Raw genomic sequence first — 68,984 nt, 5'->3', positions numbered from 1 at the left:
CCTAAGATCATTGGGACACACAAACTTCTCCAACACGATAAGGGAGCAGATCAAGGAGGTTGTTTTGTTTTTTTGGTTTGAACAATTTTATTGACACTATTAACAGCAAATAAACAATGTGAGGTTTCAAAAATTTTTCTCGACAATTTTAACAGCAATTAAGCACATTCACAATTTCGTTATATCTGACTATATGACGTTTTAACAATTTTTTCAGACATCTTTAACACCAATTAAACACACAATTTCATTATATCATATCCCAACAATGAGTTTTATCGACACTTTTAACAGCAATTAAATGCATTCACAATTTCATTATATCATATTCTAACAATATGAGGTTTGAACCATTTTTATCGACAATTTTAACAGCAGTTAACCAATGTGGAAAGGGCAATACTATTGTGCAAGGGCATAGCTCTGTCTTCTCAAGTGGGATTTTTTTTTGGTCGAACAATTTTATTGACACTTTTAACAGCAATTAAACACCTTCACAATTTCATTATATCATATTTTAACAATATGAGGTTTGAACAATTTTTATCAACACTTTTAACAGCAATTAAACACATTCACTATTTCACCATATCATATTCTAACAAGGTTTCTGGAGGTAAAGTGAAAGCAGCATCCTCCAGTCCTCTGCCCGGGATGCCCAGATGGGTCCTCTCCCTTCTTACTTCTACCTTCCACAACCACCCGAATAACCAGGCCGTTGCTTCCGGGACCCCAACAGTGGAGCTCTGGTTCCCTCCTCCGGGTGGGTGCAGACGACTCTTCTTTATGGCTGCGTCCTAGGCTTGCCGCTTGCAGATTGTATGGTATCTGCAGCCATTCAGTGCACAGCCACGGGGGGGATCTGCCTGCACCTCCTTACCAGCAGGTATCTGGAGGTCCAGATGGTGTCTTTGATGGCGGCGAGAGTGAGAGTTTATTCATATCCATCCATACTTTTAGGTTAATTAGTCTTCTACTTGTTGCCCGTAAACAGATCGTAGAGTGCTGGGTACGACTCATGTTGGTCGACCCAGTCGAGCTAGCTGTGTTCACTCTCAGCCGATCAGCGCATAGTTGTAATAGAGATAATACTATGTCACCCAGGCAACAGCCAATCAGTGTGGTCTCCCGAAGCACAACTTTCTCCCTCTCTCACAAACACACACAGTACGCAAAGAGCGCTTGCAGTGAATACAACAAACGTGGGAACACGGGAGATGTTTGACTAAAAACGAAAGAGAATTTGGCAATATGTATCACTAGCGCATGGCGAAAGATCGGCGATCTGATTAAAAAAAGTTAGTTTTGTTTAAAAAGTTGCTATTCTCACTGGATCCGCAGAGAGGTAAGCTGTGTTCCGGTCGTGGGGCGCAGTCCGCTTAAGTCAAGTCCAATTCCTTTGTCTAGCCCTTAATAAGTTAAATCCCATTTCTTTGTGTAGCCCTTAATAAGTCAAGTTCCATTTTTTTGTTTAACCCTTAGTAGGTCGAGTCCCTTTTCTTTGTCTAGCCCTAAATAAAGTCCCATCTATTTGTTTAGCCCTGAATAAGTCGGTTCTCATCTCTTTATCCAGGCCTTAACTTAAGTCCCATTTCTTTGTCATACACTTAGTTACATACCATTTTTTTTTTAGACCAGCCTTTAATAAGTCAAGTTCCGTTTCTTTGTCTAAACCCTTAAGTCAAGTCCCATTACTTCAAATAGTGTGCTTTGGCTCAAAAGTTTGACAAACACTTATATTTTCCACGATTATAACAGGTTTTGCTTTTTTTGTGCGTATTTTGAAAATGTTATCCGTAATATTTAGAGCAGGGGTCTCAGACTCGCGGCCCCCGGGCCAACTGCGGCCCCCAGGACGATTATTTCCGGCCCATCTTAATATGAAAGTTATTAATGTTAGTGCGGCCCGCAAAAGTGATATGAATGACACTTGTTGTGTGCGGAGCTGAATGAACCAATCACGGTTAGGTATATGGGTCTGGTGGGTGGGATATCGGCCGGACGGTCCGGTGCCCCGGTCAAACTGAAATTTAACAGTAAAGCCGGGTATACACTGCGATTTTTTTTTCAGTCGCGGCAAAAGCTACAGCTCACACTGTACGAGTGAATCGCTCAGAAAATGCGTGGTTAATAATAAACGGAGCAGGCTTTCATGTCTTGTTCTCTGTGTTTGAATATGAGCATGACAGCTCATGCTGTCACTGCTCCAGACCAATACAGAAAGTCGCCACATTTTGCTGAAGCGCATGCGCAAAGTTAAACCCGCGAATTTAAACCCGAGACTGACTGAGGTTGAAGTGGAAAAACATATTACAGAGCCCCAAACATGTCTTTTTCGAAGCCTGCAGTGAAGAGAAAGGTCGGTGATGAGCACAGACAATTTCAGGAAAAGTGGGAAGTGCAATATTTCTTTGTTGAGCACAGGGGCGCCCCAACATGTCTTATTTGCACTGAAAAAGTGGCCATGCACAAGGAATACAATTTGAGACGTCATTATTCAACTAGACATGCTTAGGAGTACGAAAAATACCAGGGAGATGAGAGAGTCAACCAGGCTGCCAGTCTTAAAAGATGTTTAATGAGGCAACAAGATTTCTTTAAGAAAGTAACCAAAGACAATGATGCAGCAGTCGAAGCTAGCTACGTAGTTAGTGAGACGATTGCTAAAGTAGGAAAGCCATTCACAGAAGGTGAATTTGTCAAAAAGTGCTTAATACAGGCTGCACATATTGTCTGTCCAGAAAAGAAAGGGCAGTTTAAAAACATCAGCTTTTCTGCCAACACCGTGGCAGAGCGCATTTCTGACCTGTCAAGTGACATTTATGATCAACTGCATGAGAAAGCAAAATGTTTCAGTGTATATTCAGTGGCTCTTGATGAGACCACAGACACTGCCCAGCTCGCAATATATGTCCGTGGTGTTGATGACAATTTTGAAGTGATAGAGAAACTTCTCACAGTAATTCCAATACATGGTCAGACCACCGCTCAAGAAATATTTCACCAGCTATGTCATGCTATTGAGAATGCCGGTTTGCCATGGAAGAGTTTTGTGGGAATAACAACAGATGGAGCCCCATCAATGACAGGGCGGAAGAATGGACTGGTAGCACTTGTTAAAAAAAACTGGAAGAGGAGGGTGTGGAGGAGGCCATAGCTCTGCACTGCATTATCCATCAGCAGGCCCTTTGTAGCAGATGCCTCAAGTTTGACAATGTGATGCCTGTCGTAGTGAAATGCCCAACCAAATCAGATCCAGGGGCTTAAAGCACAGAATGTTCCGTGCTTTTTTTAGAGGAAATGGAGTCAATATGGGGTTGTGCTCTACTTCACCAAGGTACGTTGACTCAGCAGGGGAACGTACTGAAGAGATTTTTTGTGTTGATAGATAGATAGATAGATGCTTTATTCATCCCCGTAGGGAAATTCACACTTCCAGCAGTCTACCCCGTTGTTTATTAACATGATGCCCTAGGGGTGCTTGTAGCGGAGTGGATGACGTCACGCCAGTCCAAAAGTTCGACATCCCTGCGGCAGATGGAAAACTTTGTGAAAATCCAGGGATACACCACCTCGTGTTAGCAAGTCCGCCTCCTCTCCGATTCCCCCAGGCTTTCGTGTCTCTGTTTAGCGGCGTTGAAGCTGGATAGCTCCGGGTGGCTACACGTTAGCGTCCGGAATGCTAAATGTGAGCCACGTTTCCGCAAAACACAGCAACTGCGCTCCCTGTGCGCCTGATGTTTTTCACCAGCACTCAATGATCTTATTTGTTCGTGAGTTCGCATTTACCATGATTATAACGCCGCTAGCCGCTTCGCTAGCTCCGGCTCTTCTTCCACGATAGGCCCCTTGATCACGCCGGCACGAGAATTCTTCAGGGCAAGGAGTTGAAATTCCTTGAATACACGCATTTTTTGTGCGCTAAAACCCATGTCCCATAGGATAGAAGTAATCCATAGTGTAGTTGTCAAAACGGGAAGAAAAAACACCGAAGATAGGAGCAGACAATAAAACAATAGGGCAGCTGCTGGAAAAGGCAGCCGCTCGTGGCAGCGCCGCTTTGAACTTTGAGAGCAGAAGTGAAAGACTTGGTGGCTGTTCCTGTTCTAAGTGATCCCAAATGGCTCATGAACTTGGCTTTTCTTGTTGATATCACACATGAGCATAATGTACTGAACAAGAAGCTACAAGGCCAGGGGCAACTTGTCAGTGCTACCTATGACGATGTGAGAGCATTCTGCACAAAACTTGTGTTGTGGAAAGCCCAGCTCTCTCAGACAAACCTTTGCTATTTCCCAGCATGCAAGGCACTCGTGGATGCAGGCACATTATTCGGTAGTGAGAAGTATGTTGGGGCCATTTTGAAGAAACAGAAGGAATTTGATCACAGATTTGTGGACTTCAAGACGCACCTCCTGTGCTTCAAATAGAGCTCATTGACTTGCAGTGCAACTCTGCACTTAAAGCTAGGTTCAGGGAGGTGAGTGGAGAAGCAGACAAGCTTGGGCAATTTTTGAGAGAGTTGACACCCAGCTTCCCTGAACTTTCCCGAGTGTTCAAGCGGACCATGTGCCTTTTTGGAAGCACATACTTGTGTGAGAAGCTCTTCTCCACCTTGAACTTCAATAAGTCCAAGTACAGGTCCAGACTTACTGACGAGCACCTTCAAGCCCTACTGAGGGTCTCCACTGCTTCCTCCCTCAAGCCAAATGTGGCTCGGCTATGTGAGAAGAAGCGCTGCCAGGTCTCTAGCAGCAAGAAGTAGGCAAGAGAAGCCTTATTTAGAACAGTTCAGGTTTAATGTTATATTCATGTTCAGAAAGTTTAAGGTTAAATAATCGTCTGTATCTGCTGTATGATCATTTTCTTTTATTTATTTAATTATTATTTTGTGTTAAAAATAAAGGTATTTGAGAACATTGGAATGTTTTATCAGCGCTTTTCTTGTGGAAATCCTGATGCGGCCCAGCCTCATCCAGGATCTGCCTCCAGCAGCCCCTAGGTCAATTGAGTTTGAGACCCCTGATTTAGAGAGAACGCGTCCATTGTTGACGCAGTAGCAAAATGCGTCCACTAGATAATGGCAGAGAGCTACGGATCAGTGAACAAGTCCTTGCTCCACTTTCGTATGGATTATCAACAAATGACGCCGCGCTGAGCCGATGTGCACATGCGCAGTCCATCCTTCTTTTTCATCTGCTGTCAAACATGAGGGCTAAGAGGGGACTATGTGTATTATTTAGTGCCTCGAGTGTTGGGAAATATTTGAAGCTATTATAGATTTATTGTTACAGATGGCAGGATCAATTCATAGAAGCCTTTGTTGAAATGAAATAGACATGAGAGAAAGAATAACTATAGAAAAGAGACATCAATACACGCTGCAAAACAAGCTAGCTGGCGCGCAGAAGGTAAAAAGATAGATAGATAGATAGATACTTTATTCATCCCCGGAGGGAAATTCACATTTCCAGCAGCATCCCTGAGCTGAGAACAATACAATAATAAAGCAAGAAGAATACAATATACAAATACCCAGTGTGACGTGCAAATACCCACTGTAGCGTGTTATATAGAATAACTAAATAGTGCTGCACAGAATACATATTGCAATAAGATTCGGTAATATGCAATGTAGGTGGTGTGGTTTACTGTGGGCTTTTACTCTGCCGGGTAGAGTTAAAGAGGCTCATGGCATGAGGAAGAAAAGATCTCTTCAGTCTGTCCGTAGTACAAGACAGTGACAGCAGTCTGTCGCTGAAACTGCTCTTCTGTCTGGAGATAATGCTGTGTAGTGGATGCGATGGATTGTCCATGATTGACCGCAGCTTTTTCAGTGCCCGTCTCTCAGCTACTGTTGTTAGGCTGTCCAGCTCTTTGCCCACAACAGAGCTCGCTTTCTTAGCCAGTTTATCGAGACGAGAGGCATCCTTCTTGACGCTGCCTCCCCAACACGCTGCCGCATAGAAGAGGGCGCTTGCCACTACTGTCTCATAGAATATTTTCAGGAGCTTTTTGCAGATTTTGAAGGAGGCCAGCCTTCTGAGGAAGTAAAGTCAGCTTTGCCCTTTCCTACATACAGGACTGTCTCAGAAAATTAGAATATTGTGATAAAGTTCTTTATTTTCTGTAATGCAATTAAAAAAACAAAAATGGCATACATTCTGGATTCATTACACATCAACTGAACTATTTCAAGCCTTTAATTATTTTAATATTGCTGATTTTGGCTTACAGCTGAAAAAAAACTCAAAAATCCTATCTCAAAATATTAGAATACTTCCTCAGACCAAGTAAAAAAATAATTTTATAACAGCAAAACTAAATCAAACATTTGAAAATGTCCATTGATGCACTCAGTACTTGGTTGGGAATCCTTTTGCACGGATTACTGCATCAATCCGGCGTGGCATGGAGGCAATCAGCCTGTGGCATTGCTGAGGTGTTATTGATGCCCAGGATGCTTCGATAGCGGCCTTCAGCTCATTTGCATTTGTAGGTCTGGTGTCTTTCATCTTCTTCTTAACTATAACCCACAAATTCTTGATGGGGTTCAGGTCAGGGGAATTAGCAGGCCAATCAAGGACAGTGATGCCATGGTCAGTGCACACGTTACTGGTGGTTTTGGCACTGTGGGCAGGTGCCAGATCATGCTGGAAAATGAAATCCTCATCTCCATAGAGCTTTTCAGCAGATGGAAGCATGTAGTGCTCTAAAATCTCTTGGTACACAGTTGCATTTACTCTGGACTTGATGAAACACAGTGGACCAACACCAGCAGCTGACATGGCTCCCCAAACCATTGCTGACTGTGGGAACTTCACACTGGATTTCAAGCAACTTGGATTTTGCTCCTCTCCAGCCTTTCTCCAGACTCTGGCGCCTTGACTTCCAAATGAAATGCAAAACTTGCTTTCGTCTGAAAAGAGGACTTTGGACCACTCTGCAACTGTCCAGTGCTTCTTCTGCATAGCCCAAGTCAGACGCTTATTCCATTGTCTTGAGTTCAGAAGTGGCTTGACCATGGGAATACGGCTATTGTAGCCCATTTCCCGGACACGTCTGTGAACTGTGGCTTTTGATACCTGGACTCCAGCTTCAGCCCACTGTCTTTGAAGCTCCCCCAAATTCTGGAAGCGGCTCTTCTTCACAATTTTGTTAAGGCTGCGGTCATCTCTCTTGGTTGTGCAGCGTTTCCGGCCACATTTTTCCCTTCCAACAGACTTTTTGTGGATATGCTTTGAAACTGCACTCTGTGAACAGCCTGCTCTTTGAGAAATTTCTTTTTGTGTCTTACCCTCCATCAGGAGGGTATCAATGATGGTCCTCTGGACAGCAGTCAGATCAGCAGTCTTCCCCATACTTGTGATTTAGTTTACTGAACCAAGCTGAGTGTTTTTAAGGCTCAGGAAACCTCGCAAGGTGTTTCGAGTTAATTAGATGATTCAGGTGATTAGTTGAATAGCCTACTTGTATACTTTTTCATGATATTCTAATATTTTGAGATAGGATTTTTGAGTTTTCTTAAGCTGTAAGCCAAATACAGCAATACGCAGAAATGTAACTTGAGTTAAGAGCTAGAGCAGTGGTTCCCCAAGTGGGCGGTAAGATCTGTGGAGGTGGTGAGGAAGAAGGGGAGGGTAGGGGGAAGTTAGAACGTTTGTTTGACGATTTGTACACAACACTTTAGAGCTGCACGATTAACCGAAACCGAATTGACAACGCCATGTGACGTTAGTGCGGTTGTGAAACTGATGAGCACTGCGGTTTTTCAAGGTTTTGTAGTGAGTGATGGAGTTTTGGCCAACCACAATTGTTACTGTTCAAGTTTTAAAAGCACTGACCAATCAGAGACAAGTTTTAACACAAGCCAATAAGTGAGATTCAAAGTTTGCAAGCGCCACACTATGCCACACCCACTGTGTGAGTTCATTGAATGTCATGGCGGACTCCGTAAACATAATACTGAAATAATATTGAATCATACACATTAGGCTCACACAGAGTCTAAACAAATGGCCCCATTTCTTTGTAAAGCCCTTAAGTCAAGTCTCATTCATTTTTTAGCCTTTAAGTAAAATTCCATTTATTTTTCTAGTCTGCTAAACTTAAAGTCCAGTCCAAAGAAATGCTTTGTCTACTCTAGCTTCAAAATAAAGTCAAATTTCTTTGTATGACCTTAAGTGGGGTCTCAGTTCTTTATCTTGTCCTTAATTCAAGTTCCATTTATTTGTCTAGCCCAGGGGTCAGCAACCTTTTCGGTGTGGGGTGCCACTTTCAAATGTCCTTGTAAATCAGTGTACCACACCAAGATCGATGACTCGCACAACATTTTTTTAACATCCAGTAGAGCTGTAGTTTTACACCAGTCCAAATATACAACATGGATATACATTTGAATCTTATAACTCAATGTTTTTCAACCCTTTTTGAACCAAGGTACATTTTTATTCATAAAGTTCTGAGGCACACCGTCCGTCGAAAATGCTTGAAAATATTTGTTTTTATTTTTTACAGTGCAATGTTAAACCGCTTTGTTAGACAAATTAAGTTATTAAATGTACTGTGCTTACACATACACGCACACACAAGCTTCTTCAAAATATTCGCCATCAGGAAATGGATTTCTGTGCTTTGCTATACAGTGAGCAACGTGATGATATGCTTTAGGTGTGGTGTTTTTAGCGGTGACAAGGGTTTTCAAGGTCTGTGTTTGCCGTACCTGAACACACCGCGTTCTCATGGTTCTGCCTTGTCGGACTCATGTTCGTGTTTCGTCTCGTAACGACGTTTAACAATTGCTGTGCGGGGTACAACGCTCTCGAGGCATAATGCACAAAACAGCAGTCATTTTTGGCACAAAGCCTCATTCGCCTGTCCACGCTGGCAGGAAATTCGTTCGTTTATCGCACGCGTGTGTTTTGTTGGCTGCGTTAAAACACGGAGCTCTCCTCTACGAGGCGCGGCGCAGACTCACACGAAACAGAAAAGGAGAGGTGCTCCCATAAACACGGCGCGCAACTGCAAATGTCTAAATTTCAGGTAAAAAAATGCGCTTTAAAAAAAAAACATTATTTCTATTATTTTTCTGTGCGCTCGCGTGCCACTGCTGGCACACGTGTCATAGGTTGCCGACCCCTGGTCTAGCCCTTAGGTCACGTCCAATTTATTTTTCTAGCCTTTAAGTCAAGTCCTATTTCTTTGTCTAGTCTAGCTTTGAAATAAAGTCCCATTTCTTTGTATAGCCTTTAAGTGGGTTCCCATTTCTCGTCTTGCCCTTAACTAAAGTCCAATTTCCTTGTCTAGCCCTTGGGTCAAGTCCCATTTATTTTTCTAGCTTTAAGTCAAATCCTATTTTTTGTTCTACCCCTTATGTCCCAGTTTCGAAGTCTTGTTCTTAAGTCAATATCTCTTTGTAAAGCCCTTAAAGTCGCATCACATTTATTTGCCTTGTCCCAGTGAAGTCCCATTTTTTTTGTCCAGCCCTTAAGTCAAGTCCTATTCCTTTATTTACTCCTTAAGTCAAGTCCCATTTCTATGTCCAGCTCTTTAGTCAAGTCCGAATTATTTTTTCAAGCACTTAAATCAAGTTTCTATTCTTGGTTCCATGACGGGCACAGATGTCCAATAACGAAACACCACTCGGGTTCAGATCAGGGGGCCGTTCTTCCCAATCACACCCCTACAGGTCTCACTGTTAGCGCACATGTGTGCGTTGAAGTCTCCCAGCAGTACGAGGGAGTCCCCAGGGGGCGCGCTCTCAAGCACACCCTCTAAGGACTCCAAGAAAGGTGGGTACTCTGAACTGCTATTTGGTGCATAAGCACAAATAACAGTCTGGACCCGTCCCCCCACTCGAAGGCGGAGAGAGGCTACCCTCTTGTCTACCGGGGTGAACCCCAACGTACAGGCGCTGAGCCGTGGAGCAACTAATATGCCCACACCGGCTCTGCGCCTCTCACCACGGGCAACTCCAGAGTGGAAGAGAGTCCAATCCCTCTCGAGAGGACTGGTACTAGAGCCCAAGCCGTGTGTGGAAGTGAGTCGGAACTTCTCAACCTCACACCCCAACTCTGGCTCCTTACCTGCCAGAGAGGTAACATTCCATGTCCCAAAAGCCAGTTTCTGGAGCCGGGATCGTCGCGCCAAGGACCCCTCCCTTGGCCGCTACCCAGTTCTCTGCGCACCCGACCCCTTTGGCCCCTCCTACAGTTGGTGAGCCCATGGGAAGAGGGTCCCACGTCGTCCCTTTGGGCTGTGCCCGGCCGAATCCCGTGGGCAAAGGTACGGCCACCAGGTGCTCGCCAGCGGACCCCACCTCCAGGCCTGGCTCCAGAAGGGGGCCCCGGTAACCCGCGTCCGGGCGAGGGAAATTGAGGACCAATTTTCTTTCGCGTCATAAGGGGTCTTCTGATCTGCGTTTTGTCTGGCCACTCACCTAGAACCTGTTTGCCATGGGTGACCCTACCAGGGGCTTAAAGCCCCCGACAACATAGCTCCTAAGATCATTGGGACACACAAACTTCTCCAACACGATAAGGGAGCAGATCAAGGAGGTTGTTTTGTTTTTTTGGTTTGAACAATTTTATTGACACTATTAACAGCAAATAAACAATGTGAGGTTTCAAAAATTTTTCTCGACAATTTTAACAGCAATTAAGCACATTCACAATTTCGTTATATCTGACTATATGACGTTTTAACAATTTTTTCAGACATCTTTAACACCAATTAAACACACAATTTCATTATATCATATCCCAACAATGAGTTTTATCGACACTTTTAACAGCAATTAAATGCATTCACAATTTCATTATATCATATTCTAACAATATGAGGTTTGAACCATTTTTATCGACAATTTTAACAGCAGTTAACCAATGTGGAAAGGGCAATACTATTGTGCAAGGGCATAGCTCTGTCTTCTCAAGTGGGATTTTTTTTTGGTCGAACAATTTTATTGACACTTTTAACAGCAATTAAACACCTTCACAATTTCATTATATCATATTTTAACAATATGAGGTTTGAACAATTTTTATCAACACTTTTAACAGCAATTAAACACATTCACTATTTCACCATATCATATTCTAACAAGGTTTCTGGAGGTAAAGTGAAAGCAGCATCCTCCAGTCCTCTGCCCGGGATGCCCAGATGGGTCCTCTCCCTTCTTACTTCTACCTTCCACAACCACCCGAATAACCAGGCCGTTGCTTCCGGGACCCCAACAGTGGAGCTCTGGTTCCCTCCTCCGGGTGGGTGCAGACGACTCTTCTTTATGGCTGCGTCCTAGGCTTGCCGCTTGCAGATTGTATGGTATCTGCAGCCATTCAGTGCACAGCCACGGGGGGGATCTGCCTGCACCTCCTTACCAGCAGGTATCTGGAGGTCCAGATGGTGTCTTTGATGGCGGCGAGAGTGAGAGTTTATTCATATCCATCCATACTTTTAGGTTAATTAGTCTTCTACTTGTTGCCCGTAAACAGATCGTAGAGTGCTGGGTACGACTCATGTTGGTCGACCCAGTCGAGCTAGCTGTGTTCACTCTCAGCCGATCAGCGCATAGTTGTAATAGAGATAATACTATGTCACCCAGGCAACAGCCAATCAGTGTGGTCTCCCGAAGCACAACTTTCTCCCTCTCTCACAAACACACACAGTACGCAAAGAGCGCTTGCAGTGAATACAACAAACGTGGGAACACGGGAGATGTTTGACTAAAAACGAAAGAGAATTTGGCAATATGTATCACTAGCGCATGGCGAAAGATCGGCGATCTGATTAAAAAAAGTTAGTTTTGTTTAAAAAGTTGCTATTCTCACTGGATCCGCAGAGAGGTAAGCTGTGTTCCGGTCGTGGGGCGCAGTCCGCTTAAGTCAAGTCCAATTCCTTTGTCTAGCCCTTAATAAGTTAATAAGTTGTTCTCTGTGTTTGAATATGAGCATGACAGCTCATGCTGTCACTGCTCCAGACCAATACAGAAAGTCGCCACATTTTGCTGAAGCGCATGCGCAAAGTTAAACCCGCGAATTTAAACCCGAGACTGACTGAGGTTGAAGTGGAAAAACATATTACAGAGCCCCAAACATGTCTTTTTCGAAGCCTGCAGTGAAGAGAAAGGTCGGTGATGAGCACAGACAATTTCAGGAAAAGTGGGAAGTGCAATATTTCTTTGTTGAGCACAGGGGCGCCCCAACATGTCTTATTTGCACTGAAAAAGTGGCCATGCACAAGGAATACAATTTGAGACGTCATTATTCAACTAGACATGCTTAGGAGTACGAAAAATACCAGGGAGATGAGAGAGTCAACCAGGCTGCCAGTCTTAAAAGATGTTTAATGAGGCAACAAGATTTCTTTAAGAAAGTAACCAAAGACAATGATGCAGCAGTCGAAGCTAGCTACGTAGTTAGTGAGACGATTGCTAAAGTAGGAAAGCCATTCACAGAAGGTGAATTTGTCAAAAAGTGCTTAATACAGGCTGCACATATTGTCTGTCCAGAAAAGAAAGGGCAGTTTAAAAACATCAGCTTTTCTGCCAACACCGTGGCAGAGCGCATTTCTGACCTGTCAAGTGACATTTATGATCAACTGCATGAGAAAGCAAAATGTTTCAGTGTATATTCAGTGGCTCTTGATGAGACCACAGACACTGCCCAGCTCGCAATATATGTCCGTGGTGTTGATGACAATTTTGAAGTGATAGAGAAACTTCTCACAGTAATTCCAATACATGGTCAGACCACCGCTCAAGAAATATTTCACCAGCTATGTCATGCTATTGAGAATGCCGGTTTGCCATGGAAGAGTTTTGTGGGAATAACAACAGATGGAGCCCCATCAATGACAGGGCGGAAGAATGGACTGGTAGCACTTGTTAAAAAAAACTGGAAGAGGAGGGTGTGGAGGAGGCCATAGCTCTGCACTGCATTATCCATCAGCAGGCCCTTTGTAGCAGATGCCTCAAGTTTGACAATGTGATGCCTGTCGTAGTGAAATGCCCAACCAAATCAGATCCAGGGGCTTAAAGCACAGAATGTTCCGTGCTTTTTTTAGAGGAAATGGAGTCAATATGGGGTTGTGCTCTACTTCACCAAGGTACGTTGACTCAGCAGGGGAACGTACTGAAGAGATTTTTTGTGTTGATAGATAGATAGATAGATGCTTTATTCATCCCCGTAGGGAAATTCACACTTCCAGCAGTCTACCCCGTTGTTTATTAACATGATGCCCTAGGGGTGCTTGTAGCGGAGTGGATGACGTCACGCCAGTCCAAAAGTTCGACATCCCTGCGGCAGATGGAAAACTTTGTGAAAATCCAGGGATACACCACCTCGTGTTAGCAAGTCCGCCTCCTCTCCGATTCCCCCAGGCTTTCGTGTCTCTGTTTAGCGGCGTTGAAGCTGGATAGCTCCGGGTGGCTACACGTTAGCGTCCGGAATGCTAAATGTGAGCCACGTTTCCGCAAAACACAGCAACTGCGCTCCCTGTGCGCCTGATGTTTTTCACCAGCACTCAATGATCTTATTTGTTCGTGAGTTCGCATTTACCATGATTATAACGCCGCTAGCCGCTTCGCTAGCTCCGGCTCTTCTTCCACGATAGGCCCCTTGATCACGCCGGCACGAGAATTCTTCAGGGCAAGGAGTTGAAATTCCTTGAATACACGCATTTTTTGTGCGCTAAAACCCATGTCCCATAGGATAGAAGTAATCCATAGTGTAGTTGTCAAAACGGGAAGAAAAAACACCGAAGATAGGAGCAGACAATAAAACAATAGGGCAGCTGCTGGAAAAGGCAGCCGCTCGTGGCAGCGCCGCTTTGAACTTTGAGAGCAGAAGTGAAAGACTTGGTGGCTGTTCCTGTTCTAAGTGATCCCAAATGGCTCATGAACTTGGCTTTTCTTGTTGATATCACACATGAGCATAATGTACTGAACAAGAAGCTACAAGGCCAGGGGCAACTTGTCAGTGCTACCTATGACGATGTGAGAGCATTCTGCACAAAACTTGTGTTGTGGAAAGCCCAGCTCTCTCAGACAAACCTTTGCTATTTCCCAGCATGCAAGGCACTCGTGGATGCAGGCACATTATTCGGTAGTGAGAAGTATGTTGGGGCCATTTTGAAGAAACAGAAGGAATTTGATCACAGATTTGTGGACTTCAAGACGCACCTCCTGTGCTTCAAATAGAGCTCATTGACTTGCAGTGCAACTCTGCACTTAAAGCTAGGTTCAGGGAGGTGAGTGGAGAAGCAGACAAGCTTGGGCAATTTTTGAGAGAGTTGACACCCAGCTTCCCTGAACTTTCCCGAGTGTTCAAGCGGACCATGTGCCTTTTTGGAAGCACATACTTGTGTGAGAAGCTCTTCTCCACCTTGAACTTCAATAAGTCCAAGTACAGGTCCAGACTTACTGACGAGCACCTTCAAGCCCTACTGAGGGTCTCCACTGCTTCCTCCCTCAAGCCAAATGTGGCTCGGCTATGTGAGAAGAAGCGCTGCCAGGTCTCTAGCAGCAAGAAGTAGGCAAGAGAAGCCTTATTTAGAACAGTTCAGGTTTAATGTTATATTCATGTTCAGAAAGTTTAAGGTTAAATAATCGTCTGTATCTGCTGTATGATCATTTTCTTTTATTTATTTAATTATTATTTTGTGTTAAAAATAAAGGTATTTGAGAACATTGGAATGTTTTATCAGCGCTTTTCTTGTGGAAATCCTGATGCGGCCCAGCCTCATCCAGGATCTGCCTCCAGCAGCCCCTAGGTCAATTGAGTTTGAGACCCCTGATTTAGAGAGAACGCGTCCATTGTTGACGCAGTAGCAAAATGCGTCCACTAGATAATGGCAGAGAGCTACGGATCAGTGAACAAGTCCTTGCTCCACTTTCGTATGGATTATCAACAAATGACGCCGCGCTGAGCCGATGTGCACATGCGCAGTCCATCCTTCTTTTTCATCTGCTGTCAAACATGAGGGCTAAGAGGGGACTATGTGTATTATTTAGTGCCTCGAGTGTTGGGAAATATTTGAAGCTATTATAGATTTATTGTTACAGATGGCAGGATCAATTCATAGAAGCCTTTGTTGAAATGAAATAGACATGAGAGAAAGAATAACTATAGAAAAGAGACATCAATACACGCTGCAAAACAAGCTAGCTGGCGCGCAGAAGGTAAAAAGATAGATAGATAGATAGATACTTTATTCATCCCCGGAGGGAAATTCACATTTCCAGCAGCATCCCTGAGCTGAGAACAATACAATAATAAAGCAAGAAGAATACAATATACAAATACCCAGTGTGACGTGCAAATACCCACTGTAGCGTGTTATATAGAATAACTAAATAGTGCTGCACAGAATACATATTGCAATAAGATTCGGTAATATGCAATGTAGGTGGTGTGGTTTACTGTGGGCTTTTACTCTGCCGGGTAGAGTTAAAGAGGCTCATGGCATGAGGAAGAAAAGATCTCTTCAGTCTGTCCGTAGTACAAGACAGTGACAGCAGTCTGTCGCTGAAACTGCTCTTCTGTCTGGAGATAATGCTGTGTAGTGGATGCGATGGATTGTCCATGATTGACCGCAGCTTTTTCAGTGCCCGTCTCTCAGCTACTGTTGTTAGGCTGTCCAGCTCTTTGCCCACAACAGAGCTCGCTTTCTTAGCCAGTTTATCGAGACGAGAGGCATCCTTCTTGACGCTGCCTCCCCAACACGCTGCCGCATAGAAGAGGGCGCTTGCCACTACTGTCTCATAGAATATTTTCAGGAGCTTTTTGCAGATTTTGAAGGAGGCCAGCCTTCTGAGGAAGTAAAGTCAGCTTTGCCCTTTCCTACATACAGGACTGTCTCAGAAAATTAGAATATTGTGATAAAGTTCTTTATTTTCTGTAATGCAATTAAAAAAACAAAAATGGCATACATTCTGGATTCATTACACATCAACTGAACTATTTCAAGCCTTTAATTATTTTAATATTGCTGATTTTGGCTTACAGCTGAAAAAAAACTCAAAAATCCTATCTCAAAATATTAGAATACTTCCTCAGACCAAGTAAAAAAATAATTTTATAACAGCAAAACTAAATCAAACATTTGAAAATGTCCATTGATGCACTCAGTACTTGGTTGGGAATCCTTTTGCACGGATTACTGCATCAATCCGGCGTGGCATGGAGGCAATCAGCCTGTGGCATTGCTGAGGTGTTATTGATGCCCAGGATGCTTCGATAGCGGCCTTCAGCTCATTTGCATTTGTAGGTCTGGTGTCTTTCATCTTCTTCTTAACTATAACCCACAAATTCTTGATGGGGTTCAGGTCAGGGGAATTAGCAGGCCAATCAAGGACAGTGATGCCATGGTCAGTGCACACGTTACTGGTGGTTTTGGCACTGTGGGCAGGTGCCAGATCATGCTGGAAAATGAAATCCTCATCTCCATAGAGCTTTTCAGCAGATGGAAGCATGTAGTGCTCTAAAATCTCTTGGTACACAGTTGCATTTACTCTGGACTTGATGAAACACAGTGGACCAACACCAGCAGCTGACATGGCTCCCCAAACCATTGCTGACTGTGGGAACTTCACACTGGATTTCAAGCAACTTGGATTTTGCTCCTCTCCAGCCTTTCTCCAGACTCTGGCGCCTTGACTTCCAAATGAAATGCAAAACTTGCTTTCGTCTGAAAAGAGGACTTTGGACCACTCTGCAACTGTCCAGTGCTTCTTCTGCATAGCCCAAGTCAGACGCTTATTCCATTGTCTTGAGTTCAGAAGTGGCTTGACCATGGGAATACGGCTATTGTAGCCCATTTCCCGGACACGTCTGTGAACTGTGGCTTTTGATACCTGGACTCCAGCTTCAGCCCACTGTCTTTGAAGCTCCCCCAAATTCTGGAAGCGGCTCTTCTTCACAATTTTGTTAAGGCTGCGGTCATCTCTCTTGGTTGTGCAGCGTTTCCGGCCACATTTTTCCCTTCCAACAGACTTTTTGTGGATATGCTTTGAAACTGCACTCTGTGAACAGCCTGCTCTTTGAGAAATTTCTTTTTGTGTCTTACCCTCCATCAGGAGGGTATCAATGATGGTCCTCTGGACAGCAGTCAGATCAGCAGTCTTCCCCATACTTGTGATTTAGTTTACTGAACCAAGCTGAGTGTTTTTAAGGCTCAGGAAACCTCGCAAGGTGTTTCGAGTTAATTAGATGATTCAGGTGATTAGTTGAATAGCCTACTTGTATACTTTTTCATGATATTCTAATATTTTGAGATAGGATTTTTGAGTTTTCTTAAGCTGTAAGCCAAATACAGCAATACGCAGAAATGTAACTTGAGTTAAGAGCTAGAGCAGTGGTTCCCCAAGTGGGCGGTAAGATCTGTGGAGGTGGTGAGGAAGAAGGGGAGGGTAGGGGGAAGTTAGAACGTTTGTTTGACGATTTGTACACAACACTTTAGAGCTGCACGATTAACCGAAACCGAATTGACAACGCCATGTGACGTTAGTGCGGTTGTGAAACTGATGAGCACTGCGGTTTTTCAAGGTTTTGTAGTGAGTGATGGAGTTTTGGCCAACCACAATTGTTACTGTTCAAGTTTTAAAAGCACTGACCAATCAGAGACAAGTTTTAACACAAGCCAATAAGTGAGATTCAAAGTTTGCAAGCGCCACACTATGCCACACCCACTGTGTGAGTTCATTGAATGTCATGGCGGACTCCGTAAACATAATACTGAAATAATATTGAATCATACACATTAGGCTCACACAGAGTCTAAACAAATGGCCCCATTTCTTTGTAAAGCCCTTAAGTCAAGTCTCATTCATTTTTTAGCCTTTAAGTAAAATTCCATTTATTTTTCTAGTCTGCTAAACTTAAAGTCCAGTCCAAAGAAATGCTTTGTCTACTCTAGCTTCAAAATAAAGTCAAATTTCTTTGTATGACCTTAAGTGGGGTCTCAGTTCTTTATCTTGTCCTTAATTCAAGTTCCATTTATTTGTCTAGCCCAGGGGTCAGCAACCTTTTCGGTGTGGGGTGCCACTTTCAAATGTCCTTGTAAATCAGTGTACCACACCAAGATCGATGACTCGCACAACATTTTTTTAACATCCAGTAGAGCTGTAGTTTTACACCAGTCCAAATATACAACATGGATATACATTTGAATCTTATAACTCAATGTTTTTCAACCCTTTTTGAACCAAGGTACATTTTTATTCATAAAGTTCTGAGGCACACCGTCCGTCGAAAATGCTTGAAAATATTTGTTTTTATTTTTTACAGTGCAATGTTAAACCGCTTTGTTAGACAAATTAAGTTATTAAATGTACTGTGCTTACACATACACGCACACACAAGCTTCTTCAAAATATTCGCCATCAGGAAATGGATTTCTGTGCTTTGCTATACAGTGAGCAACGTGATGATATGCTTTAGGTGTGGTGTTTTTAGCGGTGACAAGGGTTTTCAAGGTCTGTGTTTGCCGTACCTGAACACACCGCGTTCTCATGGTTCTGCCTTGTCGGACTCATGTTCGTGTTTCGTCTCGTAACGACGTTTAACAATTGCTGTGCGGGGTACAACGCTCTCGAGGCATAATGCACAAAACAGCAGTCATTTTTGGCACAAAGCCTCATTCGCCTGTCCACGCTGGCAGGAAATTCGTTCGTTTATCGCACGCGTGTGTTTTGTTGGCTGCGTTAAAACACGGAGCTCTCCTCTACGAGGCGCGGCGCAGACTCACACGAAACAGAAAAGGAGAGGTGCTCCCATAAACACGGCGCGCAACTGCAAATGTCTAAATTTCAGGTAAAAAAATGCGCTTTAAAAAAAAAACATTATTTCTATTATTTTTCTGTGCGCTCGCGTGCCACTGCTGGCACACGTGTCATAGGTTGCCGACCCCTGGTCTAGCCCTTAGGTCACGTCCAATTTATTTTTCTAGCCTTTAAGTCAAGTCCTATTTCTTTGTCTAGTCTAGCTTTGAAATAAAGTCCCATTTCTTTGTATAGCCTTTAAGTGGGTTCCCATTTCTCGTCTTGCCCTTAACTAAAGTCCAATTTCCTTGTCTAGCCCTTGGGTCAAGTCCCATTTATTTTTCTAGCTTTAAGTCAAATCCTATTTTTTGTTCTACCCCTTATGTCCCAGTTTCGAAGTCTTGTTCTTAAGTCAATATCTCTTTGTAAAGCCCTTAAAGTCGCATCACATTTATTTGCCTTGTCCCAGTGAAGTCCCATTTTTTTTGTCCAGCCCTTAAGTCAAGTCCTATTCCTTTATTTACTCCTTAAGTCAAGTCCCATTTCTATGTCCAGCTCTTTAGTCAAGTCCGAATTATTTTTTCAAGCACTTAAATCAAGTTTCTATTCTTGGTCTAGTCACATGTCTTTGTCAAGTCCCAGTCCTTTGTCTAGCATTTGTCAAGTTAATGTATTTTTGCTTGTTATTCAAATAAATATTGTTTTTTCGGATGAAATACTTTTTTTTTTTTTTTTTTTTACCATTAAGAGGCGCCAAATGATATAGTATGCCCCTTCAAAGATGCAGGATACGCCCACTTGGCTGGTCTTCTCCAAAGTTTCTCCTTTTGTAAATGGGCAGACGTTGAAATCTGTGAAATTTGGCAGACAGTCTGGCTCAGCACCTGCTATAAATGATGGGGGAAGCCGCCATGACCGTTTTGGAGTAGGGGGAATCCATCCTTTTGTGTTAGGGCGGGGGGGAACGAGTCTATAAATGTGTAAAGATGCTACAAGGAGGCTCGCCTGTCCCCCGTCAAAAAAGCATTCAAAGTGGCCACAATAGTGCATGCACCATCCGGTCTCCGATTGTGCACACCGCCTGCCCTTTTTCTGGTGAGTCAGCCTCAAAAAATGCTGAGCTTGTGTTTGCATGCAGTGTTTGATTGTGTTGCATGATTCAAATGAAATATCCTTAATCTCATTGTTTTAATATTCTTTTGTAATCTTACTTTTTCTTTGAAGTTTTTTTATAGGATGTTTTTTTGGAGTTATGTATCGAATTTCCCTGTAAATAATGTTTATTACATTGTAAAGAATATCAATCAACAACAATTTTAATTGTAAATCATTCTAGTCTTAATATGGAAATCTGTAGAAATACGAATAAATGTCACTGGATCATAATAACTTTTATTATTTTCATTTTCTTTTAAGCAAAAAAAAGTGTAGTAATATAATTACCGGTAGATATTTTTGTTCTCTAGCTACAACAAATCAAATCATCGTAAGTGTATATTTTTTTTAGTATTTTTATTCTATTTTGGACAAAAATGTTAAAGATCCATCCATCCATCCATTGTCTGCACTGCTTATCCTCAGTAGGGCCGCGAGGTGCTGGAGCCCATCCCAGCCATCTTCTGGCAGGGGACACCCTGAACTGGTTGCCAGCTAGTCCCAGGGAACACAAAGACAGACAACGCACTGGCTCATTCACACCTAGGGACAATTTAGCCTTATGCTTTTTGAATGTGAGAGGAAACCGGGCGGGCCGTAGGAAACCCACGCAAGAATGGGGAGAACATGCAAACTCCGCACAGGAAGGCTGGTAGCTGGATTTGGACCAATGACCCCAGAACTGTGCCGCGGACGTGCTAACCATTTAGCTTCTGTGCAGCCCAATGTTGAATATATGATTAAATATTTTTGTACCACTTGCTGATTATGTTTAATGTTTTTTTTTCCTCAATATTCTCATCTCATCTCATCTCATCAGCCGTACCGCTTATCCTCAGTAGGGTCGCGGGGGGCTGGAGCCCATCCCAGCAATCATCGGGCAGTGGGCAGGGGACACCCGGAACTGGTTGCCAGCCAATCGCAGGGCACACAGGGACAGACAACTCTCGCTCATTCACACCTAGGGACAATTTGGACCGGCCAATTCACCTGAAATGCATGTTTTTGGAATGTGGGAGGAAACCGGAGTGCCCGGAGGAAACCCACGCAAGCACGGGGAGAACATACAAACTCCGCACAGAAAGTCTGGAGCTGGATTTGAACCCACGACAGGTTCCCATGACATGAACTGTGCCGCACAAGCGCTAACCACTGCGTCGCCGTGCTGCCCCTCAATATTCTTTATTTATATAATATATATTTTAAAAAAAAACATTAAATTGTATTTGTATTATTTATTTTATTTTGATGCAAGTCATTCTCTAAAAAATTACAATAATTATGTACTAATGAGCAGCACGGCGGCGCAGTGGTTAGCGCATGTGCGGCACAGTTCTGAGGTACCCCCTGTGTGGAGTTTGCATGTTCTCCCCCGTGCTTGCATGGGTTTCCTCCGGGGACACTCTGGTCTCCTTCCACATTTCAAATACATGCATGTCAGGTTAAATGGCCGGTCCAAATTGTCCCTAGGTGTGAATGAGTGAATGAGTTGTCTGTCTCCGTGTGCCCTGCGACTGGACGGCAACCAGTTCAGGGTGTCCCCTGCCCACTGCCCGAAAATAGCTGGGATGGGCTCTAGCACCCCGCGACCCTAAGCGGTGCAGATCATGGATTGATGGATGTACTAATGAAAATAGTAATTTAAATGAAAAAATATTTGAAAAGTAAAAAAATACATACAAATATAAAATATGTATTAGTTTGTAATCATAATTAAAGTATTTATATATATTATTTTTGCTTCAACTCATCATTCTTAGTTTTTTCTTATAAAGATATTCCTTGACTTTTTCATGTGATCTTTAGTGCAAAAACAAAATATGAAAAAAAAATCGAAAGGGTTGACTGTTTGTATTCCTCTGGCAGATGATTTTGCTTATTTTAGAGGAATCATTTATAAAATAAAAAAAAATTGTAGATACATGAAAAATACATACAGTCAATATGAATACATGTACTTTATATGTCTTGGCCCCGACACATCAATCACAAATGATGACGTGCTAATGCGCATGCGCCAAAACTATGGCGACGCCATAATGATTTAGAAAAAGCGGAAATTTACGTCAGTTCGTGACGCCACCAGAGTCGCAAAAGCCATTTGGAAGTTAAGAAAACAAGTGCTCACATTTTATAAGCACGTTTATCAAAATGATTCCAAATTATTCCGAAAAAAAAAGAAAAAAATCAATCATTGTGATGAGTCAGTCTCTTTGGTTACTGCCAGGCAGAGAAAATCGACCTAAAGGCCGCTGATTGGTAGATTTTTCTCCCTTGCGCGATCTCATTGGCTGAAAACATGAATAAAGTCGCTTCATTTCTGCACCGTAGCGCCCACACCCACAATCTGAATATTTAGCTCTAAATTTTGTCTCACAGGCCGGATTGTACAACGGGTGCACAATATTGCGCTTTCCATGGTTGAAGTAAGATAATTTAGTTGACGTTTTGAATATTGAGTTCATTTGTTCCGAATCATGAGTTTTCTAATTTAGGTAACGAAAATCCAACAGGGTGGTAATGTTAATAAAACGGTGCAACAAATTAATTTCTGCGTCACGTGTTCTCTACAAATGTTTTGTTTTTGTGAATGAATGATTTCCCAACACTGCCTTTGTTAAGACTCGTAAAACAAAAGTAAAAAATAGAACGTGATTCCAACCTCTGAGTCAAAAAAGAGGGCAAAGTTTTTGAATCGTTATTTTACTGAAAGCCATTTGAAGCCCCTGCTTCTCAATCAGTCAAAATTGGACAAAAATCTCGCGGAAGCTTCTCAATTGATAAGAAATCGATCGACAGATTGTTTTTATTTTGTCCCCCCCCCCTCCCTTCGGACAGTCGCTGCCGAGCGAGTGAGTAATTTTGTCTTTGTTTTTGTGCGTGTGTTTTTGCGCATCCAGCCGCCGTGTTTGTGCACATGAGCGCCATTTGCAGACAGGTGCAAACGCCCCCTTTTATTCTTTGCATTTCATTCTAAAATACCCAAATATGATTTAAAGCGCTTATTTAAATGCCATATTTTTTATCCCCATTTTATTCAAACATTCACACTAATTGCCCGCTTTAGCAGATGTTCTGACAGCGGGGACGTTGAATTTTGCTTTTCTTCTTGCTTTTTTACCTTCTTGTCTTCCAAAATAGCTAGCGACTGTTGTGTCCTCCTTTATAAGAATAAAAAACGGGAAGGCAAACATTAACTTGTTTTCGATTGCAATTGAAATAGGTGGCCTATTTCTAGAGGTGGGTAGTAATGAGTTACCTTTAAACCGCTACATTTACTTGATTAAGGTTTAAATCACATTTTACTTATGGGGAATTGTCAAAATAAAACCGTAATCTTACTCAGCTACATTAGGCTACATTGAAGCCGTTACCTAAGTCCCCTTCCACTTTAGTACGCATTTATGTTGTCAGAGACCTCGTTTTTTTATATAGATTTGACCAGGGACCAAAAAAAAAACCCCACTAGGTGACACTTGTGAGCAGGGTTAGGAATATTTTTGTTTTACCGAGCACAGTATATTTAGCTGTAGCCTCACATATATATATGTTTCAATCATCAATGGCTTAACCTTAACAAACTGACTACACAGACTTACAATTACAGACTTTTAATTTATTGTTGACTGGATGGAATTTGATGATCTGATTTAATGTAGCACTTTGGATTTGGATTACTTTCTATCCTATGGATATGGGTTTTAACGCGCAAAAATACGTATATTCAAGAAATCTACTCCTCGACCTGAAGAATTCTCGAGCATGCGCGGTCTCCCTTTTATTTAACGAGGTGAGGCGACCCTACCAGGGTTGCAGAGCCGGTGCTAAGGTAAAGGGTAAGCGGCGAAGTGGCGATATAAGCCCACGGTACCGTCCATAATCATGAGGAATGTCAACTCCCTACCAAATAAGATCGAGGAACTGGCTGTGCTTGTGAAAGACATCATAGCATACAGGGAGTGCAGCTTGCTTTGCTTTACGGAAACGTGGCTCACGTCTAGCATCCCGGACGCTAACATCGCGCTTAACGGCTTCTGCGCTGTTCGGGCTGACAGAGGCACAAAAGTCAGTGGGAAGCGCAAAGGAGGGGGATTGGCTATCTACGTGAACACGAGGTGGTGTAACCCCGGGCAAAAACAAAGCTTTCTATCTGCTGCCGTGATGTCGAACTTTTGGCCGTAAGTCTGCGTCCCTATTACATGCCCAGAGAGTTCGGACACGCCATTGCTGTCATTGTTTACATCCCACCGCGCGCTGATGCGGAAGTAGCGTGTGACGTCATCCACTCCGCGGTGGCAAAACTACAAACACAACACCCGGAGGCTGCAATGTTAATCTCTGGGGACTTCAACCACGTGACTTTTGATAAGACACTGCCCTCTTTCGTCCAATATGTGGACTGCAAGACCAGGGGAAATAGGACTATTGACCTTCTGTATGCGAATATCAAAAATGCATACAGTGCAAAACCACTGCCTGCCCTTGGAAAAGGAGACCACAACCTCATTTTGCTTAAACCACAGTACAAACCAAAAGTGAGGAGGGTACCAACAACCACACGCTCTTTTAGAAAATGGTCCACCGAGGCAGAGCAGGCTCTGAGAGACTGCTTTGGACGTACGGACTGGAATGTCCTGCTAGGGTCCAGCAGTGGGGACATTGAGGAGATGGCAAACTGCACTACTGACTACATTAACTTCTGCATGGACAATGTTGTTCCTATAAAGACTGTACGCTGCTATGCCAACAACAAGCCCTGGATCACGAGCGACATCAAGTGCCTTCTGAACCAAAAGAAGAGGGCCTTTAAAAATGGTGATCAGCAGGAGCTAAAACGAGTACAGAAGGAGCTCAAAGTCCAGCTCCGGAAAGGGAAGGAGCAGTACAGGAGGAAGTTGGAGGAAAAGCTGCAGAACAACAACATGAAGGAGGTGTGGGAAGGGATGAAAACAATTACTGGCTGCAGCACCAAGCAGGGTGTGGCTGTAGATATAGATGTGGGGCGAGTCAACCAGTTGAACAACTTTTTCAACAGGTTTGACCACTCCGCCTCATCCTCACCCCCGAGTACTGCAGCTGTCCTTCCCCCCCCCTCTGGACACTAGCATTGAAGACATCCACCCACTAAAAATAACTGCAGCCCAGGTGTGTGGAGAGCTGAGAAGGCTGCGAACCAGCAAGGCAGCTGGTCCAGATGGAGTATCCCCCCCGACTGCTGAAAGCCTGTGCGTCTGAGTTGGGAGACCCTCTACAGCGCATCTTCAACCTGAGCCTTGAACAGGGGAGGGTCCCTCAGCTGTGGAAAACATCCTGCATCATCCCAGTCCCAAAGAAATCAAGACCTGAGGAACTCAACGACTTCAGGCCGGTCGCCCTGACATCACATGTGATGAAAACCATGGAGCGGCTGCTGCTGCACCACCTGAGGCCACAGGTCCGTCACGCCATCGACCCACTGCAATTTGCTTACCAGGAGAAGGTGGGAGTGGAGGATGCTATAGTATACATGTTACACCGATCCCTCTCTCACCTGGATAGGGCTAAGGGGGCTGTGAGGATTACATTTTTGGACTTCTCCAGTGCCTTCAATACCATACAGCCTCTGCTACTGAGTAGGAAACTGACAGAGATGGGAGTTAGCTCACACCTTATAGAATGGATTACTGACTACCTGACAGGCAGACCCCAGTATGTGAAACAGGGGGGCTGTACATCGGACACCGTGGTTAGCAGCACAGGATCTCCGCAGGGGACCGAGCTCTCTCCGTTCCTATTCACTCTATATACATCGGACTTTAAGTACAACTCTGAGTCCTGCCATGTACAAAAGTTTGCCGACGACACTGCGATCGTGGGATGTATCAGAATTGATTCAGGACTTTGTCCGATGGAGCCACGCAAACCACCTGCACCTGAACACCACCAAGACCAGAGAGATGGTGGTGGACTTCAGGAGAACCAGACCTCACCCGGTTCCTGTAACCATCAAAGGAGAATGTGTAGAATTTGTGCAGACCTACAAATACCTGGGTGTGCAGCTGGACAACAAACTGGACTGGACTGCCAACACAGAAGCTCTATGTAAAAGGGCAAAGCCGACTTTACTTCCTCAGAAGGCTGGCCTCCTTCAAAATCTGCAAAAAGCTCCTGAAAATATTCTATGAGACAGTCGTGGCAAGCGCCCTCTTCTATGCGGCAGCGTGTTGGGGAGGCAGCGTCAAGAAGAAGGATGCCTCTTGTCTCAATAAACTGGCTAAGAAAGCGAGCTCTGTTGTGGGCAAAGAGCTGGACAGCCTAACAACAGTAGCTGAGAGACGGGCACTGAAAAAGCTGCGGTCAATCATGGACAATCCATCGCATCCACTACACAGCATTATCTCCAGACAGAAGAGCAGTTTCAGCAACAGACTGCTGTCACTGTCTTGTACTACGGACAGACTGAAGAGATCTTTTCTTCCTCATGCCATGAGGCTCTTTAACTCTACCCGGCAGAGTAAAAGCCCACAGTAAATCACACCACCTACATTGCATATTACCGAATCTTATTGCAATATGTATTCTGTGTAGCACTATTTAGTAATTCTATATAACACGCTACAGTGGGCATTTGCACGTCACACTGGGTATTTGTATATTGTATTCTTTTTGCTTTATTATTGTATTGTTCTCAGCTCCGGGATGCTGCTGGAAATGTGAATTTCCCTTCCCTATCTATCTCTATCTCTATCTCTCTATCTATCGGTTGTTGAAAAACAACAACAATGAATATGACGTTGCTAAAGTTACTTAGTACTTGAGTACATTTTTCCCCAAGTACTCAAAAAGGCTGGGCGAAAAATGAAAAGTAAAATGTTGTTTTAGTCACTCCTGTAGTTAGTGTTCCTTATGTGTGAATTATTTAGCGCCCTCTAGTGGTCCCAGTAGAGGGAGTTAACATCATTGTCAGCCATCTTGCTGCCACCCCTGAAATTTTAAAAAGGCTGGGCATTATAAAGAGAAGTAAAATGGTGCATTTTGGTCAATTTGAGTATACGTAGTTTGTATTTTTGTGCTTTTTAGAACTTGTTTTAAGTTGCACTACACAATAGACAAATATTACACACTGTCTTTTTAAGTCACAGTGAGAATCATTTGAAGATGTTTTAAGGGACAATGCGTATTATTTGACCACCAGATGTGGGTGGCTGTATTTAAGTCCCAGTCTCTTTAGTCAAGTCCCATTTATTTGTCTGGCTCTTTAGTCAAGTCCCATTTGTTTGTCTGGCTTTTTGGTCAAGTCTCATTTGTTTGTCTGGCTATTTAGTCAAGTCCCATTTGTTTGTCTGGCTCTTTAGTCAAGTCCCATTCGTTTGTCTGGCTCTTGAGTCCAGTCCCATTCGCTTGTCTGGCTCTTTAATCAAGTCCCATTCGTTTGTCTCGCTCTTTAGTCAAGTCCCATTCGTTTGTCCAGAAGTTTTTTCAGTATAGCCCTTACGTGGAGTCCCATTTTTTTTGTCTTGCCCTTAATTAAGTCCAGTCCCATTCCTTCATCCAGCCTTTGAGCCGCACATTGTTGTTGCTAACAGTGCCATTGTCCAATGACACGTCAGCAGCACCTATGACGGTTGCCCATGGCAACCACTAAAATGCCAAATGGAGAAACTAAATTCGATCGATATTCAAAGTGCAGCTAACTTTTCACTTTTATTTTCTCATTTTCAAATTCTTACATAAGTAATTTAAAATCTAATTATTCCAGAAAGCCAAAATTCAATTGCTTTTCCAGATCATTTTTCCCCTTCTGTGCCCCAGCTAGCTTGTTTTGCAGCATGTTTTAAAGTCTCATTTAAATTTGTATTCCTTCTCTCAGGTTTGTTAAATTTTAGACATCAAATGCTGCTATAAAGTGATCCTGCAACATATAGAAATACATGTATAATAGCTACAAATACATGCCATGGAAGGAAATTAATACCTAAGCAAAACACTCAATACCTAAATTTATGACATACATGTTGTTTATGCATTTTGTAATTTTGTTTGTCATTCATGTAAGTCAATTGTAAAACAATATAAAGTGAGTTCCTAGCCTTCTGAGGAAGTACTCTATAGAATCAATCACAATATCTAGTCAGAAAACTGCTAAAGTAGACAAATACTACTGTATTTTAAGTATTTTCAAACAACAAGAGTAAATGGTTCAACAATATAAAGTGCGTTTAACAATGCAGTGTAAAAACTCACAACCTGAGACAACTGGTCAAGTAGATATAGGCAACTGCATTTAGTTCATAACAAAAGTCAACAGTAAAACAATATGAAGTGACTATCCAATCCCTCTCTCTGCCACTCCCTCCCTCTTATCTCTCCCTTTGTCTCCCCCTCTTTTTATCCTTTTCTGTCTCTTTGACTCTCTACAGCTGGTAGTTTCTTCAATTCATTCAAAGTAGCACACCCCTTTTGACGTTCCTTAATGCCGTTATTAATAATGGTTTTATTCCCAACACTGCATAAGTGACCAAATACACGACAAATAAATTAATAAAAAAAGAATGACAAAATACACAACAAAATACATGAGAAAATAAATACTAAAATAAATGAATAAAAGACAAAATACACTACAGAATGAAAACTAAAATAAAAGAATTACAAAATACATGACAAAAGAAATACTAAAATAAATAAATGACAAAGTACACAATTAAATAAATACTAAAACAACAAAATAAATACTAAAAAAAAAGAATGACAAAATCCTCTGCAAAATACATGACATAATACTGGTACATGACAAATTACACGAAAAATACACACCAAATGACATGACGACAAAATCCACAACAGATTTGTTTTCATTTCTATTTTTACATATGACAGGATTGTTTTTTGGTATTGCCACAAGTTATGTTTTTTTCCGTTCTGAATAATTTCAGTGTTGGTGGAGTGTCTTGCTGGCAAAATGGTAATCGGCAATCGGAACCAACATGATCTTTTCCCATTTTGATTGTGAATCAGATTGGGGGCGTGTTTTCATGGGGGTGCGGTGGGGGTGTCACATCAGTCTGTTAATCCTATGCTAGCAAGCGGGCCCGATTAATTTGAAAGCCGATTTTTCTTTTAAGCCGACTTTCAGCCAGAAAAGCGGAAAGCGAGTGCTCGGCTGTCCACGCTGGCTGCATAACAGAAAGATATCAACAACAAGAATATAATTTCCAGTCGAAAACAAATCTGACCAAATTTCTTTCGGTAGTTGGCTAAAAAAAGTCAAAAAGTGCAGCAACCCAGAAGCTGAGTAAGAAAAACAACAGAGCAGAGGATGGGAGGAGCGAAAGAGAGAATAACTGGGTTTTAAATCAAACTTCTATCCTGGTCTTTTTAGCCAATAATAAATTTATTTAATTGGCCGATGAAATTAATAAAAAGCCAATATCTGGCAAATCCCCAAATATCGGTGCCGAAAATCGGCCAACCTCGAGTTTTTTCATTCGCTGACACTTGCGTATTAAGATTGCTTAAGATGTCAGTTTGTTCCTTATTTTGCCTATTGTTGTCCCTTCCATCCTGTCCCAGTGGTCACCATGACAACAGAGGAAGCAGAGAAGCAGCATCAGAAAGAGGAGGAGGAGGTGGCCGGGGGCCGGGCCACGGACGCCAAGGCGCCGTCCCCGGAGCAAGGGGGTGGTGACGAGGGGGGGGACCCCGGGACCCCCAATCGCCGTTTGTCCCGCCTCTTTTCCTCCCTTCTCAAGCGGCGCTCTCGTTGCTATAGCGACGCCAAGGAACGCCCACAAGCCAAGGCTCCTATCGCTCGGCCCGAACCTGAACTCAAGATCGAGGGGGATCTACACCAGGACCCCCAGGATCACCAGGTTCGAATACGGTGCTCCTCTCAGGGGGGCGAGCTTGTCTTTTTCAGAAATGGTTCAGCTTAACACCTCCATCATAATCATTAGGCTGAGAAGAAGGAAGAAGAAGGGGAGAAGGAAGCCAAGGGGAACAAGGACCAGGACGATAAGGAAGACAACAAGGAAGGCAAGGAGGAGGCCTCCCAAGCCAGCAGCGACGAGGACCACAAAGCCGAGACCCCTAAAGCAACCCGGAACTTCAAAAACATGGATGTCAAGGTCATCTTGTTGGACGACACAGTCTACCAATGTCAAATGGAGGTCAGACACAGTGACATTCTTTTTTCAGGAGGAGGGGCATCTCACTTTGAGAAAATATTCTGGGTTCGTACGGGTGTTTAAAATCCTTGAAAATGCTTGAAATGTAATTTTGTGTAATTAAGGATTTAAAGGTGTTTGAATTTTGGACTAAGTGTTTGTAAATCCTTGAAATTGTTGCTATGTTTCTCAAGAAGTCTGTTTCAAAATAATGTCGACATTAATCTCTGGTTGGTTTGCTCTGCCATTGCATTTATTCTTCCCTTGTGATTAACTGCAGCTGACATTAGTTTGTATGACATTTTAGGACGTTGCATTGCCCCTTACGGGTCACCCCCAAATGGACAGGTGTTCAACGGCAGCTGGCATTAGTTTTTTTATCACATTATCCTATGGTCGCGCCCAAGAGGACAGATGCCCACCCTCGTGATTAGGGACAGGTACTCAACGGCAGCTGGCATTAGTTTGTATGACATTATCCTATGAAGCGTCATCACTCACCATAGGTCGTGCAGTGCACACCCTTCTGATTAATTGCAGCTATCAGTAGTTTGAATGAAATTGTCCTACGAAGCGTCATCGCCCCCTACAGGACAGATGCATATTACACCTAAACGGGGCATTATGAAATGTGTATTAGTGCAAGGATTATGTATCCATTATGGGCATTTATTATGTACCATGCAAAAAATGAAGGTAGCATTTCCAAGTGGTAAATTGTAATGTGATTTAATTCCTGCAACTGAAAATGTAAGCCACATATTTGTTATTTTTACACAATACCTATATGGGGAGAAATTTGTCTCAAAAACAAATTATTCGTGATTTATTCATTATCTGAAAATCATATGTCATGATGAATGCACACGGAACATTAACAATCTCAGATTTATATCTGAGATATATTTGTTTCTCTGCAAAATAAATGATTAATGTTTCATTTAATGCTACTGGACAAATTGGAAAACTGGCTTTGAAAGTCCCTAAAAGGTGCTTGAATTTTTCCATTAAAAAGTTGTACTAACCCTCATCCCTTTTTCAAGATTGGGAGAAGCTCACCTTTACAAAATTACCCTATTCATTCATATTTAAGACATTTCATTTTATTGTGATATTGTTGGTTCTATTTCCCCTTTCCTGCCCATAATAATGAGCCACCAGAAAGTTTTTGATATAAGCAAAAGTGAAAAACGGTGACAACGATCAAGTCGAAGAAATAAACGATTGCGAAATCCGAAAATGATGTACGAGTGTCTGCCAGCCCCGCTTAAGGTACAGTAAATGGTTTAAAAGTGTTATGTTTTTAGATTTTCACCAGTAAATTAATCTTTATTAAATATATACCGGTAATTAAATATTTATTGATGTTTAGGTACATACTTTATCATTATTTTACATTTCCTTCAGTATGTGGCTATTTTAAAAGCATTTTTAGGGGTTTGCTTATAAGTGATCCAAACTCACATGCAAATATGTACATTACTTTAAGTCATTTTGTTTTTGCTGGTCATTTTGCTTTTTATAAAATGGTTTTTATATATTTTTGTTCTTGATTTGGGTCCCACCTTGTCATTAAGGTGAAATAGTGGGTCTTAAAGCCAAACCAGTTGAGAGCCAGGGATATAAAATGACGTATGAAAAGGCACTCGATTTTTATCTCATTGTATCACTATTTTTACTCACAGCACCAATGACGAATGTTAAAGAATGAGAAACCCATAGTCGTCCTGTAAGATCTAAATAAGTCAAAAACCAACTCTTTGGTGTATTAGATCAGGAATTGGACTTTAAACGACATGAAATAAATACATTGTTAATGTTGCGTCGGTATTGTGTTCAGATAGAGAGATAGATACTTTATTCATCCCTGTAGGGAAACTCACATTTCCAGCAGTATCCTTGTGTTAAAAATAAAATAACGGATATAGAATAAAAAAATAGACCCTGTAATAAAAATAGGGTAATATGCAAATGTGGGGCTAGGGTTTAATGTGGGCTTTTACTCCCCCGGGTAGAGTTAAAGAGCCTCATGGCATGAGGGAGAAATGATCTCCTCAGTCTGCTCATGGAACACGACTTTGACGGCAGTCTGTCGCTGAAGCTGCTCATCTGTCTGGGGAGGATGCTGTGTAGTGGATGTAGTGAATTGTACATGATTGATACCAGCTTGTTCAGTGCCCGTCTCTCAGCTACAATTGTCAGGCTGTCCAGCTCTGTGCCCACAATAGAGCCTGCCTTCCTCACCAGTTTATTAAGACAAGAGGCATCCTTCTTCTTAGTGCTGCCCCAACACACTGCCGCATAGAAGAAGTCGCTTGCCACATCAGTTTGATAGAACATCTTCAGGAGCTTTTTGCAGATGTTAAAGGACGCCAGCCTTCTGAGGAAGTACAGTCGGCTTTGACCTTTCCTGCATAGAGCTTCTGTGTTGGCTGTCCAGTCCAGTTTATTGTCCAGCTGCATACGCAGGTATTTGTAGGTCTGGACAAACTCCATTCATTCTCCTGGTTACAGGTTCCGGGTGAGGTCTAGGCCTCCTGAAGTCCACTACAATCTCCCTGGTCTTGGTGATGTTTAGGTGCAGGTGGTTAGCATCGCTCCATTGGACAAAGTCCTGGATCAATTTCCTGTACTCCTCCTCCTGCCCACTTCTGATACATCCCACGATTGCAGCGTCATCAGCATCAAACATAGTTTATGTTGTCAATAAATGACTTCACGCCCATATCGTATTCAACGTTTCTCACTCACAATGCCTAGTATAAGTTCAGAAAAACGGGAAAATTCGATACAGTTTCAATCAAAAATAAGGGGCGCACATTATACACGATTGCGCCTTACACACAAATATATCTGGTATTTTTTTTGTGTGGCAGAAACACGCCAAAGGCGAGGAGCTCTTCAAGCAAGTTTGCGAGCACCTCAACCTGCTGGAACGAGACTATTTTGGGCTGGTCGTCATGGAGACGCCCAGCGGGAACGTGAGGCAGCGGCCATTTTTTTACGACCCTCAACACTCCAACAAGACACCATTACCTTTGAAATTGCAAGGAGAACAGTAGATAGATACTTTATTCATCCCCATAGGGAAATTCACACTTCCAGCAGTATCCTTTTGTTAAAAATAAAACAATAATAAAGTAAAAGAAATATAATACATAAATACCCAATGTAACGTGTTGATATAGAGTATTTAGATGGTGCTACATAAAATACTGTACAAAACCCTCAAGATATACAATATCTGTCTCGGCAGAGCAATTCCTAAGTTAATAAAATAACAGATGCGTAAAATAAGACTGAGAAGACATCAATGAATTTGAACTTGGAACGAGAACAGGAGAGAAAAAGAAGAAAAATCCTCAAAATGCAAAATTTTAACCTGGTCTAAAGGTCTTCCACTGGTTTAGGGTGTCGCTCTAACCCTTTTTAGTAACATCTCCTTTGTTAGAAAAAAGTAGATCTGCCCTTAAATGTGTGAAAATAAAAGAACTGGAACGTTATTAGTCAATAAATGATGAAAAAAAAACTACCATAAAACGGGCAAAATACCAAAAACTGATCCAGAAAATCTAAAAACGACCAAAATATGACCAAATAGCATTCAAAAAAATGGCCTACAAATGGAATGGAATCAAAAATTGATTAGAAAAGGACAAAAAATGCAAAAAAATGACACCAAAACCACACAAAAACGTTACAAAAACATGACCAAAAAAAGTTTCACGCCTTTTTTCGCCTTTTGTCACTTTTTTTTATCCTTTCTTTTGACCCATCTCTCTTTTCTTTCGTTCGTTCTTTCTTTCTTTCTCTCTTTCTTTCCTTCTTTCTCTCTCTCTTATATTTATCTTTTTACTCTCTCTTTCGTTTTTTTTTTTTATCTCTCTCCTTCTCTCTTTCTCTCTCTTCTCTCTCTAAGAATGTTTTTTTTTACCATGTGGGCCCCGAACTGAAATGAGTTTGGCACCCATGTGTAAGATGGTAAGACTTCAAGTTGTTTGTTTCCGTTTCAGACCTGGATGGACCTGGACAAGGAGATCCGCAGGCAGGTGGAAGGTGAGCAAAAATGGTCAGCAGCGGAGATTTTTGATTGGACTCTTGAGGACCATTGTGTTTTTCAGGCATCAACTTTGAGTTCACCTTCAAGGTGAAGTTCTACCCTCCGGATCCTGCCCAACTCTCTGAAGACATCACACGGTACAAAACCCCCTTTTCACACTTTTTGTGACGGCCATCTTGTGTCACATGGGTGGGCAAACTACGGCCTGCGGGCCAAATCAGCCTTTCTAATCTGGTGCGCAAATGAAAATGTTATTTTCTTAATATCATAATGATACATATCAAATGGTAGTATGTGTATGTAAATATATTTATTTTTAATTGCATATGATATATTTTGGATTTGCAAAATGCAGGATTTACACCGGCATTTTTAATTTAATGGTACTGGAGAAGTTGGAAAATTGGCTTTGAAAGTACTTATACAGTGCTTGAATTTGGCCATGAGATTGTTATTGTCTCTGCTGTTCCAAAATAACTCAATTCTAGGTCTTGGTTTATTTTTTGGCATGAATGGAATGTTTGAAAGAAAAAAGTGCAAAATAAACCAAAAAATAGATAAGGGTGCCCCTACAACCCCAGTGGTTAAGGGATCCAACCAACCAACCAACCAACCAACCAACCAACCAACCAACCGTTGTTGACATGCAATTTAACATTTTGATAATAAAAGTCCCGTTTCCTTTTTCCAGACCTGAAGTCAAGTCCTATTACTTTTTCTAGACATTAAGTCAAGTACCAATGTGGTGCCCCCTAAGGACAGCTGGGGTGCCCGCGGACCTGTTCGGAAAATAGCTCACCAGTGCTGGCCTATTGTGATTTTCCTAGTAAAATATTTTTTTGTGGTTGACTTAGTCTATTTATCCCACTTTCAATAATTAACCTGGTATAACATGGTCACAACAAAGTAATAACATGTTGTTATTCGAGAAATGTTAAAATGGGTGCCCTTTTGCGCTAATTAGTAAAAAAAAAAAAGTAACTTAAGGCTTAAAAATGTTTGAAGACCCCTGCTTTAGACCTTAAGTCTTGTATCATTTCTTTGTCCAGCTTTTAAATCAAGTCCCATTTATCTGTGTAGCCCTTTGGTCAAGTCCCATTTTGTTGTCCAGCCATTTAGTCAATTTCTTTGGCTAGACCTTAAGTCGTGTCCCATTACTTTGTCTTGCCCTTAAATCAAACCCCATTTATTTGTTTAGTCAAGTCCCATTTCAATGTCTAGCCTTCAAGTAAAACTCTATTTCTTTGACTAGCTTTTTAGCCCAGGTTTTTCATAGAGACTGTAGTGGCAGATCCCCCAAAATCAAATCAGCGTTTTTTTTTTCTTGCTGGCCTCGCACCTCTGCCAATTTTTGAAACTAACACAGCCTTACACTCAAAAAGTTTTCCCATTTTTGATCCTGCCAGGTACTACTTGTGCCTGCAAGTGCGCAAGGACATTTACCAAAAGCGACTTCCTTGCTCGTTCGTGACGCTAGCACTTTTGGGCTCCTACGTCCTCCAATCGGAACTTGGCGAGTATGATCCCGACCTTCACGGAGACGACTACTGCAAGGAGGTCAAGATGATCCGAGGACAAAGCAAAGACTTGGAACTCAAGATGAAGGAGCTGCACCGCACCTACAGGTGAAGCCTGAGCTCCGCTTCCTCGATCTTCTTGTTGACCAATCGAGTTTCTGGCTAGGTCCATGAGTCCAGCCCAGGCGGATTTGATGTTTCTTGAGAACGCCAAGAGGTTGTCCATGTATGGTGTAGCCATCCACTCCGCCAAGGTGAGAACACCTGAGCTGCAAAAAACTCAATTGGGCTAATCGGCATCTCCACATCGAGATCTAAGAACAGAACACGACACTTTAATGTTCACCTTGTGGATTATTCCATGGAGTGTGAAAAAGAAAAAGAAAATGCTGCTTTCAAGTGTGTGTAGTCAAGTCCCATTTTGTTGTCAAATCCCGTTTCTTTGTCTAGCCCTTAAATCAAGTCCCATTTATTTCTATAAACACTTAGTCAAAATCAATTCCATGTCGAGCTCTTTAGTTAAGTCCATTGTCTTTGTCTAGCTCATAGGTCAACACCCTGCTATTTTGCCTTTTCTCCCAATTAAAAATCATGGAGGGGTCTGAAATTTTCATCGTATGTGCATGTCCACTGTGAGAGAGATCAATTAAAAAGAAAAATCCAGAAATTGCAATGCAGATTTAAAAAAAAAAGTTTTTGTGTGATATTTGTCTGCATATGACCATTTGGATGATACAGAGGAGTCCTTGAGAAAGCTTTGTGGTCAGATAAGACCAAAATTAAACTTTTTGGTCATAATTCCACTAAGCGTGTTTGGAGGAAGAAGAATGAAGAGTACAATCTGAAGAACACCATCCCCACTGTGAAACATGGGGGTGGTAGCATCATGCTTAGGGGGGATTTTTCTGCACATAGGACAGGACAAGTGCACTGCATTAAAGAGATGATGACTGGGGCCGTGTATTGTGAGATTTTGGGGAACAACCTCCTTCTCTCAGTCAGAGCATTGAAGATGAGTCGTGCCCGGTTCTTCCAACACGACAACGACTTGAAGCACACAGCCAGGAAAACCAAGGAGTGGCTCAGTAAGAAGCACATCACAATTCCAGCATGGCCCAGCCAGTCTTCAGACCTGAACTCAATCGAAAATCTTTGGAGGAAGCTCAAAATCCGTTTCTCAGCGACAGTCCAGAAACCTGACACATCTAGAGAAGATCATTGGGGAGGAGCGGGCCAAGATCCCTCCTGCAGTGTGTGCAAACCTGGTGAAAAACTACAGGGAACGTTTGACCTCTGTTATAACAAACAAAGGCTACCGTTACAAATGTTAACATTGATTTTCTTAGGTGTTCAGATACTATTTGCAGCTATATCACACAAATAAATTGTTAAAAAAATCATGAATTGTGATTTCTGGATTTTTCTTTTTAGTCTAGCTCTCTCAACGTGGACATACACCTACAATGAAAATTTCAGAACCCTCTAATATATATATATATATATATATATATATATATATATATATATATATATATATAGATTCTGGGTCTGGATTCTGGTTAAAGGTACTTTTGACCATTCTTTATAAAACATCTCCACTTAAGTCAGGTTTGATGGTTTCTGAGCATGGACAGCTCCCTGTAAATCACACCACAGATTTTCAATAATATTTAGGTCTGGGGACTGAGATAGCCATTCCAGAACATTGTACTTGCTCCTCTGCATCAATGCCTTAGTAAAATCTGAGCAGTGTTTGGAGTCGTTGTCTTGTTGAAGTAAACCCCGGCACAACTTCAGCTTTGTCACTGATTCTAGAACATTGTTCACAAGAATCTGCTGATACTGACTGGAATCCATGCGACCTTCAACTTTAACAAGATTGCCAGTACCTGCACTGGCCATATAGCCCCACAGCGTGATGGAACCACCACCAAATTTTACTGTGGGTAACAAGTGTTTGTCTTGGAATGCCTTGTTCTTCTTCCACCATGCATATTGCCCCTTATGTCCAAATAACTCAATTTTAGTTTCATAAATCCACAGCACCTTATTCCAAAAAGAAGCTGGCTTGTGCAAATGTGCTTTAGCATACCTCAAGCAACTCTGTTTGTGGCATGTGCACAGAAAAGGCTTCTGCCGCATTACTCTCCCATACGGCGTCTCCCAGTGCAAAGTGCGTTGAATAGTTAAACGATGTGCAGTGACACCATCTGCAGCAAGATCAGGTTGTAGGTCTTTGGAGCTGGTCTGTGGGTTGAGTTTGACTGTTCTCACCATCCTTCGCCTCTGCTTATCCGAGATTTTTCTTGGCCTGCCACTCCGGGCCTTAAATAGAACTGTGCCTGTGGATTTTCCATTTCCTCACTATGTGGAAATTGAGAGCTGAAATCTCTGAGCTAGCTTTTTATATCCATCCCCTAAACCATGATGTTGAACAATCTTTGTTTTCTGGTCATTTGACAGTTGTTCTGAGGCTCCCATGTTGCCACTCATCAGAGAAGACGCAAAGAGGAGAACAACTTGCGACTGGCCGCCTTAAATACTCTTTCTCATGATTGGCTTCACTGTGTATGTAGGTCAAGGGTCAATGAGCTTACCAAAAAAATTTTGTGTTCCAATAATTTGTGCTAAAGGTATTCAAATCAATACAACAACAAGGATGCCAAAATTTATGCACCTACCTACTTTTGTTTAAGTAATTATGGCACACTTTCTGTAAATCTTATAAAATTCATTTCACTATTCAGATATCATTGTGTTTGTCTGCTATATGATATATTTAACAAAAATTGCTGATCCGAACAACCAATGATTCATAAAGGAAAATCTTAAATGATCAGGGGTGCCCAAACTTTTGCATACGACTGTGATATATATATATATATATATATATATATTGGCTGGCAACCAGTTCAGGGTGTCCCCTGCCCAATGATTGCTGGGATGGGCTCCAGCACCCCCGCGACCCTACTGAGGATAAGCAGTGCAGCTAATGAGATATATATGTGTGTACCGTATTTCCCGCACTATAAGGTGCACCGGGTTATAGGGCGCACCCCCAAAAAATAGTTTTTGGTCCTATATTTTCGATACATAAGGCGCACCGGATTGTGAGGCGCTACAAAGGGAACGTCGACAAAACAGTCAGATAGTTCAGTCAAACCCCCTATCCCCTTAACATTCCTAAAGCTTGCAAAGAAGCAAATATGTGCCGTAGACACGTGCGGATGCGGTGTCCGTACGATGTCACCAAACAAACATTTCTTAGTTTCCATTTTATTTTTTGCTGGCAACTGTGTGGACAGCAAAGTAAGAATTTTATTGTGCAGGGAAACGGGGTTCTTTGCTGTGCATATGACAATAAACACATTGAATTGAATTTAGTTTAAAAATAGACTCATCACAGAAAAATCAAGTTCGTTCTAAAACAAGATACCGGGGAAATATAAAGCCGCATAGCTCACCTAAGTTCTTTTGCAGCCATCACGTTCAATAATGATACGTAACTATGGTCTTCTTACAACCGTGAGTGTAGTAAATCCAGGAGAGTAAAATGTTTACAAATACAGAATAGTAAAAAATGTTTTCTCTAGGCCGTAGTGCAACCCAACGTGTGATTCACATTCATCTTTTTCGCCAATTGCAGGCTTTGTTTCGCCCCTTTAGCCTATGCGAGCCTGTAAATGATAAAAAGGATCCGCCCCCTTTACCTCCGAATAACTTTAGCCAATAGTGACTGATTCAAATGATGATTGACACATTGGTTAGGAAATGAAACGCCGGTATATAAATCCCAGCATACACCGCGGACTACTTCGCCTTCGAGGGAAAATCTAGTCGGCGGCTGCTTGCCTTAGTTGCAAGACTTTGCGACTTAATATTGATCCATATATAAGGCGCACTATATTATAAGGCGCATGGTCAGCTTTTGAAAAAAAATAAAGACTTATAGGTGCACCTTATGGTGCGGAAAATACGGTATATATATATATATATGTGTGTATATATGTATCTATGTATGTATAATTTTATATATATATATATATATATATATATATATATATATACAGTCATTCCTAAGACTTAAAAAGTGGTCGGCGGCGCCCTCTGTTGGCTGCGGCTGCATCGGCTCGCTACAACGGGTCAGGTGCAATCGACATTTCGTTCTGTGTACATTGTTACACAGAATGACAATACAAGGAAATTATTATTATTATTATTATTAGATATATTTTTAAAATTATTTCTTATTATCATTATTTTTTCGACCTGCGAAGCTCTGAACCCGCGAACGTGGAACCACAAAGTAGCGACGCCCCTTCAAAAATTCTTAAAAAAAACCCAAAAACAATTAAAAAAAAAATTTATTTTATTTTATTATTATTTTTTAGACCCACGATATGTGTTGTGTATGTATGTATATAATATCTAATATATATATATATATATATATATATATTATGTGTGTATGTGTATATATATATGTGTGTATGTATTCTAAACTGCCAAACCCACGCTCCAAAAAAAAGCAAATTCTCCAGCTCATTTTTTTTCACCGTATAACTTTGGATGATTTGATCAAATGTTTTGAATCTTAATAATGTCAGAGCCTGTGTCCCGTAGTAATTTAAAAACACAACTTGAAATGTTTTCCACTCCCTCAGTTACATTAGACTGTCGAGGCTCATTTTAAATGACGTTTGTGTCCTAAATGATGGTTTCAAAACAAGTTACTTTTTAAAAATGTCACAAAATACTGCAAACGAGGATACTGTTGTAATAATCTTCGATGCAGACAGTGCACACCGTGAGACATAAGGGAGTGCTTGTGCTCTGTGCATAGCTCCGCTCATCCCTACTGTTTAGCCAATCAAATTGCTTTGGGTGCTCTGACGGATGTTTAAAGTTTCTTCCATGGCTTTTCATCATAACAGTGAACATGGATTATTTAATAAGCTTCCATATTTGTGTGTGACACTTTGACTGTAAACTGTAGTTTGTACCCTCTAAAAGCTGGACAGTACCATCAGGGATTTTCAGTGTTTAATCGGCTTCGCGTACTCTTGAATAGTCTTTGCTTACGCAAATTTTAAACGACATGGATAAAATTTGCATGCTATGAATTTTGTCTCCGAGCCATATGCACTCATAAAAACAGCCATATATGGCCCGCAAGCCATAAGGTCAAGACCAAATGTCAGGAACCTAAGTTAAGTCCAAATTTATTGTCTAGACCAGGGGTGGCGAACATGCGGCTCTAGAGCTCTTGGCCAATAAGAATGCGGCTCTTTGCCTCATCATATTTTCTATATAATGTGGCTCTTTTTGTGCATATTGAGGGTGGACACTTTCCTTGAAATCAACACAAGAACAATACCTGTGTTGTAAGGAGGGGAGTGTGTTATGGGAAATAATATGTTTTTAATTGTGTGTGTTTTATGTGTCTCTCTGTCATGGCAGGTCAGTGCGTGGTGCGGCTCTTTGACTCTGACAGTTAAAAATTTCGGCTCTTTGTGTCAAACTTGTTCGCCCCCCCCTGGTCTAGACCTTAAGTCAAGTCCTGTTTCTTTGTCCAGCCCATAAGTCAAGTATCATGTCTTTGTCTAGCTCTTTAGTCAAAAGCCCCAGGTTTGTTCCTTATTTTGACTATTATGCACTGTTTTAATCATTGTCACTATCGGCCAATCAGGATCTGGAGGGCGTGGCTATTCTGCTGGGCGTGTCATCCAATGGGCTGATGGTTTACAAAGACAAGCTGAGGATCAACCGATTTCCTTGGCCAAAAGTCCTCAAAGTCTCCTACAAACGCAGCAGCTTTTTCATCAAACTCCGCCCCTCCGAAGTACGACCATTCTCATTAGTTGATGACAAGATTAACCAAACATGCCTACCCAAAATTCACTCAGCTCTTTTTAGACTTCTCTTCATTTTTACTACTACTTTTTCCATACTTCACAGTAATTTTTACTTTTTTACTATACTTTTTCGTACATCTTCATACTATTTAGTGCTTAATGGTCTGCATTTAAATAGCGCTTTTCAGGTCAGGTTAATGATTTCCTGTATATATCATGTTTATGGTTTATACTGGCCGAATAAATAAAAATACATACTAAAAAATACTAAAAAACAGCTCTGTAGCCTAGATGGTAGGGCGCCCGCTCCGAGACAGGGAGGTCTCATACATTTTCGTTTTTTTTTATACTTTTTAATACTTTTTGTTTATTATGTTTTTCAGTACTTGCATGCATTTCAGTACTTTTTCAAACTTTTTATGCTTTCTGGGACTTTCCATACGTTTCAGCATTTTAAAAATAATTTATATACTGTATACTCCAGTACTTTTTAATTAATTGTTTTTCTATACTTTTCTGTACTTTTTAGTAGCACGTCATACTTTTAGTGCTTTTCATTATTTTATTGTATTTTCTTTAATGTTCTTTTAGATACTTTTCATACTTAACAGCACATACATCTACCATTCTTTTCACTAGTTTTTGTAAAATTTTACGCACAGTTTTTGTACGTTTTTCATACATTTTTTTTTTTAGTACGTTTTAGTTACCTTTAATACTTGAGTATTTTTGTGTTTTTCCATGCATTTAATTTATTACTGCAATTTTACACTTTTTACTCATTTCACTAGTATTTGTAGATTTTCTCTTACTTTTCAGTACATTTTCTTTCGGTTTCTCTTTCTTTTGCTCAATTTTTCTTTCTTTATTTCTATAACCCTCTCTCATTTTCTTTCCATCTCTTACTCTCTTTTTTCTCTTTCATTTTCCATCCCTCTCTCTCAATTGATTTATTTGTCAATCCCTTTCTCTTTTTCTCTTTCTGTCATGCTACCCTCCGCTCTCTCTTTTCTCCTCTTTCTTCTCTCTCCCGCTCCCTTTTTTCCCTCCTCGTTCTTTCTCCTGTCCCTTTCTCTCGTGCTCTCTTTTTTTGTCCCTCTCTTTCTTTCTCCATTTCTTCCAATACTTTTCAGTACATGTTGTACTACTGAGTACTTTATATACGAAGGATTAGCATTAGCGCAAAGCTAACCGGGGGTTGTTTGGAGCAGACGGAGCAGTACGAAAGCGCGGTGGGCTTCAAGCTGCCCAACTACAAAGCGGCCAAAAAGCTTTGGAAAGTCTGCGTGGAACATCACACCTTCTTCAGGTACGTCGTACACAGGGACAGCAGGAGGCGCCGCTGACCCTGCCCCTTCTTTTGATTCTGGTCAGGCTGAGCTCCAGCGAGATGGTGGAAGCGCCTAAGAAGTTCCTGCTGCTAGGTTCCAAGTTCCGCTACAGCGGCCGGACCCAAGCGCAAACCAAACAAGCTAGCTCGCTTATCGATAGGCCAGCACCGCTTTTTCAACGGACTTCCAGCAAGAGAAACTCGCGCAGCGTTGATACTGGTAATTTATTCTTTTTTCGGTTGAATTTTATTCTTTTTGCCTTACCTTTTTACTTCTCCTTATTCTTTTTTTTAAATTGTTTTTTACCCTTTTATTTTAATTTTTTTTCCCAATACTTTTCCCCCTTTTTGTCTTTTTCATAAATCTTTTTCCTTTGTTTCTGTTTTTTCTTCCTTTTTTACATTTTCCTTTTTGTTGTTCTCTTTTTTACTCTTCCCCCTTTTTTTGTTCTTTTTTTTTCCTTTTTATTCTTTTCTACTTTTCCTTTTTGTTTCTCTTTCTGCTTTTTTTTCCCTTAACCTATTCTTTTTATCTTCCTTTTTGTATTTTTTATCTTTTTTATTTTCTCTTCCATTTTCTTATTCCATTTTTCTTTATCCTTTTTTCCTCCTTTTTCTATTTTTGTCTTTTATATTTTTTTCCTTTTTTTTTGTTCGTTTCCTTTTTCATTTTCTGTGTTCCCCTACTTTTTATTTTCTACATGTTTCTCCTTTTCCTCCTCTCCCCCATTTTTCCCTTTTTATTTTTTTCTTCCCCTACTCTTTTTTTCTTGTTTTCCTCTACTTTGTTCTTCTTTTCTTTTTTTTTTGTTCTCGATTTTTTTATTCTTGTTTTCTTTTTTTTTTTCGATTTTTCCTTCACTATAGGCTTGGCAAAAATTGAGAAGCAAAATGTTACGTCGTGGTCATTTTGGGTCCCTGTAGTTTGTAATCTTCCTTATGCTTCTTAGCAATGGTGTATTGCCTGCACTACACAACACAGCGACATCTAGTGGTCAAATATTTCACACTGTCCTTTCAAGCACAGAATTTGGTCAAATGTGTGGAAATCTCAAAAAGGGGAAGGAAAATGTATTTTCAACTTGTTAATAGCGTCATGATCGTCGTGTCACTTCTCCAATCTTTTCTTTTGGGAAGCCATGGCGGCGGTCACGCCCGACAAGAAAAGCAGCCGCCCGGTCAGCGCCCCCGTCATGTCACCGTTGTCGCCGGGGGAGGCCACGCCCTCACCAGTCCTGCTCCACTTATCCAAGTGCGGCGGAAGCTCTACGCCCAAATTCCAAGGATCCGCCCCCGTGGACAGGAAGGCTGAGCTTAAAGAGCTGGCACGAAAGACGGAGGACGAAGCGCGACCTGAGACTCAAATCAAGGTAGATGATTGATTGGATCTTAAGTGTAGTAATTTGATAACTTCATTAATTCATTGATGCGTCATTCGCGAAAAAGTGAACCCCTTTCTTTTTTTCTATTACTCTGTGCCTTAATATCTTTTTCTCTACCTTACTGTGTCTTTTTTCGTTTTTCTCTAATTCTTTACCTCTCTTGCTTTCTATCTTTTTCTCTTGCCTGCTTTTTTTCTCTCTTGCTATCTTTCTCTCTTACTCTCCTCCCTATCTATCTCTTCTTCTCTCTCTTTATTTTCTTTTTTTCTTTTTCTCTCTCTCTATCTTTTGCTCTCTTTCTCTTTCACCCTCCATTGCGTTCTCTTTTTTTTCTTTCTCTATATATACCCCTCTTTTTTTTCCTCTATATATCTAATTCTCTCTCTCTTTCTTTCCCTTTCCTTTTCCCATCATTATCTTTTCTTTCTTTATCTCTCCACCTCTTACTTTCTCTCTTTATATTTCTTTCTCTATATATCTGTCTCCTTATCTCCTCTCCTTATTTCTATTTTGATTTCTTCACCTCCCCTTCCTCCCTCTCTTGCTTTCTTTTCTTTCTCTATCTATTCCTCTATCTTTTTCTCTCATGTTTTCGCTTTATCCTTTGTTTTCTTTTGTTCTCTCTCTGTCTTTAGCCCCTTCTATCTCCAGTGTTCTCGTTTGCCCGCGTCCCTGCGTCCTAGAAACATCATTTTTGCTGGGGACGCATTGTGTCAAATCATCGTGCATCCCCGAGACGCAACTTTTTTGACACCTGTCATTATTACCCGATTACTTTTTTTTTTTTTTTTTTAACAAAGATTTACCGCACCCCAAACTTTTTGTCAGGCAGATCCGCCATTGTTGTTTTGGTCTTGCGCCGATCTCGGCAAACGAGATTTCGTTGCTTCGAGATGACGTCATTGTTTTGGTAGTTGTTGAGTGAAAGAGAAGTATGCCTCCGTAAAAAACAGTTGGTATTAGGTGCAAATCAACAAAAAATTGGTAATTTCTTCAGTGTCGGTAATAAGTCGAAACATAATACAGAAAGTGGTAACAGCAACAATTCCGGCACGAAAAAATGGCGGAGAAATTCTTCAGAAGACCGCGATGGCAAGGAAAACACGTGTTTTGAAGCAAACGATTCGACGAAAGATAAACAAAAGAATACTCCTAGCAAGAAAAGGACTTTTCTTGCCAAAATGGACTCAATTATATTCCTGGTTACGCTATGAGGAGGATGATAATGGAGGCTATATGTTCTGTGATGCGTGCACCCAGCGTGACAAAAAAAATGGATTGCATAGATTATTTCGCAATACGAACTTTCAGAAAACAGGGATCAGAATTTTCCGCGGATCCGCGGATTTCCGCTGTTTTTGAACCCCAAAGGCATTCCGACCTTTTCACTTTTTCTCTTGCGTAGCAAACAAATTCAAAATCCGACTGTCTCACTCTTTCCTTTATTGCTCTGGCGCACCCTGGCGGCCGTTAGAAAAATTGGCCGCATTGTCGCACAAGCTGCAGGGACTGAACTGCATTTGAACTTATCTTGCAGTATTTACAAAAAAATCAGTTATGTGGGCAAATTATTTTAATCTTCTAAAAATGTTACTTAAATGATAAATATAAGCATGGTTTTGGACAAGTAAATTGCCTAAAACCCAGGTTTGGGGGGGGGGCTCCGCCCTGGTTTATTCCTGGACGCTGGCTATTTCAGCTGAAAATGAAAATCTCCATTCTGATCCCTGAGAAAAGCAGATTGGATCGGCACAACCACAATGAAAACCACAAATTAGCTAAGGAAATTCCGTTGCTGCAATTGGACCTTGAGAAGGCATTACAACTGTGGCGGGACAGCAAACCACAAAGAATATATGAACTGAAAAATCTGAAGTGATTAAAACTGCATGAATATATAGACTAATATCTCAGCAATATTATTTTGTATAATGTACAATATTTTTGTGAACTGAAAAATCTGAAGTGATAACTGCTTTGTATTATCAATTAAGTGTGATGATTAAAACTGACCCGCGACCCATTACTTTTCAGAGGTAAAATGAACACTGTATCTCTCTCTATCTCTCTCTCCCTCCTTCTTTCTCTCTCTCTCTCTCTCCCTCCCTTTATCTCTCTTCCTCCATATTTCTTCATTTCTCTTTTTCCTCTTTCGAAGGCGCTCGTATGTCGTTATATCTGGTGTTGTTTGCCTAATATAAACAATTTGAGAGTTTCAATGATGTCAAATTTCACTGTGTATTGAAACATAAAAGATACTATAATAATATATTAACAAAATACATTTTATTTTCAAAATAATGTAATTTGGGCTATAATGTTTCATTATTATTTGTAATATAACATTTTGGGAGCCAGAAAGAGTGAGCAATGCCAAAAGAGCCGCTTCTCGGAGAATAGCTAGAAGGGCAAACTTTTATTGCAATTTCGGCCATTTTTGTTTTGTTTCGTGTCTTGGGTGAAAAGCAGACATCGGCAGCGAGAAGAGAACGGCGATGTCCCGCCTCTTCTGCAGCTGCAGCCAATGAGAAGAGTCAGGTCGGTCGATTGACAGGCAGAGGTGTTAATGGGGGTGGGGGGGGGCGATTTTGTCTGGCCGGGGTTCATTCCCTTTGTGATTGGCTGCTTTGCTTGCAAGAATTTAAAGTAAACGACCGGAGTCAGCTTCCCAACAATAAGGAGTTCCCTTAGAAACTTTCTCTCTCTTGTCTCCCTCTTTCTTTCTCTTGCTTTTGCTGTTGCTCTTTCTCTTTATTTATTTCCTTTTTGTCTTTTTCTCCTATCATTTTCTATTTTTCTCTCCATTTTACTCTCTTTATCGCTCTTTCAATTTTTTTCTTCCCTTTTTTGACTGTATTGCTCTTTTTCTCTTTTTCTCCATCTTTCTCTCTCTGCTCTCACTCTTCCTTCTGTCTCTCACTCTTCATCTCTTTTTATTTTTCTCCCCTTTTTGCGCTCTTGCTCCTTTTCTCTCTTTCTCTTCCTCTCTTGCTCTCTTTCTTGCTATTTTTTATCTTTCTCTTTTTCTCTTTTGCTACTATTCTCTCGCATCCTTTCTTTTTCTCTACATTTTATCTCCCTCTTTATTCTCTTGTTCACTTTCTATTCTCTAGCTCTTTCTTTCTCTTCATTTTACCTATTTCTCTCTCACTTTCTTTCTCCCTTTTCTCTCCTGGTGTCACTCTCTCTCTTTGTTTTCATGTTTCTTTATATATCTTTCTCTCTTTCATTCTCTCTCATTTTCTGTAACTTTTTTTTCTGTCTCTTTTTCTCTATGTCTCTCTCTTTCTCTTTTTCTATTTCTACTCCTCCCCATTTTTTGTTCTCTTTCTCACTTCCCATATTTTTCTCTGTCATTTCACTCCGTTTTTCTCTCTTTTACTCTCCTTCACTCTCTCTCACTGGCTTATTCTCTCTGTCTCTTTCTCCTTCTCCATCTTTCTTTCCCTTATCCTCTTTCTCCTTCTCTCTCGGGAGCTGGCTTCAACTCCTGCTAACTTTCAATGTGATTGGCTGCTTTGCTTGCAACAATTTCCTCACCTCAAAAGTGTTGCATGCATTTTGGCACACAGTTGCAATGCAGACAATGTCCAGCAGGGGGTACTTTGATAATGCCCATTGTGGGAGTCAGTCCACAAGGCTACCCAAGATGAGAGAAGGGGGCTCTCTGATGGCCCACAAAAGTCCAGACTATGTCCTGTACTACAACGGCGCAGCATGTTTATGTTTGTGAACATCTCCCCCAAGCATGCACACATTTTCCGGTTGCAACCAAAAGGAGGCGCAAACTTATTTTGCATGAAAGCTCTTGTAATTAATTCGAGGCCTTAGAGCAGGCGTGTCAAACATGCGGCCCGGAGGATGCATTAGGCCCGCCAACAGATGTAGCCTGGCTTAGTGCCCACTCCTAAAGCAATTCTAGCTGTATTATTTTTCTCTCATTCCTTCTCTCTTGCTTTCTATTTCTTTCTTTCTTTTTCATTTCTTTATTTCTGTTTGCCCTCTCTCTTTGTCACCCCATTCTTTCTTGTTTTCTTTATTTATCTTTCCTTATATTTCTTTGTCTCTCTTTCCATCCCTCCCTTTCTCTGTTTGTTTTTTTGTTATGTTGCTCTTTTTTCTTTTTTTCTTTCTTTCTTCTTTCTTTATTTCTTTCTTTTTCATTATCTTGCTCTTTTTTCTATCTTTGATTCTCTTTCTTTCTTTCTTTCTTTTTTTTTTTTTTTTTTTTTTTTTTTTTTACCATGTAGCCCCTGAGCTCAAATGAGTTTGACACCCCTGCCTTAAAGCCATCTTAAGGTTGTCATTTTATAAGACTGAAGTGTCCTATTTGTGGGCCGGGAAAGCAGCAGCAGCAGCAGCAGCATCAACTACATCAGCTTTTCCTTCAGGACAAAACAAAGACTGAAACCATGCGAGCCAGAAAGGTTAGCCAGCTAGCTTCCATGTGAGCTGCACCTTTCAATCTTGTCTATGGGCTTCCTTTTTCCTGGCTTTTCACCCTTGCTGTTTTTCTCTTATTTTTCCTCCTTTTTCTTTTTTTTCTTTTTTTTTTCTTTATTTTCTTGCTCTTCCCCCAGCTTTTTTCTTAGTTCTAACTTTTATCTTTTATTTGTTTTCCTTTGTCTTCATTTATCTTCTTTCGTTTACTTCTGTTTACTTTTTTTTTTCTTTCTTTCCCCCTTCCCTTATTTTTTCCTACTATTTTTCTTTTGTGCCTACTGTTTCTTTCTGCTTTTTTCCTACTGTTTTCGTTTTCGTTTCTTTTTCTTTTATTGTTTTTTTCCTTTTCTGTTTTCCTTCTTTCTGTTTTCCTTTTTGCTTTCTTTTATTCATTCTTTCCTGTTTACTTTGATTTTTTTTTTCCTTTTTGTTTTCATTGTTTCGGTTTTTTTACTTTTTGTTCTTTTTAGCTTTTTCATTTTCTTCTTTTCTTCTTTTGTTCTTTCCATTTTCTTTTCCCCCTCTATTTTTCTTTCTTATTGTTCTTACTTTTCCTTTTTCTGTTTTCTTTTTTCTCCACTTTTTCTCTTTTCTTTCTTGTTCCCTCTTTTCATTTACTTTTTATTCGTCCCCCTTTTCATTAATATTTCATTTCCCTACTTTTCTCCTACTTTTTTCCAAATTGTTTTTTTAAGGAAACAAATCTACATTTTCTTCTCTAAGTCCAATATTGTTTGTTTCACAGAAACGGGCTAAGAAACTGGAGGGTGAAACCATTTATATCAGACATAGCAATTTAATGTTGGAGGTTTGTTGGCTTTTCAATGTTTGTATTTCTTTGCCTGCTTCATTTTTTCTTTTTGTCTCTTGCTTTTTTTCTCTCTTGTTTTTAGCCTTATCCTAGGGGCTTGGCATGCACCATTTTCCTCTCTGACTCTCATGCAAGTAACTTCATCTTTTCTTCACCATGTCTGTCTTTTTAGGCCATCCAACCATCATTCGCTGCTTCTTTAAAGGGACAGTGTGTAATATTTAACCACTAGATGTCGTTTTATTGTGTAGTGAAACCAGAAACTGTTAAAATGCTCAAATGCACCTTTAAGTTTACAAACTATGGAGATTTAAAATGAACATAAAGCAGAATTTTTCTTCACATTTTTTGACAAAGCCTTTTTCGAATATTCATATTCTTAAAGAGAGTGTACAGTATATTATAACCACTAGATACTGCTGCATTGTGTAGTGCATCTGAAAACAAGTGCTAGCAAGTAAGAATACAAACTATGGAGTGACCAAACTGCAACACTTTTCTTCTTTTTTTATGCCAGGCCTTTTGTGATGAAAGGAAAAAGAGGGGAAAAAAGAAAATAGTAGGGGAGTTACGATAAATAGCACGAAAAAATTATAAAACAGTAGGGGAGGGGGTGGGGGTGCGTTAAAAGAGTAAGAAAAAAAAAGAGAAAAAAGGAATAAATGAGGAAAATATCAAGAAAAAAGCTACTAAATAAAGAAAAAAAGTGAAAAAAGGGTTTTGGGGGACCCATAGTAGCAAGATAGCCGACAATGAATTCGGTTCCCTCTGGGTTAGCCTCATGTTATGTCAAATAATTTAAGATTTCTTTAAAAAAGGCACGTCTATATGGTAGTTGATGTATTTTTGCACATTATTCATTTTTTTGTTTTCTCACCACTATGAGGTGCATAAGAAATACAAACTGTCCCTTTAAATTGCAAAACAGTCTCCAAAGTGTCAATTGTAAAAGGTCAAAAAGCGCACTTAATTTGGCTATTCACAATGAAAAGGTTAGTGTGAGTTTCCTGCAATAAACCCGGTGTGGTTTGATTTGAACAATTTTATTGACACTATGTGTGACTTTCAAAATAAGAGAGTTACAGGAAATGCCATTTGAGTTTCTATTCTGCTTGTGCCGTTATTGATAGCTAGAGTATCTTCAATTGATGGTTTGTGAAACATTAGAAATGAACTTACACGATGCTAACTGTGAGATAGCATACATTGAATTACTGGCAGGTTTTTGTAGTCGTACACTTTGCATATTAGTAAAAAATATGTCATTCATTTTTCACTTCAAGTTTCATTTTGATCCTTCATTGCATCCTCCATTGTATTTGGCTCTAAAGAGAGCATTTTAGTCCTTTGATGTTTTTAAGTCAGGGGTGTCAAATAATGCGGCCCGTGGGCAGGATCAGGCCCACTATGGGTTTTAATTGGGCCCGCGAGACCACTCTGAGAGAAGCACAGAGGAAAAATGAGTTTGAAATACGTCCACTGGATTTCGCCAAAGCCAGGCGCGACAGACGCTGCCCTACTTACGAACGTGATAGGTTCGGGACGATCGTCCGTAAGTTGAATTTGTTCGTAAGTTGCTTCAGTGCTATATTTTGTATGGGATGTATGTTTAAGGTTTATGTAAGTATGTTTAAGGCTTGTATAAGTAACCTGTATTGTTTTGAAACTTAAGAATAAACGTTTGATAGAATTATATGCTCTATAACCTTACAAAGCAGGCTGAATGATAAAGCATAGAACTGAAAAACAAAGCTACACATTGGGCGTTGACATTCTGTGGTCGGTGAAGCCCTTTGAGACTCCTTGTGATTAAGGGCTATACAAATAAACATGACTTGACTATAAAGATAAATAAAGTTTAGTTTAACTTACTTTTGGATGATGCTCTTCAAGAGGTCCTACTCTTGAACGAAAAATAAGCGATCCAACCATTTTCTCAACCGCATCAAGCTTTTGTATTCCACTTTCATTTGGAAACAAAACGTCTCGCCTCTTCTTTACACTTTACACCAACCATATTGAATGGATGCACAAGATGTTAAACAATAAAAACGTCAAAGTTCTTTGCGTGCAGAGTGTATACATACACACAAATCAGGAAGTAGAAGCCGGATATCTTCTTCGGGGTGGATGTTGGGTAACCTCTCACAGCGCCACGTGGCGGAAAAAAAGCCCTACAGCACTGTCCTCCACTCTAATAAAAGTGCACATAATACAAAATCTAACTTACAGCAATGTCCGGATATTTTTCGACATCCAGGAATTTGTTTTCATATGTACCCTTGTTCGTAACTCAAATGTTCGTAAGTAGAGGAGCGTCTGTACACACAAAGCAACTAGAGTAGTCTTTTTGTTTTTACACAGTATATTTAGTACAGTACTTTCTTTTCTGTCCTCTGTATTAAATTCAATTTTCTCTTTTTCTCATTTTTTTTTCTCTTTCTCTGTTTCTTCATCTCTCCTACTTGTCTGGCCCGTGTGAGAGTTTTTTTTTTTTAACATTTCATGTGGCCCCCGACCTCAAATGAGTTTGACGCCCTTGTTTTAAGTGGTTATTGTATATGTGCATTTGTGCTTGGTATCATTTTTGGTGCAATCTGAACCTTAATGAAGAGGAAAGGGTTGTTGGTTTTTTTAATTTTACTTTATTCTTTTATTATTGATTTGTCCTTAACGTAATTCACTTTGGATTTCATTTTTGACGGCCATTTTGATTTTTGCCATAAAAATAAAGGAACACATCAATAAATCATGTAATATAAAATGACATCAATGCAATTTATCCGTGTATTTATTTATTTTGTCGTTTATTTATTGTATTTTTTGATGTATTTAGTCCCAACAAAATGTTATTTAAATGAGTGGGCTGGTCAAACTGGCTGAGCTTTTCACCCATTGCTTAATCATTGATGAACGAAAAGTGCGTTCTTTGATCAACCAATGGGTGAAAAGCATAGCTAGTTTGACCTGCCCCCTCATTTCAATAATATTTTGTTGTGACAAATAGCAACACAAATAAAAAGACAAAATAAATACCAATATAGAAAAATAACAAAAATACACAACAAAATAAATAAACAAAAAAAGACAAAATACAAGACAAACTACATGACAAAATAGATAAATGACAACATGTATGCAACAAAATAAATACTGAAATAAATGAGAAACTACACAACAAAAGAAATGACAAACTACACAATGAAATGAATAGTGAAATAAAGACAAAATACATGACAAAGTATATAAATAACAAAATAGACAACAAAATAAATACACGACAAAATATATAAATGACAAAATGAATCTCAAAATATATAAATAACAAAAATACACAGCAAAATCTATATCCATCTACCTACCTACCTACCTAATATCCCTCAAGAGGGGTGACGACAGCAATACAAACACAGACAATAAAAAAGGGGGAAAAATAGCAAAAAAACACACAGACATTTTTGGACCATGGCCAACCCAAACAAGTTAGGCACCTAACTTGGTCATGCTTTCTTCCCTCCAGATGAAACGGCACACAAGAAAGCGGCCATGTCACTCGGGTCAGGGTGACACAACACAGCAAAATACATGATGAAATGAACAAAAAATAAGTATAGAAATAGAGATTAACCAACAAAATAAATAACCCCAAAAAAGGATAAAATACCCAACAAAATACAAGACAAAATAGATACGGAAAAAAATTAACGACAAAATTCACAACAAAGTGCATACTAAAATAATTAAATGACAAAGTACACAATAAAATTACTGACAATATACTCAGCAAAATAAATCCCCAAATAAAGAAATGACAAAATATGCAGCTAACTAAATATCCATCCATCCATAATATGCACTGCTTATCATCACTCGGGTTGCGGGGGTGCTGGAGCCCATCCAAGCCATCTTTGGTCAGTGGGCATGGGGCACCCTTAACTGGTTGCCAGCCAGTTGCCGGGCAAGCTAACTTAATATCCAATTAATAACAAGCAATGTAACATATGACAAAATACATGACAAATTAAATATTAAAATAAAAAATACACAAAAAATGTCAAAATGAAATGCAAAATAAGTACTAAAATAGAAAAATGACCAAATAGATAAACACCAAAATACTGAAATAAATCCATAACAAAATGACAAGAAATATGTAACCAACTAAATACAAACAAATCCATGAGAATGAATGAAAAAATAAACGGCAAAAATGGCACAATATATGACAACGTACACAAGGAAATAAATGCTAAAATAAATAAATGTCATATCTTTAGGTATAACCGGATTTATTGATGTCTTCATATTATTCAATGGTACACTTTTCATTTCTTTCTTTCTCCATTTATTTCTCTACCTGGCATAAAAATGAGCGTACACCAGGCAGGATGTACATTTACTTAATTTGAATCGAGATTTTATTTTGAAGGATGCCGACAAGAGCCCGGTGGAGATGGTGCGCCACCAAAGCAGCATCAGCCAATTAAAAAAGAGCTTCATGGAGGCGGTTCCCGAACCTCGGCCCAGCCAATGGGACAAAAGACTGGCGGCCAATTCGCCCTTTCGCTCAGCGCCCGTCAACGGGAACTTTTTGCCGCCGCCGGTGAGTCGCCAAATGCTGCCAAATGCACAAAAAAACCTACCCTTTTTCATCTCGGTCTCTGGCTCCATTTTCCGTAGGGGGCACCAACATTTTTCAAGTTTTGATAACATTGTTATTACAGTGGAACCTCGGTTTTCGAACACCTCTCAGTTCGGACAAAACGGTGTTCGACCAAAAATTTCAAGAAATTCTTGCTTCGCTGTTTAGGGTGCGATGCTGAGCGGCGTACGGGTGTTTTAGCCCCTAATTATGCCTCCGAAGAAGGTCGGTGCAAGCAGGACAGGTGAAAAAAACAAAAAAAACAAGTTGTTCATCCAACTATTGCCTTAAAGAAAGACATAATAGCTAAATATGAAAGAGGTGTACGAATTTCTGATCTTGCTAGTAAATACAGCATGGCTAAATCTACTATCAGTACGATAGTAAAGAATAAGGAGGCTGTGAAATCGAGTGATGCAACTAAGGAAGTTAGCGCTATAAGCAAGCAACTGCCGCAAGTTTTGGAAGAGGTTGAAAAAGTTTTGATGATTTTTCTCTCCCCACCGTCTACCACAAAGGTAAGAAATCCTATTCATAATCCTTTTTTTAATTTTTACACGTTCATGTTAGCGGAATCTTTCGTAGCGAAGATTACGCTAACGCGAACGTACGATTAGCCTGGGTTAGCTTCATGTTTACGTTCGTGGTAAACATTCAGGGTGTTGGAACGGATTAAAAGGATTTTACATTACTTTTAATGGGAAAAACGATTTTCGGTGATCGACCAAATCGGTTTTCGAACAGGGTTCTGGAACGGATTATGGTCGAGAACCGAGGTTCCACTGTACTAGAATTGAAATAGTTTTCATTGTCATTGATAACAACATAGAAAATGTTGTTTACAACAACATCAAAATAAATGACAAAATTTACAACAAAATAAACCACCATAAAACGACAGAATAAACCACAAAATGCAAAACAAAATAACGGCAAATACACAAAAAACACGACAAAAGAAATAATAATAAAATAAATAAAATATACGACAAAATGTGTAACTAAATACACAACAAAATACAAGACAACATAAATGACAAAAAATACACAACAAAATTCACGACAAACAATTACATGAGAAAAATGACACAGTACAAATTAAATGGAGCATTCCAGGATAAAATAAGGTTTTTCACATAAATAAGTAAATATTTACACAGCAGATTAGAAAAATAGTGCAAAGAAAAATATTCATTTTTCAAAATTTATGTATATATATATAAAATTTGTTTTAGTCGTGTGTGCTCGTTAAGGGTGGTTAAAGTCGGTTAAAATAGGCTCAGACAAAGACATTCAATGATTTCTGAGGCTTATTTAAAATGACATTTCCTAAACATTACAATGACCCATCACTGATTTTTTTCGATCTGGTCCACGGGCTACTCGGGTGCTCTAAGGGGGCTACCTGGTGCCCATGGGCCCTACGTTGGTGACCCCTGATTTGGAGTTTGCATGGAGCAGGGGTGTCAAACGCCTGCTTGTCTCTCTCTTTTTCTCTTGCTCTCTCTTTTTTGATCTTTCTCTTTTTTATTCTTTTTCTTTTTTCTCTATTTGGCTCTCTTCATCGCTCTTTCTTTCTTGGTCTCTCTTTCTTTCTTTTTTTCTCTTTCATTCTGTTTGGCTTTCTTTCTTTCCCCACTCTTTCTCTCTTAATCCCTCTATTTATCTGTCTTCCTTTCTCTTTCTTACTCTTTGTCTCTCTATCTCCCTTTCTTTGTCATATTTCTTTGTTATACTTTCTCCCTCCCTCTTTCTGTTTTTCTTCTTTCTCTATCATGCTCTTTTTCTATTTTCTTTCTTGTTTTCTTTCTAATTCTTTTTCTTTCACTCGCTCTCTCTCTTCTCCCCATCTTTTTTTCTTTTCTTCTTTCGCTTGTTTTCTTTCTTTCTCTAATTCTTTTTCTATCTCTTGCTCTCTGTCTCTTTTCTTTCTTCTCTCCCCTTCTTGTTTTCTTTTTTTAATTACATTACCTATCTTTCCTTCTTTCTCTTTATTGCTCTCACTTTCTTTCTTTCTCTCTCGCTCTCACCCTCTCTCTCTGTCTATTCTACCATGTGGGCCCCCCGACCTCAAATGAGTTTGACATCCCTGGCATGGAGCAAACAATGAACGCTGCTGTATGAATGTGATCAGTCCCCCAGTTGTCCACTGAGGGGCGCTCTTGCCTTATTTTGCTTCTGCATGACGATTCGAGGTCAGTGAGAAGGAGGCAGGTCCTGTTTTGTTGTTTAAATGTTAATGACAAACCAGGAAGTAAATGGGGTATTGTGTCTTCAGACTTTCCTACAAAAGTTCAAAGGGCACCTTGGGGCCATCCTGCTGACCCGCTTGTCCACGCTGCGCTCGATTTGAATTGAAAGCGAGAAAATGTAGAAATGGCACAAACTCTGTCCAGAGTGGAAAGCTTGAGCTAGCTGTGTGCTAACTTAACTTTGCTGCAAGATAGCTTTAAAGCCCCGCCCACACCCGGCAAGCTGAATAGCAACCGCTCAAAATACGAAACTTTTCAGATGCCCTTCTAGAGGAGAAATGAGTTGCCATCCTGATTCATAGAATAAATTCTACTAGGTAAAAGTACAAATTTCTTGATTCAGGATTTTTTGTTAAATAAAATTTAACATTGGTTTCGATAGTTCACGTATTTTTTGTCTACTATTCAAATTGATATTTTTTTCTTATTACTGAATGAAAGTTTTTTTGTACCACTAAGTCTGTACTCTGTTCTTTGAGACTTCTTGTGATTAAGGTCGCCACAAAAATAAACACAACTTGACTTGACATAATGTCGCCATCTACTGCTAAAGAGTGTCAGACGCAGTGATTTTTTTTTTTTGGTCTTTTCGCAGCATTATTTTGCAAAGGCAAAAGCCTGCGAACCACTGAAAACAGGTTCGCACCCACTTTTCGGTCAAGACCCACCGGTTGAGAACCACTGCTCTAATTAATAGCTTCAACGGCAAATTCCCCACGCTAATGGCGCCAAATGCGGGCGGGGCATAACCACCAGTTGATTAGCTTTTTGCATGTTTCCTGTCGGCTTAAAGCTGGAATGGCATTAAAAATGGTCAGTCCACTTGTGACGTAAACAAACTATAAGAGTGAGCTTGAGCTTTATTATTTTGCTAGCCTCCTAACTAGCTAGCTACTTAGCTAGCGCCAGCATGTTAAGCATCTCCTGAGGTGTGTTGATTATGGTTTGTCTTTCCCGGCGTGGTCTCGGCAGCGAGGGAGGCCGCCGGCGTCGGAAATAAAGGTAAGCGCAACAAAATGTCCGCCCCCGGCGACAAAGTGTCCCCCGCTGTCGGATCTAGCCGCCTTTCCGGACCTCAAGGACGGTGAGGTGCTTTGGGTAGATGAGGAAGAGGAAGAAGAGGACGAAGAGCGGCAGGTGCCCGAGGCGTGCCCGTCCAGATTGCGCAACGGGCAATCACGGCTCTCGTTCTTCCTGTGGGGCCTCCTGGCCGTGGCACTCACCGTGCTCTGGTTGGCTTTCGTTTGAAAGGAACGTTTCTCATTGGTTCGCCAGGGAAATTTTTCCTAAATGACTACTTATTGATTGGATGAATAGATTAATGCATGTCTATTTAAATATTTTACGTCAGGCAAGTGATTGGACTGCTAATGGAGAGGAGGGGAGTGGGTGATTTTTGTAAGTAGTTTTACATCAGGCACATTGTCAGACAGCTAGTGAGGAAGAAAATGAGATTTATGGTTTACTTTTTTTTAGATTTTATGTGGAAGGGAAGACGATTTTTTTTTCTTTTTATTCAATTATTTGAGGAAGTGATTTTTTACCCTTAATTTCTGTGTGAGAAGGGAAATTACTTTATGGATATTTTTTTGTCATTTGTAATTTGATTTGATTTCTTTAAAGGACATTGCAATATGTATGTGTGTATACAGTATATATATATATATATATATATATATATATATATATATAGTTTACAAAGTAGTAAAGATTTTTTTTTCAAATTTAGCTTTGAAGTATTTTTTTTTCTTTTATTTTGTGAGAAAGTGAAAGAGGTGTTTTCATTTTATTCATTCTCTGCAGAAGTTAAGTCGATTTATTTATTTTTTATTTTATTTTTTAATTTTTGTGCGGCATTAAAGTTGATTTTCTTTAGTTGTTTTTTTTAATCTGTGAGAAAGGCAAGAATATATATTTTTTAAATATATTAATTTTTTGAAGGAGAATTTTTCATTTATTACTTAACATTTTTGCGATTAGCAAAGGAGATTTTTAAGTTTATGTTGTAATTATTTTATATGAGGAAGTAAAGGAGATTTATTGTATTTATTTTATCAATGTTGTGCAGAAGTGAAGTAGATTTGTTTATTTTCTTTGTCATTTTTGTGAGGTTGTAGAGTTATTATTTGAGGAATAATAATTATGCTGTGTCCAATACTTGTTTATTTTTTGTTATTGTTATTTTTGAGGAAGATACTAGTATTTTTATTTGAGTTCATAATTTTTGTGAGGGACATTTTTTTTTACATTTTTGCACGGTAGGGAAGGACAATTTTTTTTTTTTTGAGATAGTTAAACAGAGAGGTGCATTACTTTTTCTTTATAAACAAAGATTGTGCTTATCCCGTGCAGAAGATTGCGCTCCCACGCTAGATTAAGCAAGTCAATGAATGCACATGCGAGGCCGTTTAAGAAACAACTCATACTTACTCTCACATTTAACATAATACTCTCACACATGGACAACTATACACTCATATAGATAGTCATACACTCTAGACAAACACTACTATACTCTCTCAAACATACTACTATCATACACACGCTACTATACTCTCATACACATACCACTAAACTCACCCACACACTCCTATACTGTAGTCTCTATTAAACATATGAATATACTCTCATGCACACACCATTATGCTGTCACTCACAGGTTACTATACTCTCAGACATAATAATAATAATAATAATTTCCTTTGTATTGTCATTCTTTGTAACAATGTACACAGAACGAAATGTCGATACACCTGACCCGTTGTAGCGAGTCGGTGCAGCCGCAGCCAGAGGGCGCCGCCATTATACCAATTAGGTATGTGTCGGTCGAGGCGCGAACCAGCGACCTCCCAGTCTCAAAGCCGGCACACTACCATCTAGGCTACATACTACTATACTGGGAGAAACTCCAGTTTGACGTCAAACTACAACATAAATACAAAGATCAATGTGCATTGCCATGGTTACCAAAAAACTCGAACTAAAACAACTGAGAGGCGAGGTGATCATTACACTAGATGTGGAAAAAAACTTTAGTAATAGGATTTTGGTAGGGTGTGAAAAAGAATAGTAGTGTGTGTGAGAAATTATAATAGTGAGTGTGAGAGTCAATAGAAGTTTGTGTGCTGAGGTAGAGTATTGTGTGTGTGAGATATTAATAGTTTGCATGAGAGAGTCAATAATGTGTGTGTGTAGGGGGGGTACACTAGTGTGTGTTTGAGAGTATACTAGTGTGTTAGTCTAAAGTACTGGATGTGTGTGTGTGGGAGTAAGGTAGTGTGGTTATGAGAGTATAGTAGTACATGTGTAAGAGTATAGTAATATGTGTGTGAAAGCATAGAAGTGCGTGTATAGTAGTATGTGTGAGAGTAAAACAGTGTGTGATAGTCTATAGTAGTGTGCGTGTGGAAGTATAGTAGTATGATAGATAGATAGATGGATACTTTATTCATCCTCGTAGGGAAATTCACACGTGTCAGTGTAAAAGCATAGTTTCATGTGTAGGAAGGTATGAAAGGATAGTAGTGTGTGTATGAGTACTGTAAATTCCGGACTACAGAGCGCACCTGATTATAAGCCGCAGCCATCATATTTTAACGGGATAACCGATTTTATCCATACACAAGCCGCACCTGTATATAAGCCGCATGCACCACATTAAAAAACGTAACACAAAATTAATCCAAGCCAAACTTCAAGTCCCACGATTGAATCTAAATGTCCTTCACTGAAGCACACAGTATAGAAATCACGGGCCCCAAAAAGAACGTAAAATGATATAGGTACTTATTGTTTGATGCAAACCTGCAGATTCTGGGTGCCCGTTGATAGTAATCCAAGGAAAAAGTGTATATTTCCAAAGGTATGGGTGGGAAAAATATATATCCACTATTGTCCGCCGTGTCCACAAAAACTCACCTTTACCGGTCCCGAATTCCCATCAGTCCACATGTGCTCCGCCCCTCTTTTTTAATTGGCCCGTTCAGAATAAGTGTCTCAAATAAATATAAATGAATAAATTACAAAAATATTCAGTTGCAAATGCATATTACACATATTCACAAAGAAAGATAGTACACCGAGAGAGTTTTCAAAGCTTTAATAATAATAATAATATAACTTTCATCCTAAACTGTGCCTTTGGCAGGTAGCCTCACGCTACTAATAACACGCTCGCACAGCAGCTAACGAGCCTGTTAAGGAAACACATACCATATTTGGAAGAAAAGCGGCAAACCATCCTCTTCTTCCTACTTATAAATGACTTCATCTAAGGTATCTTTTTCAGATTAGGAAGAAAACTTTGTCATGATGATGATGTCCCATCCTCCCTCATCCCAATTCATGCCAGGATTACGCTCACTTAGAACACTATGCGATTAGCAGCTCTGTTTCCTTTTATACCGGGCTGCTCGATTGCTTTTAGCTTGAAAGCTTCGTCATGAGCCTTTCTAAATGCAATATGTACAAAGAGGGTTTGTTTACGCTCAGAAGCTGCAGTCTTCTCGGTGCATACATTCCACCGGTCTAAATCTTACCTCATATACTCGAGCGCCGCTGGCTGCCTTAAAAAAAAATTCATAAATTGTCCCCATCCCTGAATAAGCCGCAGGGTTGAAAATTTGGGAAAAAAGTAGCACCTTATAGAGGGCTCCGCGCTTTGTGCTAAAAATAGTAACACGGCTTCGTGCCGCCATCTTGGAAGTCTGTCGATTACAAGCAGTGATAGCGAGAGGAGCAAATATTTACTCAGTTTGTCTATTTATTTACTCAACTAGCTTCGTTTGTGTACGGATTTTGTCCATCAACACTATGGAAAACTAAGTGGAGAGTTTAGACAAGCAAGCACGCGAGCGGTACGCTGCAAAGTTGCATTTTATTGGAAAATTGGATCCCTACAAAATTAAAAACAAGGACTGGAAGTCTGATCCCGATTTGTTGCCGTGTGTGACTTACATCGAACTTGTTAACTATCTTATTTTCCACCCAAGTCCCTTTTGTGAACTGAAGGATTTTTAAAATTACAAAAGTATGGAAGCCTACGACAGATTTGTGTATGGTTGGGTTCGGGATGTGTCTGTGCACACAAGCGAAGGTGATGAAAACAAGATTGTGAAAGGGAAAGTTCTACATTCTCAGAGTTTGTCTCAGCCAAGTTTACAACCATGGATCATTGTTGACATTGTTGTTCATGTTGCTTCCCTTTTGTTCTATGTTGAACAACCCGGGAAAGGCAACGCTTCTCCGAACGGCGCACCGGTGGCTAAGTTAGCTTAGCTTTCGGGGGCTTTAAATCCTCTATTGACGCGAGTTGACTGAGGAAAGAAGACTCTCTTTCCCTGAAACCGCGTTGAATTTCTCCACCAAAATAGTGTACGAATGAGAAACGGAGTTTTGTTCGGTTTTTAAATGTCGTTTTCGGCGAAATACCTTACATATATGTTATAAAAGTAGTTTGGGGTCGTCGAGCTGTTGTCATGAAGTACACATGTCCTATAACCTTTTTAAAATTTATTTCTACATCATAAATAATTCAATTTACCTGTCAGAAAGTGGTCAGAACAAACACGAACACAGTCAAGCTTTGGCAAATTCGACCGGTTGATAGCTGCCAGCCACATTCGTCTTCGCCGTTCACTTTTCTCCTGAGCTTCAATCCCCTGATCGTAAACACACTTCGGAAGTCTAAAGAAGCCCTTCCCACCCTTTTCCCCTCGGCTACAACAGCCAACAATAACGCACGTATTCGGCATTACAATGTAGAATATAACTGGTTCACTGAACAATAACAATGAAGTGAAAAGCTTTGTGGACTTCCAAAATGGGCGCCAGCAATGCATTGTGGGTAATCTTAGGACCTCGAAGCATTCTATAGTCCTGAATTTACGGTATATATTTGCACGCGTGTGTGTGTAAGAGTTCAATAGTGTTTGTGCTTGGGTATGACTGTATCTGTATGAGATTATAGTTGTTGCTTGTGTGCGAGTATGATTTCCTTCTCAAACGGGCTCTCATAAATGGAGGACTGATTTTACTACCCTGTCAATGGAATCAAGTGTTTTTCTACAATTCCAATTGTTTGCTTAAAAAAAAAAAATCTTTTATTTATTTTTTGTTATGAAGAAAAAATGTGGAGATTTCCATGTGCATGCACAAACTGCATTGAGTCCATTTCTCAGGACAGGAAATGGAAAGGATTGTGTGCAATTGTGCAATAATAGAAGCTCCTTTTTCTTTCATATGGTGTGCTGTGAACTGATAAGAAGACATGAATTTTCTTAAGACGAGAGTAGTCAAGTAAAGATCCTAACTTGCAGATGCTCACTTTCTGCGAAATTCAAAACAAGAGAAAACAATATGAGCTTTTTTCTTCCACTTGTGATGAATAAAGTTTTTTTCTTTCTCGGAGGTAGATGTGATTGGTAAATATGCATATTTCAGGATTTCTATCTTTTCCTATTTTTTTGTCTCATTTTTCTTTTTCACCGTTAATTGTTTTTGTTCTTTTTTCTCTTTTTCTCCTTTTTCCATTTTTGTTATTTTCTTGTTTTTTGCGTCTTCCTTTTTCTTTTGGTCATTTTTCGGTCATTGTTCTTTTTTCTTATTTTTTCTTTTCTTCTTTCTCCTTTTTTGTTTTTTGCTTTCCTCCTTTTTTCCTTTTGGCTTTCTTTTTCCCCTTTTGGTTATTTTTCTTTTTTTTCTGTCTTTGCAAAGGTCTGAGCCGATAAATCAGAAAAGTGTTGTGCGTTTTTTCACCTTGAGTGTCCGTTTTTTGTATTCTTTCTATTGCTTTGTAGTACTTGTTTTTGGTTACACAACACAAAGCACTGCCATCTAGTAGTCAGATATTACACTGTATCCCTTTAAAACTGTTCCCTTCTGACCTTTTGGATGATCATTTTCACCATAAAGATGTTACAAAATTCTACAACATTTTTCGCAATTTGAATGAATGAATGAATGGCCTTTATTGTCATGATACAAGTATAACTAAAAAGACTCACCGTCAGTGCAAGTAACACCAATCAAATATCTAAAAATATGCAAGAGGCTAAAAAGAAATGTTAAAAAATATTTCTCTTTTATTTTAAAGTCGCCGGTCCTGAAGACCCTCACCATCTCGGACATAAGCAACTCTCTTCAGGGATCACTGGCTGGCAAGGATGTTCCCCTGATGCACACTGAGACCAAAACCATCACTTACGAGACTGCGCAGGTTACTCCCATTTTATTTTTTCCATTCTAATTTTTACTTTTGTGGGCGTGTCCTTTAGTTTTGTGGGTCTTTCCTCTCAGCCAATGGACGCATTGGTGGAACGTGACTCCGGAATACTTCTGAGCGCCCAGACTATAACGTCCGAGACCATCAGCACCACAACTACCACGCAGATCACAAAAGTAAGGACACAATCCCAAAAAAACGTCCTTTTTTTAAATGGGAAAACCAAAACCTTGCAAAGAGATTTCAAAAAACTAACAAGAAACAACCAAAGAATAAAAAAATAAAGAACTACCAAAGGTTGCCCCCCCCCCCAAAAAAAAAAAATTACATTAAAACTATTCAAAAATGACCGGGAACAAAAAAACAACCAGAATATTATAAAAAAACATACTCTAAAACCCATCTGAAATATAACAGATAAGACGATCAAAAATCGACTTAAATACGGCAAAACAAAAACCAAAATGAAGAAAATACAACCCAAAAAAACCCAAAAATTTACCAGAAAATGACAAATACGTTGGAAGTTTTATTAATACTAATAGACACTACTGCAGTACAGTCCAAATAAGGTAGTGGCGTCTTAAGCAACCTCCTTTGCAGTTGCCCAATATTATCGGGATACCCGAATTCTAAAACATACAAAATGTGCCAAACTAGTACTTCTTTTTTTTTTTTAATTGTGTCTTCATTTATTTTTACCTGGACCAAACAAAACTGGAAGCCTTCAGGAGCCCGCACGCTAACAGGGAGTTATCTGGACAATATGTTATCAATTGCAAGACACGTGGTGAAACAAATACAAGGAAAAGTCACCATCCCATACCTAAAAGGAGGTGAAGACACAAAAACGCACGCTGTACACAGCGGCAGGTAAACTTACTGCACGCAGCTTTTGATGATCAAAGCACGCAACCCAAACAAAACAGTCAGAGGTCCCCCAGTGACACGGTGTGTAAAGTTCCAATTTCTCCAACAGGAAATGAGCGCTATGCATATGTAGCGACCCTCTTTCATGCACGACACAAGGTTTCACAATCTCTGGGTTTATTGCCTGCATTCAATAAACAAAACAATACAAAAGTCAGGTGCCTCTGTTCAAGACTGCAATTATCTTCAACGCTTACAAACTCACTTCAGCTACGGCAAGCAGACAACATGCGAGCACATTAATAATGAAACTTCGATAATAACAATGAACATAACTTTCACACGTACCTGCATTCAATAAACAAAACAATACAAAAGTCAGGGGCCTCTGTTCACGACTGCAATTATCTAAAATATTAAAGATACAAAAGAACGGGTCATCACTCAACAGGCCGCACCTCGTGGCGTGTTTGCATCAAAACACGTTGCATCTTCATTTCAAGCTGTATTGCTTAACTTCTTATTTAGTGCTTTTTTAATATACATCATTTAGAACAACTTATATATCTTTATATACAAAAATAATTTCGAAAGCTGCTCAAAAGTCTAGCAAAATATGCATTTTTTTTATCCAACTGATATTGGGCACATCTTACCTTCAACGCTTACAAACTCACTTAAGCTACGGCAAGCGCTGAAGCCCATAAAGTGCCAAACGAAAAAAAACAGTCGCAGACGCCCATGACTTAACAACTGAATGAGGTACCGGAATATTAACAGTAATACAACAAAAACACAGATTTTGTGAGAATTCAAAAAAACATTCAAAACAATCAAATTTCAACTCTGTTACACATAGCTGTTGACTACTATCACCTTATGTTTTTCAATGAGACCCGCCATTGTTATGAGTGTTGGTTTTCCAAATCGATCAACTTTGAGACTAAGTTGCTCGAGCAGTATTTTTGTTTTGTTTCTGTCGTAATATTTATGTAGCAGTATTTTTGTACTGTAGTATTACTGCAGTGGTATTTTTGTAGCATTTCTGCAGGAGTTTTTCCATACTTGTATCTTTGTAGTATTTCTTTAATATGTTTATACTATCACTGTAGTTGAATCTTTGTAGTACTTTTATTGTAATATTTCTGTCATGGTATTTTTGTACCACAATATTGGCCTGGAGAGCGATGAGCGCCATCAGGTTCTACTTGCCCAAGACACACTACAGGAAATGGTGCCCCTAGTGGTTAAGGGAACCCATTTTCTATAGTATTTTTTCTTATCAGAATGAAGACAAAATACATTAAGTCCCTTTTTGAAGCACTAAATTTGCTATATTCTCTTGTTGAGTGAGTTATTGAACAAGGTCCTTTGCACAAGCTCTTAATGTGTCATTCCATTTGAACAACCTCAGCTTGCCGCATTTTCAAAACAAGGGTGACAAGGTGGGCTGTTGAGTTGTTAGTTTTAAATAACACAGCCTTTTGGCTGTCTGCTGGTCATTCTGGAAGGGTAAGTGATGGATTTAAACTGTAACTATGTTATTCCACTGTTGCATTATCTACTTTGCATACAATGTGCCTTTCTTGTTTGTGTTTGAAGATGGAGGAAACAGGATGAAACCTTATCTGCGGCGAGATAAGGGACTTCTCTGACCGCAGGCCCACCTAGTTTTGTTTGCTATAGATAACATGTTATCGTATAAACAGGTCTCAACTGTTTGTTTTGTTACTCCCCTTCCCTTAGCAGAGGAGACCTTATGTAAATTAGGGCCTTCCGAACACAATAAAAAGACAAGGAGCATAAGAATATTTCAGAGTATCCAGCAGACTGCCTTAGGGTAGACTATGGATATTTCTCCTTGCAAGTAAGTTATACTCACGATTCTTTGTGTCTTTTTTGTATATAGGTTTTGTACATCTGTTGGGTTAAACCTGACAGTAAGAAAATTCCTGGGACTAGTGTTTAAAACAGAATCAACTTAGCATGACTTGTTTTTGTTTGTCTAAGACGGTGAAAGGTGGTATCTCAGAAACTCGCATCGAGAAGAGGATCGTCATCACCGGCGATACCGAGATTGATCACGACAAGGTGAATTTTTGCTCACGTTTTCATGACGAAGGCCTAATTTATAGACACAATTTGTGTTTTGCCATGATTCATTCTTGATGATGCGTCAGGAATCATTTGTCAACAACCAGATTCTGAAGCAAAGTGATTTACAATTACATGAAGTTACATATTACTCATCATTTGATTGGCAGAGCAAAAAAGCAAAGTAAAGTCTAGCGTTTAAAAAAAAGTTTTTTTGTTTTACCTTGACCTATAAATGGAGTCGATTGGAAGGCATGACTTGCTGTTGACTTGCTAATACTATTTTTGGTGTTGTTTTGTGCAGGCTTTGGCTCAAGCAATCAAAGAGGCAAAAGAACAACACCCGGACATGTCTGTCACCAAAGTGGTGGTCCACCAGGAGACCGAAATCTCGCCCGAGTAAAACCAGGTACGTGCTGTTTGCCTTATTCACGGATTTTCACTCTAGAGAGTAAATAATGTTTTTTTTCCCTTCCCACAATCTCGGCCCCGCCCGCTGATTTCCGTTGATTTATGACGCCGTTTGCAAAGATGATAAACAACCGGGACGCCGGCGTCACATTCCACTCCATTAGCCGAACGCTAAAAGAAGTTTTCGTGGAGCCAACGCGGTGCCAATAAACCACGGCAGTCAAACAATTTAGGAGAGTGATAAATACATAAGGAAAATATCGCTCATTTGCTGCCAATTGCAGTTCTATTCACGGAACCTGGAGGTTCTGGAAGCGTTTAGTCTTCTAAAGACTCTGCCCGCCTTTGTTTTGTTTTTAAAATACTTCCACTACAAATGTCTTTCTCCTTCAATTTGTGTGCGTTTTTCAAATCAGAGCAATATTCTCTCTATGGCACCATTTTATTTATGATGACATACCAAGAGGCATCTCCGGTCACTTCTAGGTTGTATGGTAAGAAGATGTTCCGGAAAATAAAAACCTCAGATCATGGCAGGTAGCAGTTGTGATGTCAGATGGCCTGGCTGAGACCAGCATCATAGCGTTTGTTGGCGAGACCAAGCCAGAGGTGACAAAATTTATTTTACCCACAAGTCGACTTCTTGCAGCATGTGTTTGGAGGAGAAACCAAGCTGGAGGCAGGTCTTGTTTCTTTTGCTCGGAAAATCGACCTCTGACAGTATCTGTCAGTGAGACAAAGCCAAAGCCAACCTAGATGGCAGGTCTCATTTCCTTTTTACCCGCATGTCAACTTCTAATAGCATTTGTTAGCGTTTGTCATCGAGCCAAAGTTGGAGGCCACAAAAATTTCTTTCCCAGCAAGTCAAATTCTGGCCAGATGTGCTATTATCTGTCGGCTAAACCAAGCCAGAGGCAACAAAAATCCTTGGTCTGGTTTTCTTTTTACCCCCAAGTCAAATTCTGGCAGCATGTGCTAGTATTCGTAGGCAATACCAAGCCAGAGGCAACAAAAATAGTGGGTATTGTTTTCTTTGCTTGGCAAGAAGAATTCTGGCAGCATGTGTTAGCATTTGTCGGGGAGACCTAGCTGGACAAGGCAAAAATGCAAGGTCTTTGCCCAGCAATTCGAATTTTGGCAGCATAATTTACTGGTTGTTGACGAGACCAAGGTGCAGGTGACTAAAATGGTGGGTCTTGTTCTCCTTTCCCCACAAGTTGCCAAAGCCCTTTACATGTTTAGGAATATATTATATTGAGGGAAAATGTTCTTTTAGGCAAACTGATTGTGTGTTTTTTTTCTTATTAGCCTCGCCCACGAAGACCGAAGCCGACTGGCCGCAAAACCCCCCAGGAATCCTTGCCATTTTGTCTCCTGCTTGACTGATGGACAATGAAAAAGAAATTGTTTGTAAGGAAAGAAAACAAAAATGCTTGCTCCCCAGCTAGCGCTCTCATTCAGAGTTATTGGGTCTTTTAAATCTTTCAGATGACAGAATTTTATTTTTGTATGTCTTTTCTTACAATCAAAAGAATTTAGTAAGGTTGCGGTCCAAAGAGGGTGGGGTTTTCTTGGATAGGACACGCCCATGTGACTCCAAGGCCCCGCCTCACTGGCTTTTATTCCTTGTACAGTATTTTATTCATCTGCCCTTTCAATGTGAAGCAAAATTCATATCCGTAATACATGTTTGAAGCACTTCTTGACTTTGCTAGTTTTTTTTCTCCGATTGTGTCGTCTTTTGATGTCATCTTCTGGGGGCGGTGCTTGCCTCTTGTCTATCAAATGACTTCTATATTTTTTCTGTAGGAGTACATCTATTTTTGAATGTTTTACATCTTTTTTTCTACTATTTGGCCTCAAAAAGTTCCCCAGACTTGGACACCTGTTTGCCATTTTCAAACCATTAAAAAATCTCATTTTTGAGGGGTGGGGCTTATTTCAGACGGATGGGATTGGCACATTTATTTTTGCAATTTATAGAACGATTACTTTTTGCAATTTAGCCTACGAACAAAAACGTTTTTTTAATGTTTGA

General features: G+C 40.3%; 1 protein-coding gene across 18 annotated transcripts; it reads left to right on the top strand.

The window, feature by feature from the left end:
• Positions 1-22,190: 22,190 nt before the first annotated feature.
• Positions 22,191-68,652, top strand: epb41a (erythrocyte membrane protein band 4.1a). 18 transcript variants are annotated; one of them, XM_088328261.1, is made up of 21 exons: positions 22,191-22,338; positions 29,465-29,763; positions 29,848-30,060; positions 32,934-33,038; positions 34,071-34,113; positions 34,179-34,254; positions 35,524-35,742; positions 35,801-35,888; positions 41,324-41,476; positions 42,701-42,798; positions 42,864-43,039; positions 43,957-44,189; positions 46,668-46,739; positions 48,548-48,628; positions 49,390-49,452; positions 53,885-54,058; positions 63,443-63,565; positions 63,646-63,747; positions 66,452-66,532; positions 66,840-66,944; positions 68,255-68,652. In XM_088328261.1, coding segments are annotated over exons 1-20 (2,499 nt in total). In that variant the 5' UTR covers positions 22,191-22,337; the 3' UTR covers positions 66,939-66,944; positions 68,255-68,652. The 18 variants fall into 18 exon arrangements, with proteins under 18 accessions (XP_088184387.1, XP_088184390.1, XP_088184389.1 ...); XM_088328264.1 differs by lacking the exon at positions 22,191-22,338 and adding an exon at positions 22,610-22,764 and having other exon boundaries at positions 46,671-46,739; positions 48,551-48,628; XM_088328263.1 differs by lacking the exon at positions 22,191-22,338 and adding an exon at positions 22,610-22,764 and having other exon boundaries at positions 46,671-46,739.
• The last annotated feature ends 332 nt before the right edge of the window (positions 68,653-68,984 follow it).

The sequence above is a fragment of the Urocampus carinirostris genome, chromosome 2 (assembly GCF_059441175.1).
Source record: "Urocampus carinirostris isolate Australia breed hairy pipefish chromosome 2, RoL_Ucar_1.0, whole genome shotgun sequence".
Classification (NCBI taxonomy): Eukaryota; Metazoa; Chordata; class Actinopteri; order Syngnathiformes; family Syngnathidae; genus Urocampus; species Urocampus carinirostris.
Note: the sequence above shows the minus strand (reverse complement) of the source record. Positions and strands in the feature narration are given on the sequence as shown.

Coding starts and splice junctions, on each gene's coding strand:
- epb41a (XM_088328261.1), top strand. Junction 43,040..43,956: donor CTCGCGCAGCGTTGATACTG/GTAATTTATTCT, acceptor TCTTTTGGGAAG/CCATGGCGGCGGTCACGCCC. Junction 48,629..49,389: donor AAACCATGCGAGCCAGAAAG/GTTAGCCAGCTA, acceptor TTTGTTTCACAG/AAACGGGCTAAGAAACTGGA.